The 72,089-nt window shown below is 37.4% G+C and overlaps 1 pseudogene; it reads left to right on the top strand.

Moving 5' to 3' along the window:
- The first annotated feature begins 22,662 nt into the window (after positions 1-22,662).
- On the top strand, positions 22,663-42,189 carry LOC136140320 (uncharacterized; annotated as a pseudogene).
- Positions 42,190-72,089: the final 29,900 nt, after the last annotated feature.

Raw genomic sequence — 72,089 nt, 5'->3', positions numbered from 1 at the left:
TGACCAGGGATCACTGAAATACTTATGCAGGGCACGAAACAAGCAGATTTGTTTTAGCCTCAGCATCACCTGGGAGCTTGTTAGAAATGCAGTTCTGAGCCTTCCCCCCAGACTTGCTGAGTTGGGAAACTCTGAGGGTGAAACCAATACTGCTGTTTAAAAAGCCTTCTAGGTGATTCTGATGTGCTGAAGGTAGAGAACCAAATGTGTAGAGACAGATAGGCCAGATGGGAGTCTGTATGGAGGGTCTCTGATTAAGATGCCTTATCATCTCTGCTCCTAAAAGTCCATTAAAGTGACACTAACAGAGTATTTTAAGATATGTATACAGTGATCAGGGCAAGGAAAATGGGCGAAGAAAACACAAGTGAAAGATGTCCTAAGAGTTTGGAAGGTGAAAAGTAGATGGAGAAGCTGAAACACGTGTCTGCAGAAGCAGGTAGGGAGAGAATTGAGAGTATTCACTCCTCGACATCCTAGAGGGATGCAGGCATTGGAGACAGGATAACAAAGAGACTCATAGAAAGAAGACATCTTTTAACATCTGCTCGGCGTATGGGACTGTGGGAAAGGAGAGAGATAGCAAAAGATAAGTCTTAGAAAGCTTTGCTCAGGGGACTTCTAATGCAAAGTCCTCTGTTCTTACCTTCCCAGGAAACCTACGTACCATAAATAAAGCTACTGCAAACGTGGAACCTGATAAGGAAAGTTGTGCAAAGAGAAAGTCTTTCTAGGAATGTTGGTTTCAAAAGATAGCTGTAAATATTTTAACTTATTTTTACATAATTATTTATTTGATTACAAGGCTGCATAATGTTCATCTGAATTCAGTTTTGCTTAGATGATGGATTGTGTGGGTTTCCAATTACATTCACCCCAATTATATTTGGGTACCTACGATCAGCAGTGGAGGGGACTTGGAACCTAGCTTGGGAAGTCTTCCATTCTCCTTAGACTTAGAGGTACACATGTGATCATAGGACAGAAGAAGGATTTATATGGTATCTTTTTCCCAACTGTAGGTCCAGGTTTTCTGTAACTTGAACCTTACAGAATTTATAAGGCTCTCTTTTAGAAAAAGAATACAAAATTATGAATAAAAAATGTCCCAGGCCACTCCATACCACTTGAATAAAACATTTTAAGATATGCAAGACCTAAAATAATTCACCTCCTGTTCACTGTTGCTCAGAAAGCTACTGGAGGCTATGCTCCAACAAAACAAGAAAGTAAACCAAGATGAAGGGAGATTCAGGATCTGAAAAACAGGGTGACACAATGAGGTACCACTTCATATTCAATAGGATGCTAAGATCAAAAAGCAGATAATAACAAGTGTTGATGAAGATGTAGAGAAATCAGAATTTTCTTACACTGCTGGTGGAAATATAAAATGATCCATCCACTGTAGAAAAGACTCTGACAATTCCTCAAAAGTTTAAAAAAAGAGAACTGAAATACACCCAAGAGAACTGAAAACATATGTCCACACAAAAACATGTACAAAAATATTCACAGCAACATTATTCATAATAGCCAAAATGTGGAAACAACCCAAATGTCCATCAACTGATTAATGGATAAATGAAATATAAGATATTTCTACACCAGAATATTACTCAGCCATAAAAAAGAATGAAATATAGATACAAGCTACAACATGGATAAGCCTTGAAAACATGGTAAGTGAAAGAAGACAGTCATAAAAGCCCACGTATTGTATGATTCCATATGCAACGTCCAGAAGAGGCAAATTAAAGAGACAGAACATTGCAGACGCTTATGGCTGGGGGTGGCAGGAAACAGGGAGTGGGAAGACGGGGGTTGATTAGCTAAAGAGTACAGTGTTTCTTTTTGAGGTGATAAAAATGTTCTCAAATTGACTATGGTCATATATTTGTAAATATATCAATATTAAAATCATTGAATTATACACTTTAAATGGGTGAGGTATATGGTGTGTGAACTATATCTCAACAAAGCTATTTTTTAAAACAAAGAAAGAAAACGAGGTGAACAAAACAGGTGACTGAAATAGAAACTTTGAGGAAAGTTTTAGTTACACATACTCAGAAAACTAAGCAAACCAAAAAGGACAATGATTATTTCAAGGAAAACAAAAATGTGACCCCAGAAAGGAAATCAAATTGTGTAATACTATACGTCTCAATTAGGAATATTATTTACACAGTCAAAATAATAGAAACATTAAAATTTAACCAACAGTGATGGCATAACTATATTTGGTAGTGTATGGGTATGGGATGGGGAGGTGAGCAGTGTAAAAAGGCTAAAAATTCCTTATCTTCCTACAGAAAGTCAAGGATAATGTCTAAAGGGGAGAAGGGAAAATAGTAGCAATGTATACAGTTTAGAAGAAAAATCCCGAGCAAAATAGCTAAGGGAGTTGGAAGCAGCTGCTTTTCAGAGGTGGAACTGGGGAATGGACAGCAATATACTTACAAATTTATAATCCTAAATCTATCCAGACACTTAAAAATTGCATTCACTATATGTTGGGAAACCTACTAGAAGCCTTAACCGATGACTATATTAGCATTTTATCGCAAAAATAAAAACCTAATAGCAATATATCCCGGGATAATCACACATGAAGTATCAGGGAAAAAATTACCTACACATTTTCCCTTTGTATCTCCCAGAAATTTGCTTTTTCAACCTCGTTGCTTTTTAATGGCTACTTTGAAATGTTTCATCTAAAAGGCAGAGGACTACCAAAATTAAGCAATTTTTCAGAAGCCACCTGCACATACCAGCTACCTCTGAGTACAAGAAAGAATCGTAGATATGTCTGAAATTCAGGCTAAGCTTTAGCCACCACTAACTTTCAGTGCCTATCAGAGCACGAATCTTATGAGGCCATCCGAATAAGAATAAATTATAGAAATTGACAACTGCCTAAATCTCAGATTAAATTTCATAGTATTAATAACCCAATACTCACTGCAAGTTTCAAAGAGCGTAAGTATCCTTCATTGCAACTTACAGGAGAAATTTCTCATCACAAGCAATGTTTTAATGCACACATCCATATATTTTCATAATATTATCAGCCTTTTAAGATTATATGGCATTTAATTTAAGAAACTTCTGTCCTACAAGGTGGAAAAATTCTCAAACTCACCTTTCAAAGCTCTTTCTTTTCCCCTGGCAGAGGGTAACAGTTTTTTTCCTCCTCCTGGCTTTAAAATAGCCCATCAACTTGGGTTCTCCTAGAGGTAAGAGCTCACCCCCAGTCTTCTAGGTTGCAACAATTATTCAAAGATGGTGAAGCAAATCTACTTCGAAGCAAATGTAAATGCGTTTCATGAAAGTAAATGCAAGCTGGAAATGGTACAGATGAAAGCAGTAACTATCAGCAGTTAGTCCTTTTCCCCCTTTTGTGGGTGGAGAAAGACAAATGAAAAAGAACATCTCCACATTCAGATTAGTTCTGGTGAGTTTATCCATCAAGAATTGATCCAATTAGATGAAACTCTCCTGGTTAGCTTGAGTTAGTTACAGTTTGGAAATCATAAGACAAATTAGTTACTTTCATCTTAGGCAATGAAATAATCATTTGGGCATTAAATTGAAAAAATGGTTTGAGGAGGCTGCACTTATTCACTCTAAACTCCTAATTAGCCTCAACTAACAGTTCAAAACCAGATTTATGACAGGAGTTTTCAGAGATGAGAAAGAACGTTGGGGGAAATTCTTGTGAAAAGCAGCTTTTCTGGCATGTGTTTGCAGTCCAGAAGTGTTCTTTCAGATCACAGGTGCTCCAACTTTAGCAAGTATCAGAATCACCTTGGGCTTGTTAAGATCCATGTGATTAGGCCCCATCCCCAGAGTTTCTGATTTGGTAGGTCTAAGGTGAGGCTGGAGAATTTGCATTTCTAACAGGTATCCCAGGTGACACTGATATAGCTGATCTGAAGAACAACACTGAGAAACATTTTAGATATATAACTATCTTGGGTAAACAATTTTAACCTAGTAAAATGAGGTTTCAAAGTCAGTCATAGGAGTGATTTACTTTAATATCTTTTATAAGACAATTCAGATAATCAAACTTTCATTAGCATAGAGAACACCTACAAAATAGTCAATATTTGTCTTAAGTTGGATATAATTTAAAATTCCTATTTTCAAGTGCCATTTTTGTGAATTATTTTAAGAAACTGATTCATCATTTAGTTAGCATATAACTACAAATTCATTGTAGTCAGAGATCAAAACTGGAAAACCATATTTAGTAATTAACATAATTATAAAATGCCTATTTATTATAATCAAAACAATGAATTCAGATTATATTTGAAACTAGGAGTATAGCTGCTGGTACTTATGCCTGGCTTAATGATCATCTGTTCTAAATTTTTAAAAAAATGTTATGATTATTCAAATATTGTTCTTGAGGAATAATCACTGTAACTCTTGAAGCTGGCAAACTGTGACATTTACATCCTGAATTAGTATTCAAATCAAGTCTTTAAAGAAGTAAATTAACTCTCTCCAACCACTATGTATTTAAGAAACTGCCTCCAGGCAAATTTTAGTGACTATTTACTACAATATAAGTTCAGTGGTTGGTTGTACTTCAGATGTGAATAACTAAATAGCAGAAATACATGAAACACCCCATCAATTCACATGGCAGTTTTCACTAAAAAACAAACCATTTTACTAAATAGTATGTTTTGAGACATGTCTGTTTTTACTTATAAGTAACGTAATTCCTGATTAAAACAAAGATGAAGAGCAAAATCCACTTGTAAGTAGAATTACCTGTATATTCTTCCTATTTAAGAGTTCAGCCCATCTAAACTTAAAATGTGTTTGCACCCTCTTCTTTTTCTCACTTTTTACTTGTCTCAGGTGTTTTCCAAAGCCCTAATCTGACTTTTCCAGCCCATTTCCTGACCTCCACTTAGATTCACAGATTGTCTTACTAATAGTTTGACGTGTGGTCTCTTTATACAAACTTGGAAAATTCTGCTCTTTGAGATTGATTTAAAAAATGACACGACAACCAAAAGTAAAGAGAATAATGAAAGGTTTGTGGTTCTCATTCTGCTTTGACTTCGATTTTAGGAACATGACACAACTGTACGTCCAAATATAACCTAAAGAAAGCATCAGTAAATGAGAAGCTAAAGAGGTAAACATGAGGGGAGATGTGTCCCCACAGAAGATTCTGCTTCAATGAATATACAATTCAGAGTACTAGCACTTGTAACACTTAACCAAAGCAGTGCATTTTACATATGTGTACACACACACACACACACTCACGCTTGTTTGACTGCTCAGTAATTTATAGTGTTTTAACTGTCTTATATCCCCTAAGCTTGAACAAGCATTTTTGGATACTTTTTAACTGGAGACAACATCTTTTTAAAATTATGAACTGTTTTAACTGTTTTAACTGTTATGACCACATATAAAATCATTAAGAGTTTAACCAAGATAGAGTAACAAGGACGGGATTTACCCTCCCACCTGAAATAATTATAAATGAGATGCAATGTGTGAAACAACGGTGTTCAACACACTGGACCTGAGAGGACAAAAGTCAATGATCCCTGAGAAATGGGAAACAAACACGGTGAGCCCTACGGGGCCTGGAGAGAGATTCCAGGTCACACAGCATGAAGCACAGAACCCGGGAACAGCCCAGTGATCCGCTAAGTTAAAGAGATGCAACTGAGAATCTGGGGAGGCCAGGCAGCTAGAGTTCTCAGAACAGGGTGCTAGAGAGGAGAAAGCTGCCTAGTGAGAGAATTTCAGAGATCTCCAGGCTCCTCATCAAGGTTTTCAGGAGAACTGACCAGCACACAGTGTAAAGAAGCTACCCAAAAAAAACATGGCTGGGGAGAAAACCACCTGAAGGATTAGAGGGAACAAAACTTGGAGCTCACACAGGGTCAAGAATAATGCCTGTTCCCATCAGCCAAACTGGGAAGCCTCATAATTCAAAGGGCTTTGGACAGAGAACTCAGAGGGTCTTGCCTTGGTAGTGGAGGATAGTTAGGCCTAGATTATATACAACACTGGTCCTTCCTAACAAATCTTAAAAGGACCGAACAATTTCCAAGAAACTGTGTCCCAAAACACAATTAACAAACTGCCCAAAACCTCAATAATATATAAATACAAAAATATCCGGTACCCAACAAAGTAAAATTCCCAATGTCTGCACGTAAAAAATTACCAGGCATGCAAAGAAGCAGGGAAACAGGATCCATAATGAAGAGAAAACTAATCCATTGAAACCCAGAACTAAAATCCGTAGCAACAGAAACAACTGAGGGACTAAACTCTCATGAGAGTTCTTGTAACCAACTCATTTGCATAGCATAAAATTTTCTCCTTTTTGAAAAAACAAAACCCCAAACCACTAATAGATCAAACCTACTAAGCTTATATAATGCACAACATCTCTACACCACAGAAAATAAATAAATCATGGTGGGAGGGATAAATTGGGAGACTGGGATCGACAAATACACACTACTATATATAAAATAGATAACTAAGAAGGACCTGCTGTATAGTACAGGGAACTCTTCTCAATACTCTGTAATGACGTACATGGGAAAAGAATCTATAAAAGAGTGGATATATGTATATATATAATTGATACACTTTGTTGTACTGCAGAAACACAACATTGTAAATCAGCTATATGCTAATAAAAGATTTTTAAAAAGAAAATAAATAAAAGAACAAACAAACCACCCCAAAAAAGTGATAGTTACAATGAAAACGGTAAAAAACTTAAAAGAGCTACTTCAAAATACTGATGACTGGGCTTCCCTGGTGGTGCAGTGGCTGGGAGTCCGCCTGCGATGCAGGGGATGTGGGTTTGTGCCCCAGTCCGGGAAGATCCCACATGCCACGGAGCTGCTGGGCCCGTGATCCATGGCCGCTGAGCCTGCGCGTCCGGAGCCTGTGCTCCGCAACGGGAGAGGCCACAACAGTGAAAGGCCCGCGAAAATACTGATGACCAGCACACGCTGGGATCACACACAATGGCGAGTGTTTCCTGAGACACCTACCACTGTTCTCACCTCAGTGAAGCACCTGTGATGTGCTATGAACTCAAGCAAACAAGTGCAGATTATTCCTCCTCCTAGAGTAAGTATATGTCCTGGGCCACATATTAAGCATAAAGGGGGCCTAGGGTCATTGCTGCTTAGAAATAAACAGTCTTATGATCTTTCTCATATTCATATTTCCTTCTCTATTAAAAACAATCACCCGTGACAACCTGTTTCCCTTTGTGTTTCTCATTTTCCCAGATCACTGGTTCTCAAACTTTGTCTAACGTGCATCAGAATCCCCAGGAGGACCTGTGAAAACACAGATGACTGGGTTCCAGTCCCAGAGTTCCTGATTCTGTAGGTCTGGGGGGAGGGGATAGGGAGGTCCTAAGAACTTGCTTATCTAACAAGTTCCCAAATGATGGTGATGTTGCCCGTCTGGGGACCACATGTTGAGAACCACTGCCCCTAGATAATGTGTACAGTCTCTGATCTATTGAACCTGGACTTGCAGGAAGGACACAAGCACCAAAATTTTTAGTAGGGCTTCTCTGGTGGTGCAGTGGTTGAGAGTCTGCCTGCCGATGCAGGGAACATGGGTTCGTGCCCCGGTCCGGGAAGATCCCACATGCCGCGGGGCAGCTGGGCCCGTGAGCCATGGCCACTGAGCCTGCGCGTCCAGAGCCTGTGCTCCTCAGCGGGAGAGGCCACAACAGTGAGAGGCCCGCGTACCGAAAAAAAAAAAAAAAAAAAATTTTTTAGTAAGCTAGACTCTTTAGGGGTTATGTTTAGTAAGTCACAAGAAGCCAGGAGTTCACTGGGAAAGTGTACAAACCTTCGCAATTTCAAAATGATCTTGTCTCTTCTGATAATGTTCTTTCCCCACCCTCACCTCCATGTCCCCCTCATGTTATGGAGGATAAGTAGGATGCTGTGTTGGAGGGGCTGAAATCAGAAAACTGAGATGTTGTGCTTAGTTAAGGACTTTGTTATATATGTATCACTCTTAGTCCTAGAATGATATGTATAATACATATATAATTCTTTGAGAAGCCTGAGGTACTACACAGGGGATAGGATCTCTCAAGGATTTCACAAACAAAATAAAACCTGCCAACTTACTGTCTTCTTTTAAATTAACCCAGGATCTACTGGACCACCAACTACCGTATTTTATCAGATCTGACCTTCCTCAAATCATTATTCTATGTAACACCAGGAAAGAAAAAAAGAAAGCTACAAACTATGGTACACACCATCAATTATAAGATTGATCTTGATTTCTGAAAGGTTAAAGTATGATCTTAGAATCAATAAAACAGTATAAAAAAGTGCCCTGGCCTTGGTAATATATGGTAGCATTTTTTTATGTGTTACCATGCTTTCTTAGAGCAGCTAATATACTAATTGTTTAAAACAATTAATATGCTTATATGAGCCTATATGAAATCAAAGTGGGAAGCTCCAGCAAATCTGTAGATTTTTTTTTTTATGGAGAACACCTTAAAACATTTTATTCTGAAAATTTTCTTAGTTTAAAATTTAAATTTTTAATTAAATTTTTAATTAAAATTAATTTTAATTTAATAAATTTAATTGATTTTAATTTTAAAAATTTTGTTTGTAAGAATAGTATAAAGAACTTCCATAAATTTTTTTTCTTAACCATTTAAGAATAAGTTGTAGACATCATGCCCCTTCAGCACTTAAATATTTTAGAGTGATAACATCTTTGTTCTTAGGAAATACAAAGTCAGAAATTTAATATTAATATCATTATCTATTGAGTAGTCTATATTCATATTTCTCATATTGTCTCACTACTATCCTGTATAGCATTCAATATGAGACGCAATCTGGCCTCACACATTATATTTGGTTGCCGTGCGTCTCTAGTCTCCTTTAATGTGGAGATTCATCTTTGTCTAGATACAGACATTTTTTTAAGATAATAGAGAAATTAGTTTGCAACATGGCCCTCAGTTTGAGTTTGATGATGCTTCCTCCTCAAGATTAGATTTAGGTTATATGGAATACATTTTTGGCAGGAATACCATTGAACTGATATGGTGTCCTAAGTGTATCACATATCAGGAAGCACACACTATCACTTTGTCCCATTGTTGGTAATATTAACTTTGATGACTTGGTTAAAGTGGTGTCTGTCAGGTTTCTTCACTCTAAAGTTATTCTTTCTCCCTTTATAATTTGTAGGAAGAGAGTTTGAGACCATGTCAATATCCTGTTCCTCATCAAACTTTGTCCCAATAGTTTTAGCATACATTGACAATTCTTGACTGAATTATTACTCAGATGAGTGTAAAACATTTTCAAAAAAGATTTAAGCAAATCCTACTTTATTTTAATGATGACTTATTTTCCATATCCATGAAGCTTTCTTTATATTATGGTGCTGTCTTACAGTGTTTGCAAAGTTGCTTTGAAAAATAAAGAGACAGAGGGAGGAACACAACTCTTTTTCCCCCCCGCAGCTTTATTGAGAGAATATGGTTCTTATTCAGGGAAATTCAGAGAAGACTGGTGGTGGAATCCTATCCCACTACCTCATTTTATCTTCACTAGAGTATATAGATCAATAGAGTATAAACAAAACTGAAGCAAATTGGGACAAAAAACAATCCTAATTTGGAAATAGAGATGATTTTTAAAAGGTATAATTTTGAAGTAATGTGTTCAATTGCTTTTTTTAATACTCACCAAGAGTAAAAAAAAAAAACACAGAGGAAATGTGAAACAGAATAGTGTACCAGAGTTGAAAACTCTTCTCCTGAACCGTTTTTATAATATTCCTATGTAAAAATAAACCATATGATGCTGCCATTGTATTTGTTAAAAATGCTTGCATATCAGCAGTTTCATACACCTGCTAGCTTCCTGACATTCCAAGTGTTTAAGTCAGATGATCCCTGGCCAAGGAGGATGTTACAGAGTAAAGCAATCTATGCATCATTATGAGGAAGGTGGACAAAAATCAACCCTAATGCCTCTTCTAACCACGTTTTTGTGAATGGCTTATGCAATCCCCTTTCAAGCTGAGTCCAAAGAGGGACTTCTCTCTGCTTCCTTAACATGATAGAGTTACCTTTTTCACGCTGTTTTGCAATTGTTTACTCATTTATACCTCTAATTATAGAATATATGAGGGCAGGTTATTTGGGTATAAAGGGAGACGGTAATCCCTGAAGGCTGGAGATTTGTTATAAAAATTATATAAGGTTATAAAATAGAAAACTTTATAACTGGCTGTAGGAAGAAAATCACTGTTTTGTCTACATATTGACTCAGACCAAATACCTAAGTTTCACTCAGTGTCTTTAATGATAAAATTTGAACAAATGACTGCATGTGTAATTTTTACATCTATAAAAGTTATTATTATAACCCCAAACCTTGCCTTCCTAACAAATGTTATGGTGCTAACCAGTTGATCATTGTGAAGAATTTGAGTTTCTTGCAGAAAACTATTACATAAAAATAAAGAACGATACACTGCATAGATGTGTTATGTCCAGACTACTCATTTCCCATTTATAAAAGTAGACCTCTAAATACACACAACAAGCTGTAGTTACTAAATTGAAACACCATAAAATGATTTTTTAAAATTTAAATTGTGCTAAATAACCACGATTTAGCACGATAATATTTATTCCTAAATAACCAAATCCTCATTTATACTGCTAACTAACTCTTTAGTACATATGCAAATAGAACATATTACATTCCTATCATCTAACAACTCTCCCATTAGCTACAGTAAATACTCTGCACTTTCATTACCCATCAGTTCCCCCATAGAGTTATGGGTTATAAGTTTAATCGTTTCATTTGCATATCCAGCTGAGGTAAATTAGAAAAAGTCACCACACTCATTACACTTTATTGCATTACAAACACAGATGTCTGTTTTTCTAGACCTGCTTAACCTTGACCTAAAGAAAGAGATGAGAGTAATACAGTGAGAAAATAGACACTGTTCACTTGGCTTCTCACGTCTGAACTACAATGAATTTCCTAGAAAATAAGAGAATTTGTTTTTTAATTAAGAAGGTAACCACAAAAAAAATTGTAATAATCAGATATTGCTTTCCTTAGTTATGGATTATCTGGGTTTTTTAAAATATTTATTCATTTATTTGGCTGCACCAGGTCTTAGTTGAGCATGCGAGATCTTTAGTTGCAGCATGCGGAATCTTTTAGTTGCAGCATGTGGGATCTAGCTCCCTGAAGAGGGATCGAACCCAGGCTCCCTGCACTGGGAGCGTGGAGCCCTAGCCACTGGACCACCAGGGAAGTCCCATGGATTATCTGTTTAAAACTCTTTGGCTATTATTTCCCTGGACAAGTAGACATGAAAAACTTCTCTATAAAGAGAAACTTCACTACATTAAGAAAAATATCATTTTCTTTAGTGAAGAAAGTAACTCCCAGCCGCCATCTAGCTTAGTGTGAAAACTTGGGGAGTCATATCACAAAAGTATAGACCAAAAGGCCAAGGAATAGGCAGCCAAGGGCTCTCTGAAGTTTGTGGCTTTCGCTCGCTAGTAGTGTCATAAATCTCCATCTCTGGTACTTTTATAACCTCTCCTGGTACCCTCATATCACCCCTAGAAGATTCTTTACAACACGCCTTTATAGTCACAATCACATAGTTCACAGAGGCAGACCATTTGTTTATAATTATGTGGCGAATCTTTGATGAAGGACCATCATCCCAGTTGTCATATCCTCATACACAATGGGGGCTAGCCATTTGTACATCTAACTTGTTAATAGCTGTAATCAAAAATTCAACACAGAATTAATCTTGAAGAAGTATCTTTAAACTTCACATGAAAATCAGCAAAAAACAATGTCTATGATGCTTAAGGTAGCTTCAAGGGAGCCTCTGAAACTCAACCAAATGAACCATTTTCAAGTTTAACTATGAAGGACATGGAAAATACTTGGCTTCACACTCAAGTTAAAATCACATTAAGTACATGAGGCTCAGAGAGATGTCTCCTTCAAGATAAACATATGAATAAAGGGAACCGAAAAAGGAAAAAAAAACACCAAAAAAACAGAAAGAGGTAAGTATTCTTGAAAATATTTAAATGCAAAAATTAACATAGGTAACATATGAAAAATGTATGACCCAGAAAGACATATCAATGACCAAGAGAATACCTCAATAGAACGTATAAAATTGTGTTTTATCTTTACAGCTAAGGCATCTTTACTGTGAAGCTAATAAAGTTTCAGCTTTAGGGCCTCTCACTTGTACAGGCCCCTTTCAAAGCTCTGGACAGGCCTTAAAATATGTTTTTATAAAATTTTCAAAGCCAAGCTATTTTTTAACCATAATCAGTTAAGACACTGTCTCTTTCCACTCCGACTTCCCTGTCACACTCCCCTTGCGTCAGATGGCATTAGAGTGACTGTAGGCATTTTTGATGTTTAGTAAAGGAGTTAGGAACACACTGATTTGGGGTTTATGGGCTATAGGATGTGTTTTGCTGTCCCTTCCATGTATACTCGCTCATCTTCCCAGAGGAATGGCTTCCAGGAATACTCCTTACTTCCCACTGTGCCCACTCACCCAGCTACATAAAGGAGCAGGGTCAGGAGTTGTATCGTGACATGACAAGGTTTGAAAGGTATGAAGCCAGAAGCTAGTCTGTAAAAAATTCTTCCAATCATTAGATGTATAAAATTGCAAACAGAGGATTCAATTCTCATCAATGCACAGTCAAAATAGAAGCTCTCTCCTGTCAGAAATGATACAGTGTGTACAATTTGAAACACATCATACATATCTTTCTTCTCTTTAATAGGAAAGCTTGAAAATACCATTTTAACCATAATTTAGAAAGATGTCTTATAAGATTTTAATAAATAGGAAGAAATTACAGACCCCTGATTTAGATGAATGTTAAGGATATCTTCTTTGGGCTTCTTTAAATTTATTTATTAAAGAGCTGAAAATTCAGATAAATATAATGGAATATTTAACAAAAGAGGTAAAGATGAGAGTTGAAATCAATAGAAATTACTCTGACATCAAGAAAAGAACTGTATCAAAAATGTTTAAATCATACCAAAAGCAGTAATTCATTACAGGAAGAAATAAATGTTGCCTAGTCAAAATGAATACATTCTTGGATTGTTTGATCACTAAATTGATAAAGAGGAGGAACTCAAATGAACACTTTGGGGAAAGATTAAGTGTCTTCCTGATTCCTTAGGAAGCTCTGATATTGATGAAATAACAAACCTTACAATGCACAAGGATATCCACAACGAGTGTTGTCAATTCAAAGACCAAGACTGTTCACTGTCCAAGAAATGCCTTCAAATCTCATAACCCATACGTATGGGGACAATTTTCCTAAATTTGAATTATAAACATTCTTAAAATATTACATGGCATTACCAATAAAGAGTAAGGACACTAAAATAAACTTTTCTAAGATCAACAATTTTTTTAAAAAATTGTCAATCAACCATGCTAAAAAAAAAAAAAAGACTGAGTTATCTTTCTGTCCTCTCAATAGAAAGCAAAATTATTTAAAAATCACTATCAAATACATGTATTAAATCATGTTGAACACCCTAAACTTTACAATATTATGTATTAATTATATCTTAGTAAAGTTGGGGGGAAAATAAAAATAATCACTGTCAAGACTATGCAGTCAAAAACTATAAGGAAAAAAGTATCACAGAGCTGTGTTGGGCAGTTAATTAATACAAATGATATATAATTTTCCTGGATCATGTGAGTTTTGTTCTATTTGTCCACTTTTTAAGCTTTGTAATTTTGTCTTCTTTTTTCAATCTAAATATTTATTTTCATACTTAGTTTTGTATCCACCATGTTATGTTTTCTTAAAAGAGGGCTCTAAAATCATATAAGCCCCACTAATCCTGATTCTGCCCCTGCCTCAAAGCCACAGTGTCTATTTCACGTATGCTCAAGAGGTTGCAGCGAACATTCACAATGAAGCAAGGTTTGCCCTGGCATTCTGTTCAGAATCTTGATGGGGCAAAAAGTAAATATCAAAGTGAAACTTCCTCATGAAAATGGGACTGACCTTATATCTCAGTAGATACATCCCTCCCCAAAAGAAACAACAGCAATCCTTGTCTTTGCCTAGAAATTAAGAGTTATAGCTGCTCGCTCAACTGTTGCAATGTTGATCCTCAGCTAAATATCCCAGATCATGATGTCTGAAGAACTGTGCACAAACCATATTGTTCAGGTTATGTTTCCCCCTCTGAAGCACAACATTTTTCTTTATTAAAAAGTTACTAATGTAAAAAAAAAAAAAAAAGGGTATAGGAGAGTCAAACGATCTCTGATTTTTGTTTAGGTTACTGAAAAAGTGGAATTTTCGGGCTTCCCTGGTGGCGCGGTGGTTGAGAGTGCACCTGCCGATGCAGGGGACACGGGTTTGTGCCCCGGTCCGGGAAGATCCCACATGCCGCGGAGTGGCTGGGCCCGTGAGCCATGGCTGCTGGGCCTGCGCGTCCGGAGCCTGTGCTCCGCAACGGGAGAGGCCACAGCAGTGAGAGGCCCGCATACCGCAAAAAAAAAAACAACACAGAAAAAAAAAAAAAGGTGGAATTTTCACTAGCCTCCAGTGTTTCCAAACACATTAGGTCCACAATTGTTTTCATTCCTGTAAAATTTCTTCGATTCTCATTCCCATTTCCTGTGTTATACCTCCCTCCTTTTGTCTTCCTAAACTCCAGTTTCCTATGTGATAAGACTTAAGAGGATACCAACATGCACTAATGGCAAATTCATTCTGAATGCTTTTGTAAACATAAAATCTTTGGGGGGGTATAAAACAAAGCCTTAGAATATAAACTTTACTTTAAGCCAGCTGGTTATCATTTGGCCTGCCTTGAAACCCTTTCATCCCCAGCAATGAGCCAGTCTTTATCCTCAGAGCAGCGAAAGACTCTCAAACGTAAAACAACGAACACTTATGAGTCCCTTGTTGATCTATTTCTGCAAGAGATTTGGTAAGTTTTTCCAGCAACAAATCTTAAAATCACACTACTGAAAAGGGCTCAAAGAGGTCATCTCCTGTACCAGACTGCCAAAAACGACAGCACTTAAAATAATCAAAACAGATAGTCATTGCTCCAGTTCTTAAAATTTTTATGGGACAGGCGTTTCTGTAAAAGACCACTCTGCATTTGTTTTGGATGCACTGTTGCTGAATGAAAATCTATAATGCTGGCAAACTGATCAATAATCCCTCAACTGAGAGAACACTGTAAAGATGTCACATCAGGAGAAACAACTAGCTCAAAGAATTAAGTTAACATGTATAACTCCCAATGGGAAGGTTTCACCTCCTTGAAACATTTAATCAAATTAGGCACGGGAAACCACAGTAGCTTATATGGAAAAGGACCTTTTCATCAACGCTTTAATTAATATCCTTATTAATTATCCATCCAATGGAACACTAATCTATATAGATCAAGCTTTACTGGACTAAAAGGAAATCCCCTGAACAAAGATTCCTTTGGATTTGCCCAATATATTGTAAAGTTTTTTAAATTTAAAAATAAAGTTACATAACATACCATGTAAAGTATACACAATGACTGGCCCTAAATCTTCACCCTTACTTGTATCTACATCCTTGCCTTACAGTGGGTTTGGGTGAGTGGCACATGGGCAGTAATACCAGTGAAGTATCTCTCCTGAATGTTGTTCTACAACTCCCACAAGGCTGCTTTCTGTGTTTCTGCCCTCTAGTGGGCACAATTCTGTTATTGTGCCATCTACATTCCCTTATTCTATAATCATGGATGCCTGTTAAATGGACACAAGATTTAGTTCACTTTCTCTATTTGTCTAATTTATAATCCCACACAGACAGCTAGAACACAAAGTAACAAATGCCAAAAGAATTACTGTTGCCGTGATAGTTTTCACAAATAAATTAAGTGTTAAGCTGCGTTCCACAAAGACCTAGTAATTCCTCTTTAAAGATAATTGAATAAATTAGTGGTATTGGCAACTTCTAAAGCTTTAACACATTTTAGAGATCATCATTTAACAGGACTGAGGCTAAATGATTTCTCCAAAGTATCCAATTCTACTCAATGAAAAACCCAGGGAAAGAATGTACCCAATGCTGAGAGAAATTCCTATGTCCTTAGACTCAAATCAAATTCTGATAGGAGGGTGAACACCAACACCTTTAAAAAGACAAGTCAGTGTAAACCCAAAGGGTCTCTGGAGAGAAAAAGGAAGAAGAAGAGCATCAGCAGGCTTTGATAAAGAAATGAAAAAGAATTTCACCACAGGCAAATTCATTTCAAAAAATGTCAGTGGTAATAACCAAGTTGATGTTCATCTCAACACAAGATTTTGGGAGCATACATTTTTTACCTTCACAACTCTAATATGATTGCACATATCTTAATGTATTTATCTAATGGCTTTCATCCAGTATTACTCAGGGTTCTCCGGAGAAAAGGAACCAACAGGACATGTGTATGTGTGTGTGTTTGTAGATAGATAGACAGATTTTAAGGAATTGGTTCATTTGATTATACAGGCTGACAAATCCCCAATCTGCAAGACAGGGTAACAGATAAGAGACTCAAGAAGTTCCTATTTCATCTCAAGTCCAGAGGCAGAATTTCTTCTTCTCAAGGGAAATCAGTCCTTTTCTATTAAAGCTTTCAACTGATTGGATGAGGCCCACCCATATTATGGAGGGTAATCTGCTTTACTCAAAGTCTACCGATTTAAATGTTAATCTCATCTAAAAAATACCTTTACATAAACATCTAGAATAATGTTTGACCAAGTATCTGTGTACCACAGCCTAGCGAAATTGACACATAAAATTAACTATCACATATCCATCCATTCATTCAAAAAGCTTTTATTTGATGCTACAATGTGCAAAGCACTGTGCTAAGTGCTGCTGACACAGAAATGTTAGCTTTTACACTAAAATTTTTATTTATAACACTTAATGAGGGGAGCTACATTGGTTTGGCATACTTTTTGACCTACAACTTTTGCACATTTCTTAAAACTCTGTTATTGTCTTTATATAACTTTCTACAAGATTAATTGGCTTATGTGCTTCAGAAGCACATTAACACTGCTCTTAAGATATGAATAAGAAAAATACCTTAGTGTATACTGCAAATCACAAACAATGCACTAATTTTAATACAGATACATGAAATATAAATATCTTCTTACCATTATGGTGTAAACCAAGGTTTTAAAGTAATTTATTTATAATTCTTTTGAAAATAATGCCTTGAAGTAATTAATTTTTTAATGGCCAACAGAGCTTTGGAAAGTGCAAAATGGTATGGGCAGAAAGGGCAAGAAATAGGTTATTTTTGAAAAAGAGACAGTGACTTAAATGGTAACCTAAACCATGGGGTGTTCTTTTTATCATTCTTTTTTTCTTAGGTTAGGAGGTTATTAACCTGTATCCTGGGGTGAGTGAGCACCAATTACATCAATGGGAGAGATAAATGAAATGCAAATTAAAAATTAAACATTCTGACAACATTAGAGTCCTAACAGTATTTTTAATAAAAAATGAAAGATAAAAATGTTTTCTCCATTTTGATTTTTGATACAGTGATGGGGGAAGTGGTTTGATATATAAACCAATGCCAGCAAAAACAAAAGATTTTTGTTTTTGTGTTTTCCTTCTTTCCTTATTTTACACACAGCAGTTTAACAAATGCATTTCAGTATCATTCAAATGGACCCTCTAATCTGTATTTTTTTAAACAGCTTTCTTTGGGAAATTATTGACTACTCTGTTTCAAATTAGAATGGCCTATCTAAGGGTCAGGCCTGGGTTTTCACAAATATTTAACTATTTAGGGACAAAAGCAATACTTTGCACCAATTGTCACCACTGATGTCATTTCAGAAGCCCTACCTTTTTACCCACTTCACTATAAAGAATACTTTTCCCTGGATAATCAGTCCTGTAGTCTATTAAAGTCCTGCAAATTCCAGGATCTGCCACTTATCAGCTATGTGGCCCTGATCACAGACTTCATCTCTCCCTGCCTCAGCTTCCTCATCCACAAAATGGAGAAATTAGGAAGTTGTTATGAAGAATAAATGAGTTAAGATTTGTAAAGGATTTAGAACAGTGCCTAGTACATAATAAGCACTACATAAGTGTTAGTAACTACAATTTTTATTATACAGACTAAGGCCAAAACTAATTACCCACAATGGTAACTTGCATCACAAAGAAATGTTTATTGGCTACCTTCCCTTCCTTTTTTCACTTCCCTAATGCCCTACTGTGCCTCAGATTCAGCTTCTGGGAGAAGCCAAATTAAAGTAAGCCCATTGAAATGACATGTTAGAAAACTCTGCAGTTAAAGAAAAGAGTTTTAGATCACGTTAGAGATGTTAGAATAATTAGAACTCATTGGGAAAAGCATCAGGCAGCCTGATGATATCAGTTTTGATCTTAACCTTTACCATCTATATGTATCCTGACCTTCAAAATCAGTGAGGAAAGGATGAACTAGTCAATAAATTGAAACCACTAGCTAACCATGGTCAGGGAATTAAATTAGACCTCTTACCTCAGATTGTACACCCCTACAAATGCCAAAACTGTAATCTTGATGTGGAAAAGGCCTTCTAAAAACAGAAAGCTTATTTCTGTACCCCAAGGTCTGCTTCCCAGCTTCCCACTGACAATGGAAATGAGGGGATGGAAGGAATAGAAATTGTGAAAGTGGCAGCTATAAGATTTGGAAACATTGCACATGAAGGACCTGAGGTTAAGTTTCAGAGGACTGTGTAACCTTAATCTTGGATGACAATCAAACAACCTGTACAGCATCATCTCTGTCTTACTCTCATGCTCCAAAACCTTCCAAGGCTCTTTACTATCTCTCAAGTGAAGTAAAAAGTCCTTTAGCTGAATATTGTGGATTCAAGACCCTAATCTACTTCTCAGCCTCATTTTTAACACTCCCCTAATGTTTCTCCTACCCCTCAGTCATGCTGATCTTTACATTGCTGTACACACACACACACACACACACACACACACACACACACACACACAATGTGTCCTTTCTTACTTCCCTGCCTAGACTTGAGCTAGGTTCCCTACCTAGAGAGTTTTCCCTTTCACATCCCAGGTCCCTCTCAGAGCCACGGTTTCTCCACATACAGTGGAATGCTAATGAGTGTTTAATAATCACCTCTGGGTGGAGGGAGCCCTGAGTTGTAGAGTTTGCCAATTTCTGTGGTGTAAATACTTTCACAGTGGGTGATTTCAACCTAATAAGGTAACATTAACCCACAGGCAAAATTCCTGAAAACATAACGATAGCCTGCAGAGACGCAATATAAGCCGATTACAGCCTGTCATCCTTCCTAATCCTCCCCTTCATGTCCCAGCACCCCTGCACCCAGTAGACATGATTTGAGCCTCCCTGGAACTTCCTCTCCCCTTAGAGCACTTCGTATTTAACTTGCATTATTCTCTTCATATGCTTCTTCAAGAATTTGCTTTATCTCCCTATAGATTAAAAACTATGTGAGGGCTGTTTCATTGTGTGTGTGTTTTTTTTTGTTTTTTGGGTTTTTTTTCCCTTGCTAAAGCCCCTACAGAATTTGAGCAAGGGGGCCTGGACAATGGAGTTCTGAAGCATTGACTTCCCAGGGCCCAGAGCAAGATGGAGCAAAAAAACCAAAGATTCATAGAAAATGGTCAGGGAAATTTTTTACCTGCTCAAAAGTAGTAGTATGAAATTTGTCTTCTACTACAAAAGAACTGACAGTCTGTTGCCTTGAATGTTTGATCCTGCTTATCTACCCAATGTATTGATAGAAGTGAGTCATGGAAAAGAGAAAAGATAATCCAGGATATTTGCCTCCTGCTTTCAGTTTTGTCCTCTAGGCATGCCACCTGGGCCTCAACACCCAAGGAAACGTCTTGTCCTACAGAAAATGAATCCCATTCTCCTCCTCTCCTTATCCCCTAAGGAAGTTTGCTCACTGAGAACATGATAATATTGAGGGTAAGGATCATGTCTTCTTTGTTATTATAATCCCCAGGGCCAGCCTAGTGTTTGGTATCCAGCAGGAATGCAATGAAAGTATAGTAAGTAAGCAAAATAATGTTTTCATCCAAAAAAGGCAATGGATTTGGACTAATAGTAGAGTGGGTGTTATTCATATGATATCCTTCTCAATTGAGCCAAATTTTAGATTCTTACCCAGGGGATAGATTGTAGCAGTCAGGACACCTGTTTGCCCCAAAACCTAAACACTGCAAGACTTTTGAGTTCTCCATGTGCTTGTTATTAGGGTGATGTCAAGACTCAAATGACTTATATTCATTCTTCCCTCCTGCCAATACTTATCTAGTACCTTTCATGTGCCAGACCCAGTGCTAGACAATGAGCACATTTCTTCAATGTTAGCACTCATTTTTGCTCAATACAAAAGAATAAAAGAAAGTTTCATGAAATTCTTGAATGCCCTGAGACACAAGGCATGACACAATAGCATAACAATCTTAAAGAAAGTACCTACTTCCAAATGCACACTCGGTATATAAAACACACGTAGTTGCCAATTTTTTCTAAACTACACATCTTTGAATTACACACGAAGAGAATTAATACTGGAAGGTTTTGAACACTATTAGTATGGTATTAAACATGTTTTAAGGTATAGTCCTAAGGAGACAATGAGCTCAAAGGGCTTGAAAAATTCAAGAAGGGTTTTCTAGATTTCTCAGAAAGTCTTTCCATCATGCAGCCTAAAATGTTGTCATTTAATGGTGGGATTTATCTGCTAGTCATAGACACTTGTCTGTGACAAACAATATGATAGTTCATTATCAATAAGTATTGTCATTTTTACTGACAAAATGTGTGCCTTATCTAACTTCTCACCACCTCCACTGCTGTCATCCAGGTTAAGCCTCCATCATCTCTTATCTAGACTATTGCAGTAGCCTCCTAACACAGCAGTCAATGTCATCTTCCTAAAGCAGAAATCCAACCCACTCCAATGGCTTCTGTGGACTTAGGGAGTCTCCACATCACTCTCACTTCTGACACCAACTACAAAGTTCAGGGGTCTCCAAGATCACCAACATTATGACACCAACTGCAAGTTTGGGAGTCACCATGACTACCTTCAGGTTTGATAATTCTCTAGAAGGACTCATAGAACTCACTGAAAGCAGTTATACTCATGGTTATGGTTTATTACAGTGAAAGGATATAAACTGAAATCAGCCAGGTGAAGTGGAATGTGGGAACTCGAGGAAGATTCCATGCACAAAGCATCCAGTTGTCCTTTCCAGGGGAGTCATGTAAAGCACTAACTTCTCCCAGCAATGATGTGTGACAGTACTCTTGGAGTATTGCCAGCCAGAGAATCTCACCCAACACTTGATATCCACAGATTTTATTGGGGTTCAGTCACCTAGACACAATTGATTGCCTACATGGCTGATCTTTAGTCTTCAGTTTATTTGGAGGTTGAGCTGCTCTTGCATGGCCCCAGATCACCATCATAAATCACACTGTTAGACTATGTGGTGTGGCTCAAGATTCTCGGGTAAACAAAGACACTCTAAGTAAGCAGAAAATCACAAGGAGCTGCCAGAAGCCAAAGGCAAGGGCCAGACCTCTCTTTAGGTAAGTTTAATTGTTCCCAATACATTTAAAACAAAAACTTATCACAAAGCCAGGTAAGATCTGGCCCCTACGTGCCTTTCCTACATCTCCATTTCCCCATCGGGTGCTGTGTTCCAGTCACATCAGCCTTCTTGTAGTTCCTGGGACACATCCAGCTCCAGCTCAGGGCTATTGTTCTTGCTGTTCCTTTTGTCTAAATGCCCTTCCCCAGATCTTCACATGGATGCCTGCTGTTTATCAAATTAAATGCCACCTCCTCAGAGGTGTTCCCTAAACACCCTAGCAAAAGCAGCTGCAGCCTGCCTCCTAACACACACATGCACATGTGCACAGTGTACATACACACATGCACACACTACACATATGCACCACACGCAGAGATGTGTACATGCACACACTGCACGAATGCAGCACACACACACACACACACACACACACATGCTCTCACTCTACCACATTTCCCTGTTTTTCATCATAGCACTTTTTAGGACCTAAATTATGTTAACTATTTGTTTACTGCCTCTGTTGTTTACAGTAGAATGTTGTAAGCTCCATCTTGTTCACCAATCTTTTCCTGATATACAGATTGGTACCTAATACCCAGTATGTGGATTGAATATGTGCCTGATATTAGACAGATATAGACACACAGAATTATAATTTACCTGAGCTGGTTTCAGATCAAGTATATACCTGCAGCATTAAGAACAAGTCTCATTTTCTTAGCAAGAGACTAGACATTGTATTTATAATAAACCAAGGGAAAATGCTAACAGGAATATATGATCAAATGAATGAGTCTGTTTTCCTACGCGTACTGTTTAATCAGTCTCATTATTTTGTGGCCATATATTACAATGATGACTTAACTATAAGGTCATCAGTGGTAGAAAGAAAATACAAGATGCCAGGATGGACTCAGGAGAGCAAAAGGTGAGTCTCCTTATCTTTTCTTCCGTATGAGAAAATCTGAATTCCTACTCAATGTTACCCAATAAAAAGTACAAGCTGATTATTCAGCGATTAAAAAGAAATGAACTGGGCTTCCCTGGTGGTGCAGTGGTTGAGAATCTGCCTGCCAAGCCAGGGGACACGGGTTTGAGCCCTGGTCTGGGAAGATCCCACATGCTGCAGAGCAACTAAGCCCGTGCGCCACAACTACTGAGCCTGCACTCTACAGGCCGCAAGCTACAACTGCTGAAGCCCGTGTGCCGCAACAGAAGCTACCACAATGAGAGGCCCACACACCGCAACGAAGAGTAGGCCCCACTCACCGCAACTAGAGAAAGCCTATGCACAGCAACGAAGACCCAACGCAGCCAAAAATAAATAAAATTAAATAAATTTATTTTTTAAAAAGGAGCTATCAAGCCATGAAAAGACATGGATGACTCTTAAATGCATATTGCTAAGTGAAAGAAGCCTATCTGAAAAGGCTACTTACTGTATGATTCCAACTATATGACATTCTGGAAAAGGCAAAACTATGGAAACAGTGAAAAGAACAGAGATTGCCACCAGCGGTTGAAGGGAGCAGGTAAGGATGGGTAGGATAGTGACAGATGGAACACAGGACAGTGAAACTGTTCAATACGATACTGTAATGGTGGATAATGTATTATACGTTTGTCAAAATCCATAAAAGATACAACACCAAGAGTGAACCCTAATGTAAACAATGGACTTCAGTTAATAATGATATATCAACATTGGCTCATCAACTGTAATAAAAGTACCACACTGTTGAAAACAAGGCAACAGACCCAAAATGAAATCACTTATGCTAAGCCCCACTGCACCAAACCAAGACATAATTACAGTTTTGGCCTCTCCCAAAAATGGAATCTTAAACCAGTCAGTCAGGAATCACCTGATCAGCACTAGTTAGGTAAACTGCCTAGTAGACGCCTGCCACCCCCTAAAGGAAAGTGACCTTGCCATAACCAATCCACTTTTTGCTAGTACTGGTATCCCGCACTTTTTGAAAGTTTGCTTTATGCCACTTTGCTTTTACGAAAGATCTACATTAGTACCTGTTTTAGTTAACCATAAGAAATCTGAAGAGGATTTTCACTTTTACAAAAAAAAGGCAAAAAATGAAAACAGGGTTCAGCATTTGTTTTGCAGCAAGCCTTTATAGAGGCAGCAGGCAAACAGAGCAGCAAAAGTGGCACCACCAAGCTCTTTCCCCAGGAACTACACTCAGCATCTCAGCAACAAGAAGCCATAACTTTGGGCTTCCCTGGTGGCGCAGTGGTTGAGCGTCTGCCTGCCAATGCAGGGAACATGGGTTCATGCCCCAGTCTGGGAAGATCCCACATGCCGTGGAGTGGCTGGGCCTGTGAGCCATGGCCGCTGAGCCTGTGCATCCGGAGCCTGTGCTCCACAACGGGAGAGGCTACAACAGTGAGAGGCCTGCGTACCGCAAAAGGAAAAAAAAAAAAAGCCATAACTTTGAAATGTGTCTGCAAGCGTCTGTGCTTTATCTAGATTTATTTTGTGCATCTGTTAGCAAGATATGTCTTAAGGTAATTGTTTTTTTTACTTTACACCATTTCAGCTTATGAAAGGTTTCATAAGAATGCTCTATTTTCGGATTGAGAGCAAAACTTGTACAAATTCCTGTCCCACTCCCTTCTGTCTATAAAAGTCTTTAATTTTGTACAGCTCCTTGGAGCTCCTTTCTGTGTGCTAGATGGGATGCTGCCTGATTCACTAATTGTTGAATAAAGCCAGGAAGACTTTATAATTTACTTAGTCAAATTTTGTTTTTTAACAACACTCTAATGCAAGATGTTAACAGGAGAAAGAAGGCAGGAGCATATGGGAACTCTGTACTTTTCCCTCAAATTTTTATAAACCCAAACTGCTCCAAAAAATAAACCCTATTAATATTTTTAAAGTATAAGCTTCATTTCTTTTCATGGAAATTTAAAAGGCTATTTCATCAATTCTAAATGCATTAAGACACAGAGAATCTTACCCATTTTTTAGCTAATTACAACCCTGTTTTCTCATCACATTTCTAGATTCTATGTAACAGATGGTGAAAATGTCTATTCTAAAGGCCTAAAAAGTACTCCTGTTCAAGAATGGTGGCTATTATCCAGCATCCTCCATGCAAGGGTTAGAATACCCAGGGTAGGATGAGGGGAGAGGGGGCCACACATCGGGAGACAGGGGGATAAACAGAAAGCAAATCCTCTGGGTGCTAACAAGAATAGAGGGAACTCCTAGAGGAATTAAAAGGAACCCCCACAAGGAACCTAGAGAAATCATCTATACAAAGAAAGAAATGACTTGTTTGAAATTCATTCACACTGGCAGGGTCAATAGAAAAATTTCAATGTAAATAACTGGCGACCTTAAATATATGTTTGCTGAATGCTGAAGCATCGGAGGCAGAAATAAGCAGAGGTTTCTGCAATGGCCAAATGTTGCCTCTTATCACAGTGGAAAGGGCATTAAAAGAGAGGCCCTGAGAATGTAGCAAATGTAGATGGAGGTCAATCAGATACCCCTGCGAGAGATTTTTAAAGATTTTTTTTTCCTATTCTCTTTGTAGTCCATTAGGATTGGATAAGATCTGGGGGAGTGATATGCACCATTATTTTAACCTCAGAGTTGAAGCAAAATACGAAGGGATTAATGTGGCTTTTTCCCCCTCCCAGGAACATCTTCACCTTTGCACCACCATCTCCTCATTTGTCATCAGGAAGCTGGGGACAGTTATGCAGGGAACAATGGCAGCAGTGCCACAGCACTGTGGGTTTCATGCTATTTCTGTCTCTATAAAATCTTCAATAATTTGTTTACGACTTCCAAAATTCAACAATAGGGTGCAAATGCGATTCCACTTATGTTAATGTGTGCTTCCTTCTCGCATATCAGATTCTGAATAAAAATTAGGCAAGTACTCTGTTTTGAAAATATATAAGATGTGAACTTGCTGAGAGGGAAAAAAAAAAAGGCCTCCAAATGCACTATCCTATCAAACACATTTTTTTTAACTTAATAACTTAAGTGAACTGTTAGTGAAATTACAACCTGCTTGTGACACAATAAATTTACAACAAAATTCATTCCATAAATTATTCAATTCTGCAACTGCAGTCAAGGAGAGAAATATCACCAGGAGTAGGTGATTAGCATGTGAAAGGAAAAACCCATCTCCCCACCGAAACAATCACTGTCAAATTCTCCTATTGGAGTTTTGTAAAAATTACCATTAAGAACACACATTTAAGTCTTTGTAGTTCCTATAAAAGGACTAAGTATTTGATTTACATTAGATTCATTTGTTCTTTCTTCAACTGTCTCTTTCTCCTACAAACCATAACTGCCTCGACAAATACTTGCTCAATCAAGTGTGCATTAAAACAAAAGAATTTAACTTCAATAAAAGTGATGAATCAGGGCCAGAAGTTAACTTTCCTTTCCTCTGTATATTTGGCTTCCAGGTAAGCAAAGCAGAAATTTACATTCGCTGTTCCACAGGGGAGTAATATAGGTTTCTATTGTGTGGTTGGTCACATTTGTAGATTATTTCCTAAATCATTTGAAGCCAGAGTTGCAGGGCAAGGGGGTTTCAACCAAACTACATCAGCGAACATTTTCTGCGGGCAACATATCTATGTAAACGGAACCATACACTTTCTACCAACTCAACGCACAAAAGATGGTGCTAGTGGATTAAGAGTTCCAGGATCCAGATGGCTTTCTGAAATCTGGGATACAAACCCCTAGGTGTTGGTATTTTTAGCCTACTATTGGGGACATTCCTGGCCCTACATCGTAACTGTTCTTCAATAAACCAAAAGGTAGATGTTGTCACCTTTTTTCCTAAACAACTGAAAAAAGAATGGGTTTATCTTCACATATTAACACATACATTGCTTTCATTTTAGCAGATGCCTTGGAACTTGTTTTTCTTGGGGATTGTTCTTTTTCTCTTAAGTAGTATGTGGTAGGCAGAATAACATCCCCCCCAGCCCCGCCAAAGATGTCCATGTCCTATTTCTCAGAACTTGTGAATATATTACCTGGCAAAGGGGAATTAAGGCTGCAGATGGAATTAAGGCTATTAATCAACTGACCTTAAAACAGAGAAATTATCCTGCATTATAATCCAGCGTTTTTAATCACAAGGGTTTTTAAAGGTAGAAGATGGAGGCAGAAGAGTGAGTCCCATTGTGATATGATATGAAAAAGACTTAATTGGCCATTGCTAGCTTTGAAGATGGAGGAAGGGGCCATGAACCAAGGAATGTGGGCTGCCTTTAGAAGATGGAAAAGGCAAGAAAACAAATTCTCCATCAGAGTTTGCAGAAGAAATGTAGCCCATTGACACCTTGATCTCAGACCAATGAGACCCATTTCAGACTTCTGACTTGCAGAACTGTAAGATATTAAATCTGTGTTATTTTAAACTCCCAAATTTGGTGTAATTTAGTAAAGCATCAATAGGAAACTAATACAGAGTACTGAAATACCACTCTCTATTCTGAAAGGCAAATAGTGTGGGGAAAGGAAAAGAATTCTGCCAATTGTTAGCATTTGTTCATAAAGGAAATCATAGAAGAAAAGGCCTAAATATTAATTTTCTACAACTCTTCCTAAAATTACATAGAAAGGAATCATTTGGATGGGTATTTATGTTTTGATTGCTATAACCTTTTTTCGAATTATCAGAAAGATTCCTTAGAATTTATGAGTCTATCTTCCACCAGTAGTGCAATACTTAACCCCATTTAAAACTATCCGTTTTTTCTTAGGTAATGCCTATTTTTCACCTATCATCTGGTTCTCCAGAACCATCAGCTACTGCCTGGTATTTAGTTTATGCTTTGATACACAGACACCATCTAAAAGAGCACCTTTACCTACCTATAAGGTAAATTCTTATGAGATTGTATAGGGAAAGAAAAACTCTTCCTCGACTCTCTTAAGATCCCTGGCTGGACCTGAAAACTAAACTAATGAAAAAAATTAGAATAAAGACATAAAAATTTATTTAATATAAGTTTTGAGTTATACTGGAGCCTTCATAAGGAAATGAAGACCTGAAGAAGAGCTTAAGGCTGAGTGTTTTGATACTAGGTGTGATGAAAAGTGGAAAGTCGGGGGGGGAATGTGATAGGTTAAAAGGGTACAGGCTAAAGGTAATAACTGGGGAAAATTTAACAGGGCCTGTTCATTGGTACTCCTCTCAGCATTCCTGCATCTTCAGAGATAAGGATGCTCATTCCCTCTGGGTACAGGACGGGTACCTCTCACATGAGGGTCTTATGACTTGCTTCAGCAAAGAAGGGGAAGGTCAGAAAGATTTTCCTGTACCTGCTGTTTCTCAAATTTCTTCAACTTAAAATATTCAATATGCCACGGTACCATATTTGGGGGTATCATGTCCTGAACCCTACCAATTGTCCAGCATGGAAGAAAACAGACATCGAATCACAGTTTGGAAGAGAATAAATAAACCTTATGTGATCTAGTTAAACTTATTTTATTAGAAAAGCAATCAAGATCCAAAAGGTGGAATTCTGTCCCAAGATCACATAGTCCAGAGTAAAAGTAGCTTAGAATACTGGCCTGGACCTCTTTCCACAAGGCAGAGCACTACCTATATGGGTTGTTCAAATTCACTTCCTCCTTCATCCAACAAATATTTGAGGGACTGCCTGTGTACTGGGCACTGCTTTAGACATTATGTAATGGGGAATGAGAAATAGCTACATAGTAACCATGTGATAACTGCAAAGTAAATATGTAGTTATCTTCATAACAGAATTAACTATGTAAACTTAGTCCAATGGGAGAAAACAGACAATACACAATAAATGAACAAACAAATAAATAACAAGTGCTATAATGAAAATGTAACCAGTTGATGTGACAGAGGACAAGGGACATTTCAGATTGGCTGATCAGCAAAGGATGCAAAAAATCTGAATGACAAGAAGGAGCCAAACACAATAGGGAAAGAACATTCCAGGTGGAGGTAAGAGCCATTGCCAAGGTTATAGAGCAGGGAGCAATCTGACCTTTTGGAGGAATGTCCTGAAGGCCAGCTTAACAAGAACCTGGTAATAAGGGCGACAGAAGTAGTAGACGGGTGGTAGAAAGGTAGGCAAGGGCCTGATCAAGGTCTAGAATCTCCCTATGTTACATGTGGCAATATTCATCCGTATTTTTATTTGTATTGACTTCCATGTTGTAATGTGAAATGTTCATGGAGACAGGTTTGTTTAATACCCAAAGCACCTAATTTTACCAAGTAAATATGAACTCAGGCCTGCCCTTCTTCTTCATGGAGAAGGACTAGTTTCAAAGAAATCAAATCAACAGTAACAACAGCAACAAAAAATGAGTGGATTATTGGCACTCATGATGACATTGTGCTAGGTTTAATAAAGTGAAGGCTCACAAGGGCACTGTAAGATAGGGATGAAACAGGGCAAGAGAGAGGCATGGACATATATACACTAACAAACGTAAGGTATAGCTAGTGGGAAGCAGCCGCATGGCACAGGGATATCGGCTAGGTGCTTTGTGACCGCCTGGAGGGGTGGGATAGGGAGGGAGACGCAGGAGGGAAGAGATATGGGAACATATGTATATGTATAACTGATTCACTTTGTTATAAAGCAGAAACTAACACACCATTGTAAAGCAATTATACCCCAATAAAGATGTTAAAAAAATAAAATAAAAATAAATATGCTATGCAAGCTAAAAAAAAAAAAAAAAGATAGGGATGAAATAAGGACTTCTCTGGTAGTCCAGCAGTTAAGACTCCACACTCCCAGTGCTGGGGGCCTGGGTTGATCCCTGGTCAGGAAACTAGATCCCACATGCTGCAACTAAGAGCCCGTACACCGCAACTAAAAAGCCTGCACACCACAACCAAATAAATAAATATTAAAAAAAAAAAAAAGATAGGAATAAGCTAAAGGAAGGCATTTGTTCCCTGCATGAGCAAGCCCATTAGTGATTACTGAGCACACATTAAGTGCCAAGCACTCTAGTAAGTTCTTTACCTATATTATCACTAAACAATTTAATATCAGAAGCACTTAAAGTAACTGGCTCAAACCTGCACACTTAGTGAAGGAATAGAAACTATACATTGGTCTGCCTCCAAACATCATACTTTCCCCATTTTACCATCTACCACTGACACTGACCAAAAACTCCCCTGCCCAAGTCACATCACCCCTAAACAACATTTTCTTCATTCTTTTCTTATATGACCAGATGATCTCAAAATCCCTCTCACCTCTAACATTCTGTGATTCCATGATTCTATTATATTGGCACGAATTGCAAACAATACAACCAACAAGGACTTAATTTCCAAACTATACAAACAGCTCATACAGCTCAATATCAAAAAACAAACAACCCAATTAAAAAATGGGCAGAAGACCTAAATAGACATTTCACCAAAGAAGACATACAGGCACACGAAAAAAATGCTCAACATCTCTAATTATTAGAGAAATGCAAATCAAAAGTACAATGAGGTATCACCTCACAAGGGTCAGAATGGCCATCATCAAAAAGTCTACAAATAACAAATGCTGGAGAGGGTGTGGAGAAAAGGGAACTCTCCTACACTGTTGGTGGGAATGTAAATTGGTGCAGCCACTATGGAGAACAGTATAGAGGTTCCTTAAAAAACTAAAAATAGAAACTAATACAATACTGTAAATCAACTATAGTTTTTTTAAATTTTAATTAAAAAAAAAAGGAAGAAATGCTTCCTTCCATCAAGAAGTCAGATTCTTGCCTACACCCTCTGAACACCAAGGAAAGCAAACCAATCTGCCCCTGCTGGTGGGGAGAGGACAATAACAGGGGTCAGTACTAACTGATGGTGTTCTCTTTTATTTCCTTATCACCAAATCATTATCTACCTTCACATCCACAAGAGAGTCAACCTCAACAGTGTTTGTGTATTGAGACACCATTATGAGGAAACTGCATTCATAGACCAACTTTAAGTACAGCTCTCAGTAACTCAATTTGTAAATGTCTGTACTTTCTCTCTCCATACTCGGCTAACCGTCTTCTATTCAAAATCAAGTAGCAACAAACACAAAATTTGTTTCTAAGAAGCACAAACTATCTCAGGGAAGTAAAGTTCTCTGCCTCAGAGACTTCTAACAAAAAAGAAAAGATTCAATGGGAAAGACAGGTCAGCCTGGAGCCTTTGGGCACCATCCTGCCAACACAGGTGCTAAGAATAGACCAACACAGGAAAGCAGAGTAAAGAGGCAGAGAGAGTTTTTGAAGTCTTGATGACCCAATTTGAACTCCTGGATCCAACTGTGTCTGAAGCCTATTGTACTTTTCAGGTAGTTGAACCAATATACTCCTTTGTTTTGCTTAAGGGAGTTTAAGTTGTGTTTTCTGTTGCTTGCAAGCAAAAAAAGTCTAATATCCCATTTTATACTACAGTGTTAATATAACATTCTTCAATCACAAAAATTCCATGAAAATCTACTGTGTCTGTAGAACAGACACACACTTAAACTCTTAGAGAGCCAGTGTGAATCCTTTTCAACTAAAAAGAAATGTGTTTATAGAATTACTCTAGAAGCAACTACATAGGAGTATCTATATTCCTATCTCTGCAGCAGAAGAAAACTTCAGCAATATGTTTTTTAAAAAACAGGTTCTTCTGTCCCTCTCCCCATCCTTCATTTTCATTTTTAGTAGGTCACCAGCATGTCATCTTTGTGATACAACATATATGGGACTCCACTGAAAAATAGATATAATGTAGAAAAATACTTAAGATTAAATACAATTTTCTAACAGGTATCCAAATTATGTATACATATAAATACACTGTCCCATGTATGAACAAAAAAAGCCTTCCCCCACTAGACCATGTATGCTTTGCCTTTACATAATTGCATGATTTGGCAAAATTTGTTTTTCCATTCTCCTAGGAAACAAGAACGTTACACTTTAGTAATTAGTAGTAAATCTAACTGTAAAAGCAACCTGTATCTGGAGATCTTAACAAGCGGTGAGATCACAATCCATCTGGAGAAAGACGGACTGATAGAGAAATGTAAATCAGTACACAGTGCCATGAAGGCAAATCCTGTGTAGCCCACTCAGAGGAATGTTCAAGGAGATAATGTAAAGAACAGATGGGGAAAGCAGTGGACATAATCTGCACTGATGTTCACAGTAACATTAAATAGATCAAGAGATGACAATAATGACACCACACATTTATTATGAAAAGCCTGTTCTCAAAAAATTCTAAAGCACTTTGCCAACTCTTAGGTCGAATGCTGATGGTCATAAGCAATATTGAAAGGTGTGATTCCTATTTTTCCTATATTCGAGACCTGAGGCACTCAGATTCTGAGAGTTGAGCCATATGAAAGCATGTGTTGTAGAATATTTCTAATGAGACATTAAAAGACAACCACCAGGGGCTTCCCTGGTGGCACATTGGTTGAGAGTCCGCCTGCCGATGCAGGGGACACGAGTTCGTGCCCCGGTCCGGGAAGATCCCACATGCCGCGGAGCGGCTGGGCCCGTGAGCCATGACCGCTGAGCCTGCGCGTCTGGAGCCTGTGCTCCGCAACAACAGTGAGAGGCCCGCGTACCGCAAAAAGAAAAAAAAAAAAGATATACGATCAAGCTTCCATGAAACGAATGTGAGCTATTGTGTCTATCCTGTGGTTCAGAGTAGAATAGAAATTTAGGTCTCTGGAGCAGGAAATTGTTTACTTGCACACCAATTTTCCAGGACCCATCTTGGAACCACCTTACAGAATGTGAAATGGAAAAGCTGTGTGACAAGATTGAAATGATGAAATCCTGAGATTTCTGCTATATGGGAAGATTGGAAGTAATGCTTACCAGGAAAAGATGGTTCAAAATGTATAAATTATGTCATTAAGATGCACAATAAGATTTTGAAGGGAGGGCTATTACCAAGGAGGGGCATTAAAGGTGATTTGTAGGAACAGCTCAAGTTTGAAATAGTGTGTCGAATTCAATGGGTCCAGTTGGTTCACCAAAGCCTAGTTTTTAACAGTTTGCTAATCATCTTAGTTTTACGAAATATTTTACAATACAACCTTATGCATCACTTAGTAAAAATTTAATTAGTACTTCTACATTTATTAAAACCAGTGGGACCCATGTAATTTAGAAACCACATTACTCTTTGACTACCACCTATTATAATTATTTAGTGACTATTTGATGAAACTTTGAAACACCTAGGAAACATTTATTATATTCTCACAGTCTAGGCACATAATCTCTCATTTAAAGTACAGTGAAAGCTATTATCTATAAATTAGCTAAAGAACACATTTCTAAGGGCAATGAAAACTTGAAGTACCACTGATCCTGGAAAGGGAATTCTCAAATTATTGGAGGATTTCAATATCATTACTAAAAAGCAGTCTGTGAATACTGTTGGAGGAATAACAAAGTTACCATACCTTTCTATTTTCTGGTAGCTTTTTTTTTTTTTTTTTTAATTTTCTGGTAGCTTTGATTGGGCATTGTCACCCCGGCAGGCCTAGTAGGGCATTACTTCCTTCTTATGTTTATAGAAGACAAATCCAGTGAGTCAGCTATAGCCCATTCAGGATTCATCTCTTAGGTCCAGCTCTACAGTACCTCATGTTTGTAATTCACTTTGTTTTCCTAATCTTGAGCCCGCTGGGCTGGTATGTCATTCTCAGTCCCAAGTATATCCATAGTCTACAATCTTCAGCCATGTTTGTCCAGGTGATTCAATTGGCTTTCTGCCTTTGCACAGCCATGTTCCACACTGAGCAATGCCTTGTCTCCAGAATGCCTATTTCAGTCCCAGACTCCATAAATCGTTCTCCATAGCCCCTTTCGCTGAAGCCTAGACCTGTCCCCTGAACTCTTAGCACTGACTCTTGTTCTTTATCAAAGGAGGGCCCCTGGAATTAAGACATGAAAAGTGGCCAGGACTATTGTAGGCAAAGAGATCAGCATGAAGGATGCTCAGACATAGGAGGGACTCAAAATGCTCAAGGAACTGCTGGGAGATCACACAGCACATTCAGCATGGCAACTTTAAAAAAAATTTAAAATCGCAAAAGCCTGCACCACCTATACACATAGATCTAAAAGTAATATTTGATGTTCGAAATCCCCAAGAATCCAGTATTATATTACGTTATGCACTTTCTAAACCAAGAACATAAGTTCATGTATTTTTATAAAAGTTTTTTTAAAGAATCTTAACCATAAGAATTTAAGCAAAGTGGGTTTGGTGATGGCTTGGGGGTTGGTGGTGGTGGTGGTTATTTCGGAGGTTTTTTGGGGGTTTTGGTTTTGCAGTGGTTGTTTTTGTTTTGTTGATTAGGAAGATCCATTTCCATTTTCTGAGCATTCTGGTTAATTTGATTTAAGAGCATGTAAATGCTGTGGTCATCTATTGCTGAATAATAAACCACTCAAAACTTAATTGTATAAAACAACCACCAGGGAATCTCCAATATAAAGAAGAACATACAACCAAGAATCACTAAACATTTTAGGAAAACCAACACCACAAAAGAGAAGTATCCAATAGAGGAAGAATGAACCCATGGAGAAACTGAAACCCTCTTAAATTGATTGCTGGTGGGATAGCAAAGTTGTGCGGGTGCTCTGTAAAACAGTTTGGCAGTTTCTCAAGATGTTAAACATAAAGGTATCATGTGATCTTGCAATTCCACTCCGAGGTATATGCAAGAGAACTGAAAACATATGTTCACACAAACACTTATACACAAATGTTCATAGCAACATTATCCATAATCACCCCATGTCCATCAACTGATTAATGGATAAACAAAATGTGGTATATCCGTGCAATAGAATACTATTCATCAATAAAAAGGAATAATAAAAAGTTCTGATACATGCTACAACACGGATGAGCCTTGATAATGTTATGCCAAGTGAAAGAAGCCAGCCACAAAGGCCACATATTCTATGATCCCATTTATGGTCCCCAGTAGTCAAATCTGTAGAGACAGAACGTAGAGTAGAGATTGTGAGAAGCTGTGAGGAGGGTAAAATGAGGAATCACTGACATTGGGTATAGGTTTACCTTTTAAGTAATGAAAAGGTCCTGCAACTAGATAATGATAATGGTTGCACAGCTTGGTAAATATACTGAAAATTACTAAATTGTACATTTTAAAAGGGTGGATTTTTTGGTATGTGAATTATATCTCAATAAAGCTATTATAAATATATATGTAGTTATAAATAAATATGTCAACAGTAAATATATATAACATATATAAATGATAAAACATTGCATCCATAAAAAAAAGAGTAGGCATCTATGAGAAAAAACAAATTAGAGATACAGTAGACAGAACAATTGTCACCGAGACAAATAGATCAAGAGAATAGAATATAGAGCCACCCAAAATCCACACAAATATAGTCAACTGATCTTTGACCAAGGAGCAAAGGCAATACAATGGCGGAGCAAAGATAATCTCTTCAACGAATGGTGCTGGAACAAGTGGACATCCACATGCAAAAAAATGAATTAGACACAGACCTTATACCCTCCACAGAAACTAACTCAAAATGGATCATAGACCTATAAGTAAAATGTAAAATTATAAAACTACTAGAAGATAAAGTAGGAGAAAACCTAGATGACTTTAAGTATGGCAATGACTTTTCAGATAGAACAAAGATAAGATCCATGAAAAAACTAATTAATAAGCTGGACTTCATTAAAGTTAAAAACTTCTGCTCTGCCAAAGACAATATCAATAAAATGAGAAAACAAGCCACGGACTGGGAGAAAATACTTGGAAAAGAGACACTGAAAAAGCACTGTTATTCAAAATATAAAAACTCTTAAAAGTTAACAAGAAGAAAACAACCCAGTTTAAAAATAGACAGAAAACCTTAACAGACACCTCACCAAAGAAAAAATACAGATGGAAAATAAGCATATGAAAAGATACTCCACATTGTACATCATCAGGGAAATGCAAATTAAAACAACAAGATACCACTACATGCCTCTTAGTATGGCCAAAATCCAGAACACTGACAACACCAAATGTTAACAAGGATGTGGAGTAACAAGAATTCTCATTCATTGCTGATGGGAATGCAAAATGGTACAGCCAATTTGTAAGATAATTTGGCTGTTTCTTACAAAACTAAGCATATTGTCACCATATAATCCAGCAATCACACTCCTTGTTATTTACCCAAAGGAGCTGAAAACACGTCCACAGAAAAATCTGCTCACAGATGTTTAGAGCAGCTTTATTCATAACTGCCAAAACTAGGAAGCAAGCAAGATGACCTTCAGTAGGTTAACAGATAAACTGTGGTATATCCAGACAAAGAAATATTCAGTGCTAGAAAGAAATGAGCTATCAAGCCACAAAAAGACGGGGGGAAATCTTAAATTCATGGTACTAAACAAAAGAAGCCAATCTGAAAAGGAAATGTACTCTATGATTCCAATTATATGACTGACATTCTAGAAAAGACAAAACTATGGTGATAACAAAAAGATTAGTGGTTGCCAGAGGTAAAGAGTGAGGGGGTGGGTAGGTGGAACACAGAGGATTTTTAGGGCAGTGAAAATATAGTATGATACTATAATGATGGACACATGTCATTTTACATTTGCCCAGTCCCACAGAATGTACAACACCAAGAATGAACCCTAAGGTAAACTATTAACTTTGAGTGATTATGATATGTCAATGTAGGTTCATCAGTTGTAACAAAGGTACCATTCTGGTGAGTGATGTTGATAATGGAGAGGTTATGCATGGGGCTGGGGGCTGGGGGCAGAGGGCTGGGGCAGTGGCAGGGCGGGGGTTGGGGGGCAGTAGGGGATATATGAGGAACCTCTATACCCATCTCTCAATTTTGCTATGAACCTAAAACTGCTCTTTTAAAAAATAAAGTCTTTTTAAACATCATTGAAATTAAAACCTCAATACATGATCTAAAAAGAAAAGCTGACAAAGCTGTAAACTAAAATAGTCAACTGGAAAATATAACCAAAGAGTTGTCTCAAAACACAGCACAAAAGCTATATAAGTTCAGGAAGGAAAAAAAAAGAGATTTGAAGGATAGATTCACAAATTCTAAATCACTGTGCTGTACACCTGAAACTAACATGATATTATAAATCAACTATACTGCAATAACATTTTTAAAAAATTAAAACTAAATTCTAAAAATTCTACATTTGCTAATAGGAGTAAAAGAAGAACAGAGAGGAATGGGTGAGGGTGATAATCAATACACACACGCATCACTGTGGGAAATTTTCAGAATGTCAAAGATAAGAAAGAAATCCTAAAAGACTCCAGAAAAGTTCTCCTTCCATTATGAGCACTGCCTATATGTGTGCCACAAAAGATCCCTTGATTTGAGAGTAGCTCTAGGGGTTCCACTTCATCTGTCCTTAGACAGACTGTTCCAGAGAAGACTAATCAAGAATCAATATAGCTGGGTACCCAGGACCATTTGGGTTAAGAACCCCGTCTTCCTCTAATATAGTTCTATGCAGGCTCTCCACATAAAAAACATGCAGAGTGCCTACCATATGCCAGACGCTGGCCGAGACTTGAACCTAAAAGTCTACTGAAGGTATAATTATTTTTCAAAATAACGATACTTTCAAACATGCAAGGATTCTATTTACCATACACAAACTCACTCTAACAAGAATATCTCAAAAATGTACTCCAGAAAAAAAAAATATCAGAGAGAGACTGGATATAAAAAGCAAGGGTGAACAAAAGAACCAGCAAAACTAATTAAATTTAAATAAACGTTGATTTCAAACAAACAAAAAATGTTAACAGTTTGGAACTCAAGACTTGAGAAGCGTTGGAGAAAGTGGAAAGTGACAAAAGCAAAACTACATCAAGGTTTCCACATTATTTAGAGACAGGGTAGGGATAGCCCATACAATGGCAGAAAGATATACAATCACTATCTATGTTAAAATTTTAAGTGTAATGACTAGAAAAAAAGAAGTGGAACATATAACTTACAAACCACAAGCAGAGTGAAAAAAATGGAATAGAATAATCTGATCAACCAAAGATAGGCAGAAAGAGGGAGAAACAAATAAGGCACTGTATTGTAGAAAAACAAATAGAAAACATAAATAAGTCCAAAACACTGGTAATTATAATCTGGGTGAAGGATCGCTGTCTATTAAGAAAAGGAACTTAAATATTCCAGTAGAAAACCCACAAACTATATTTAAAAGACGTATCTAAAATAAGACAATACAGAAAGAGTGAAGATAAAAGTATAAGATACACTAAGCAATTCTCAGTATCAGAAAAAAGGAAACCATTTTAGACAAATGCACTAAAAGGACAAAAAGAGGTATTTGCCAAGAAAATGTAACACATGAACTTTTGGGCATTTCTAACAACACAGCTTTCAGGAACCAGCATATAAAACAGATAAACAAAAAGTAAGAACACTGAGTATTTGAATAATATAATTAATGAGTTTGACCTAATAGGTATAAAGTAGAACATTGAACACAACAAAGAACATTCTCCTCAGTCAGGGACACTCACAAAAGAATACTGACCACATATTAGGTCATGAAGAAAAATCTCATTGACTCCTGTAAAGCAGAAATCATACAAAGCTATACTGAATGATCACAATGAAATAAACTTAGATTCATCATCAAGAAGATAGCCCAAAAAATCTACATGGACACAGAAACTTTCGCCTAGACAGTAACTCATGTTTAAGAGAAAAATCAATATATAACTCAAAAACTACTTAGAAATGAACGACAATGAGACAATTGTTAAACGCATAGGATTTAGGTAAACAGCACTCAGAGGAAAATTTAGGGGCGTTCCATGACCCTGCTCTCCTACTTCTTGGCATCTTCCCCCAGAAAACATTTCCACTGTGCACAGAGGTATGCACAAAGGTTTTTATTGCATCGTTGTTTGTCGCAGTTAACACTCCCTTAAAGATGGATACTTAGGTTCTTTCCAGATCTTCCTAGCTCCATGTTATAGAATACTACTCAATACTTCAACAGAATATAGTTATACGTATTGAAATGGAAATTTTTCCAATATATAATGTTAAGTAAAATTTTTAATGCAGAAAAATTAAAATATTGTAACACAATTCATGTTAGAATAATTTAACAAAAATTAAAACTAATGTATTTCTACAGGTATAGGTCTACTTTACAGAGAAAAATGTCAGGAAGAATAGCTGAGGACTAGTGTGTTAGTTTTAGGTAAGAGAGAAGGATAGGAAGAATAAACAAACAGTAATGTTTGAATTTTTTTGAACAGGAAAGTATTTACATAAAATCTGTGTAATAGAAAAAGAAAAGTTAGCTATGTGAATTATCATAAAATAATCATAAAATTCTTCTGTTACAGACAAATTTTGCTGGAACCATTCATTCAGCTTACATACTAATTTTTGCTCAGGCAAATTTTGCCCAGAGAAGTTCTTATTAATAAAGCTAGCTTCTTTTCATTTACAACTTGGGGGGAAAGGAAAACATCAGAAAGTTTTCATTAATGGGTTTACTTAATTACATCATTTCACATTCTAAATTATCAGACTAGAAAAGCAGCTAAGATAGAAGGGGCAGAAGACATAAATAAAGCCCAATTTTACAAACCCTATTTATTGCTTAAGAATTGTGATGATATTGTCTGCAAAATAAATCTTCAAAGCACTCAGTTTCATCAGTGTCAACGCATTTTAAACACCTGTACCTTAGACTCAGCCTTAAACACAGGGTATCTTTTAAGAGAAAAAGTCATCAATATCACTAACTGCACAAGACAGGAACCAAAATGTAAACTACAAACATAAGAATGAAATAAAATGTTACATGAAGAAAGTGCAAGAAAAAAACTGCAACCCATTTCTCTAGCTCTACAATAAAATATTAAAATAATTCAGATACACTGGTTGTTAAATGGGGAGGGAGGAGGATGAATAAAAAAGTTATTCTAATTTAAACAAAATTAATAAAGAAATGTCTGCATAGCTTCTTTTCCTGTTTCTACTTCTAATCATTTATCATGCAAATGAAAGCAGTAATGGAAAATGTAAAGAAAACAAATTCTGCAATATAGTGAAACCCGTACCCAGCAAGAGATAAGACTGAATATCAGAAGGAAAGGGTCTGAAAATTAGCTGTCTGTACAATAACTGGGAGGGAAAACTGTTTTATTTAGCCTGGAGGGATTTTTTTGTAGCAAACTGACTAAATTAAAATCCAGTCTATTAAATCCAGTATCATACTAGAAAATGCCTTTTCCTTGCACTTTTAGATAAGTTTTCATTGATCTCATTTTATGCATGATTACATTTTTAATGAGTTGTGCAATATTTCCAGGCTAATTTTAAATCTCCTCTCTCCCCCTCCCCTCCCCCGCCCCACTTACGGCTTGCTGGATTAACATTTCTGATAAATTGTTGGACCAGAAAGAAGGAGCATTACCAAGATGAAATAAACTATCTCCATTTTTTTGCAGCTCTAAAGCGATAATAGAATACAAATGCCCACTGTCTAATTATGTCACATCTTCCAATTCATTTCACAAAAACAATTATTTTATCTTTATATAATAGGCATGTTACCTTGTATTCATTATAAATGACCCTGAACAGTATATAGTCTATTAGAATAAAAAATTCACCCCAACACTGATCAAGTAAACTTAGTGTATGCCAACTAAAAAGGAATGACCAAAAGAAGCAACTTCATAAACTAAAGAAAATGGAGACAATTAGAAAATCTATACACTAAGAAATAGTTTTTTTACATACTGACATTGTTTAAAATTAACTTTCAAATACAAAATAATACTGTTCATAACGCTTTAAAAGATCCATTCTCATATGAGACAGGAGGCTGAGAAAGCATGAAAACCTTAGGAAAGTAAGATAATTTTTCTCCACTAGCATCTTCAGGTCTATATGCCAAGAATAAAGATAATTTGATGGGAGTCGCTTGAATTCCAGCCTCTATTCAAGAAAGAAAGTCAGAAACCATTAAAATTGGGACCTATGACCAAGACTATTGTAAGAGTTCTTAACATCTATGCTTCTCCCACTTTAGCTATTTTTATAACTCTCTGATTCCTTGTGATGACTGAGAGTAAAATTCCATAAACAGATGAATACTTCTAATTCAAAGACTGATAACAAGAATAAACAAAATTAATTTCATTTCTATAGTGCTTACAAGAGATATACCTAAAAAACAGACCTTGAAAGACTGAAAATAAGAATACAGGAAAAGATTGGCCAAGCTAATACTAACCAGAAGAAAACAGTAATTTTAGTGATTTTTTGTAATTTTAGTATCAAAGTACAAATTAAAGCAAAAAGCTTTAAAAGGAAAATTCCGCAGATTTTATTTATATATATATATATATATATATATATATATACACATATGTGTGTATATAGATATACATGCATGTGTATGTATACACACAAACATACATACTTGGACATACATATGTGCATATGCATGCACAAAGTATTAATTTGTATGCTCCTAACACAAAATAGCTTCAAACTATAAAAGTCAAAAACTGACAATAATCAGGGGAAGGACTGAACACGTTAAATGGAGACCTGGAAGGCGTTAAAAGAGACACGTATTGAACTTCTAGAGATGAAAACTATAATGCATGAGATGCAAATATGGTGTATGGTATTAACAGGAGATTAGACAAAGTGGAAGCAAAGATTAATAAATTACAAGGCATAGCAACAAACCATCCAAAATGAAACAGATAGGACCAAGGAAAAAAAAACCCACAAGGAAAAAATGAACAAAGCAGCAGTGAACTGGTGGCCGGCCTGGAGAGTGTCACAAAGGCTTCATGCACACTACAAGAGCATAAGGTGGTGGTGGGAGGGGGGGCCTCCCGCCCACTCCCAAATGCCACTCACCACCCCTCTACCACATAAAAATCTCTGTACCTAATCATGCTGTGCTGATACTTTGTGTCTCAACTGAAGAAGATGAAGTCTTCAGGGGAAATTATCTACTGTGGGCAGGTGTTCAAGAAATCCTCCTGCAGGTGAAGAACTTCAGCATCTGGTTGCATCACAACTCTGACAGAGCGCCCACGTGTACCAGGTGTACCGGGACCTGACCATCACAGGCACTGCCACTCAATGCTATCATGACACAGGTGGCCAGCACAGCACCTGGGCCCACTCAATCCAGATCATGATGGTGAAGCAAATCACAGCCAGCAGGTGCCACCTGCCAATAGTCAAGCAGTTCCACAACTCCAAGATCAAGTTTCTGCTGCTCCACTGAGTCCTACATCACCAGCTTCAATCATGCTTCACCAACAAGAGGCCCAACACCTTCTTTTAGATACAGGGCCCTCCCCATCCCTAGGTCAGCCAAAATAAACTCCTTGTGGGGAAAATCCCAAGAAGCTGAGTGAACCCCAACCATAATTATGAAAAATGAAGAAAACTAAAACACATCATAAGCAAATTGCTTAAAATTGGTGATAAAGAGGAAAATGTGAAAAGTAGTCAGGGGCACAGAAAAAGAGACACATTATGTACAAAGGATGAGAAACAGCAGGTTTCTCATCAGAAGCAAGGTAAGCTAGAAAACAGTGCAACATCTTTAAAGTACTGACTAGGGTAGTGGGGGACAGGGAGGGGGAGGCAAGGGGGAGACAGTGAAAATAGATAGAAAAATGAAGGTGAAACAAAGACCTTATCCAAACATAAAAAACTGAAAGAAATAATCACCAATAGACCTGCACTATAAGAAATAGTAAAGTAAGTGCCTCAAACAGAATGAAAATTATACCAGATGAAAAGCTGGAGGTACACAAAAGAAGGAAGAGCACTGGAAATAGAATCTAGAAATGTAAATATAAAGACTTTTTAAAAAAAACTTTATCTCTTTAAAAGATAACTAACTGTTTAAAGCAAAAATAATAACAAGGTATTGCAGGGATTTCAACATACATAAAAATGAAATGTATGACAATAGTTTAAAGGCCAGGAGAGAGAAGAGAAATGAAAGTATACTATTGCCAGTCTCTTATACTCTAAGTGTACAATAGCAAAGATTGACTATGATATGTCAAAGATGTATAATATAAACACCAAAGCAACCAGTAAAATAAGTTATAATTAATAAGACAAAGAAGACAATATGGAATCATAAAAATATTAATCTGAAAGACTGAGAAAGAAAAGGAGTATAAAGGGAACATAGAACAGAAGGGACATACAGAAAACAAAAGCAAGATGGTCAGTTCAATACAATTATACCAATAACCATATTAAATGTAAATGGTCTTTAAAAACACAACTAAAAAGCAGAGATAATTAGATTAGGAGAAAAAAGGGATAGCACCAAACTCTATGCTGCTGCAAATTAAGAAAAACAAGTAAAAAGAATGAAAAAGATATTCTGTACTAACATAAATTTAAAGGAAGTAGGAGTGGCTATATTAATATCAGACAAAATAGATTTCATCATCCAGTATTTTAGGTCTAAGATACAGTACCAATTTCAATCTTGAATTAAAATCTTCACCCAGGCAGTGAAACAAGAACATGCTGTCATCATTACTGCCCAGCTCTTTTACTCATGCTATAGCAGTTGGAAGTCAAACTTTTAATGGCCTTTTTATGATCTTTTCTACTTCTACATCATGGTACTCTCTGAAAAATAACTAAATTATTGTAAGAGAATTACAATATTTAAACATCCAAATCTGACCAGTTTCTGCATATATTTGTCATTTTTATCACAGAAACAGGCTTCAGGGAATTAAAGAATTATAATAAAAATCCAAAGCCTGCAACTGAGCAATTTAACTATTTTTAATGATGGTGAACAGTAAATACATGATCAGAAACATAAAATATTAACATCAAAGTGAAATACAGAAAGGCTGAGAAAGTACTAATGGCCTAAAGGAATGTAGTAGAGAATTTAAAAGACTATAAAGCTCACAAGAGAACATGACAAGAATCTAACACTCAAAACAGTAAAAACCAAACTTACATTTGCTTAACCTACTGAAAAATTCTCTGTATTCTGGACGGCCACAGTCTAAGACTTCAGCAATGAAAATATAATTAAGATATGCTAATATTGGACAAGAAAATAGTTAAGACCTGGGGATGTGGAAATGTCTTCCATACTGCTCAGGTGGGTAGTATGTGAACATGGGAAGGATTCTAGGGGTGGTGTGAAGAACTGCAGAAGTCCCAGAAAATGTTTTTGCTTTTAAAGAAGGCATAAATCAGAAAGGTGGGAAGTTTCCATTAACGGAAACACTTCATAGACCTTTGCCCTGCTCTGCATGCAGAGAACAGAAATATCTATTTCAGGGAAATTCTGTGAGCAGAACTCAGGGAAATCAACAAGTTTGGTGCAGCTGGCTTTGACAGAAGTTTCAAATAGAAGTTTCAAAATGGACCTAAAAAAACTACCATGTTTCATTGCAAAAGCACCAGCTTTGAAGTTGGAACCCTCCAGTTTTCAAACCTGGCTCTACAAGTTTATAAATTGTGAGAATTTGGTCAAGCCTCTTGCTTGCTCAACATCTCAGTTTTTTTCATCAATAAAATTGAATAATATCTTCCTCACAGGGTTGTTAATAAGGACTTGCTCATATACATAAAGAACTGAAGTCACGGCTGAGCACTTAGTAAGGCCTAACTAAACAATACCAATTATTAAAAAAAATCAGGACCAATCTCACCACTTTGATTCAACATAGTTTTGCAAGTCCTAGCCATGGCAATCAGAGAAGAAAAAGTAATAAAAGGAATCCAAATTGAAAAAGAAGTGAAACTGTCACTGTTTGCAGATGACATGATACTATACATAGAAAATTCTAAAGATGCTACCAGGAAACTACTAGAGCTAATCAATGAATTTGGTAAAGTTGCAAGATACAAAATACACAGAAATCTCTTGCATTCCTATACACTAACAACGAAAGATTAGAGAAACTAAGGAAAACAATCCCATTTACTATTACATCAAGATGAATAAAATACCTAGGAATAAACCTGAGGAGGCAAAAGACCTGTCCTCAGAAAACTATCAGATAGTAATGAAAGAAATCAAAGATGAGACAAAGAGATGGAGAGATACACTATGTTCTTGGATTGGAAGAATCATTATTATCAAAATGACTATACTACCCAAAGCAATCTACAGATTCAATGCAATCCCTATCAAATTACCAATGACATTTTTCACAGAATTAGAATAAAAAATTTTACACAAAAGACCCTGAATAGCCAAAGCAATCTTAAGAAAAGTGGAGCTGCAGCAATCAGGCGCCCCAATTTCAGACTATACTACAAAGCTACAGTAATCAAAACAGTATGGTACTGGCACAAAAACAGAGATGTAGACCAATGGAACAGAATAGAAAGTCCAGAGATAAACCCATGCACCTATAGTCAACTAATCTATGACAAAGGAGGCAAGAATATACAGTGGAGAAAAGACAGCCTCTTTAATAAGTGGGGTTGGGAAAACTGGACAGCTCATGTAAAATAATGAAATTAGAACACTCCCTAACACCACACACAAAAGTAAACTCAAAATGGATTAAAGACCTAAATCTAAGGCCAGATACTGTAAAACTCTTAGAGGAAACCATAGGCAGAACACTCTCTGACATGAATCACAGCAATCTTTTTTGATCCACCTCCTAAAGTAATGAAAATAAGAACAAAAATAAACAAATGGGACCTAATTAAACTTAAAAGCTTTTGCATAGCAAAGGAAACCATAAACAAAACAAATAGACAACCCACAGAATGGGAGAAAATATTTGCAAACAATGCGACCAACAAGGGATTAATCTCCAAAATATACAAACAGCTCATGTGGCTCAATATCAAAAAAAAACAACCCAATAAAAAAATGAGAAGATCATTTTTGTACCATTTTGTAAATTGGTACAGCCACTATGGAGAACAGTATAGAGGTTCCTTAAAAAACTAAAAATAGAGCTACCATATGATCCAGTAAATCCACTCCTGGGCATATACCTGGAGAAAATCATATTTCAAAAAGATACATGCACCCCAATGTTCACAGAAGCACTATTTACAATAGTCAAGACATGGAAGCAACCTAAATGTCCATCAACAGAGGAATGGATAAAGATGTGGTACATATATACAATGGAATATTACTCAGCCATAAAAAAGAACAAAATAATTCCATTTGCAGCAATGGATGGACCTAGAGATTGTCATACTGAGTGAAATAAGTCAGACAGAGAAAGACAAATACCATATGATATCACTTATGTGTGGAATCAAAAAAAAATGGTACAAATAAACTTATCTACAAAACAGAAATAGAGCCACAGATGTAGAAAACAATCTATGGTTACCAGGGGGGAAGGGGAGAGGGATAAATTGAAAGATTGGGATTGACATATACACACTACTATACATAAAATAGATAACTAATACAGACCTACTGTATAGCACAGGGAACTCTACACAGTACTTCATAATGACCTATATGGGAAAAGAATCTAAAAAAGAGTTGATATATATGTATATGTATAACTGATTCACTTTGGTACACCTGAAACTAAGAGAACTATCAACTAGACTCCAATAAAAAAAATTTTTTAATAATAAAATAATTAGAACCATCTTTCCTAAAGGGCCAGAAAATGCTGACCGGAATTGGCAAAGGAATGTAAGATTGCTGACATAAAGGGAGCTGAATTTGTATGAGAAAAACTAAATTACAAAATTAAATAGTGCTCATTTAAGTAATGAGGCTGTGTTAGTCTTCAAAAATGGCTGCTATCACTTCTTTCCCTTCCTATAAAAGCAAGTCACTCTTCCCATTGAGAAGTAGAGTCTACTTCCCTTCTGAATTTGGGTTGGCCTTATAACTTGGGTAGAAGTGACACTGTTCTAGATCCAGTCCTAGACTCTAAGCTCTGGGTGACGGCTGATAAGAAGTCTGACTAACCTGAGACTACCATGCTGTAAGAAGACCCTAGCTAGCCACATGAAAAGGACATGTGGAGAAGCAGCAAAGCATAAGGCATTCGAGCCCAGCCAAGATGCCAACTGAATGCAAAGAACTGACTAACCCTAGTTGACATCATCTGAGGAAGAAAAAACACCCAGCTAAGCCCACTCACTCAACCCACAGAATCATATAAAAAAATTTGTTTTTAAGTTTTGGGCAATGGATAAATAAAAGAGTCTAAACCCACCAACCATCAACTGTATTTCTCTGGGGCCTCAGACTGTCAGAAGCAGCTCATCAAATTGTCGTTCCTCCCTTAACAGATTTTTATTGGGGTGTGTGCACTAGGAGTTTTGGACAACACTGGAAATGAGCATCATCCTCAAAAGTAAAAGGGAGAACTGCAATTCCTGAAACATTCTCTCTGCAGGACAAGCCTAGACTCAGTGGGTAGGCACTGCAAATAAGAACTGAGCCAGTGAAAACAGCCAGAACACCTCTGGCAGAGGGGTGGATCCTTTCTTATCTACAGCTAAAAGAATGCTTTGTTAAAAAAAAAAAAAACTTTTTCTGACAGAGCCCATAGAAAGCCATCTTGCAACTATATCTCACTTTCAGGAAACCTAAATTTACTACCAAAGCCACTTTGGTAATTTTTTTCTTTCCCTGCATAGGACTGATACTTAAGAACACAACCACAATCAGTCTTTTCAAATGCATCACCTCACTGGGATTTGATTTATGGTTTAAGAACCTGTTGAAGTCAGGGTTTTCCCTCCCTTTCGTGAATAATAAATTGATTACCATAACTAGTGGTCAATGCTGTGATGCCAGAAGATAGTTCTAGAAACACAAGATAATAAAACAGATGGAGTCCTTGAAATGCTTGGTCTTCCCCTTTGTAATTCTATTCCTTTCCTTAGAGTAAAACCCTTTCTCAGTCTTTAAATGACAGCTGTCTTATTATCACCCTCAACTGATTATGGATTATAAAAAGTTTTCTACCTCTTCCCACAAATTTTCCACGTAACCCGTTTCCCACATCTTGTGGCAGGAAACGGCATGAAGAATGATTCTGGGCGTAAAAGCTTTTCAGGTCTTTAATACGGTGAACTCACCTCAATATTTCTCTGATTTGCTGTCAGTGACCTTACTCTAAAGAGCCTTCAATGAAGTCATCTCCAGAATTTCAAGACAGTTATTTATTGGTTTATTCCTTTTACTCCACCATTTAACTTCACAAAATTAAGTTCTAAATTAAACAAATTTTAAGTAGCAGTTACTAACAGCAAGGCCAGGAAGACTTAACTTTTGATCTCAAAATTGCCTGTTTTTATATCCAAAGTAGCATTCATTTTTATACACCTCTTCCAAAAAGAATGAAATAAATAGGCTTGGGTTTTAAGAGATAGAAACAAACAACATCAAAAAAAAAAAGAGAAACTCTCATTAATTGAATATTTAATGCTAGCAATTAAGTGCCCATCGCATCCCAAGTAGCAGAAATATAAAGATAAAACAGCCCCAGCTCCCAAGAAGTATATGAGTTAATAGGGATGCAGACACAGAACAAACTATGTACAACATCTGGGGAAGAGAAAATACAACAACGGGATACAAAGGGTGGACTGTGCATAGATGAAGTGGAAGGGCAAGGAGGAAAGGATTCTGAGGCAGTAAATTTGAGCAGGGCCTACAAACAGATGGTGTGAGAGAAGCAGGAAAAGGCTAGGATAAGGCACATTCCAGACAGAGGAAAAGTCCCAGAACAGAAGCCTGAGAATCACCATGCATCTTCAGGAAATATGATGAATGAGTATAATAAGCAGATGCGGGAAGGGAGGATGTATTAGTTTCATATAAGTTGCTCTAACAAGTTACCACAAACTAGGTGCCTCAAAATAACAACTCTATTCTCACAATTCTAGAGGACAGAAGTCAAAAATCAAGTTGTCAACCGGGTTGATTCCTTCAGAAGGCTCTGAGGGAAAATCTGTTTTATGCCTCTCTCCTAGCTTCTGGTGGTTGCTGCAATACTTGGGGTTCCTTGGCTTGTAGCTGCATCACTCTAATTTCTGCCTCTATTGTCATGGACCCTTCCTCCCGTGTGTCTACAAATGGCCTTTTTATAAGGATACCAGTCATTGGATTTAGGGTCTCCCTAATTCAATATGATCACACCCTAACTAATTACATCTGCAAAGACTATTTCCAAATAAGGTGACATTCTGATATTCCAGATGGACATGAAAGTTAGTTTGGGAAACACTGCTGAACCCAGTACCGAGGCCATGCTGAGGAGCATGGATGCTGTAAGGCTTACGTTTTTGTACTATCTGTAAGCTACCCACTCTTCTATTTTACTTCATTGTATTTAAAAATGTTATTAGGTCAGTTCTCTTCTTTTCCCTTGTATAATTTATTTTAAAAGGAAGCATCCTATCGTTATTATAAATGAAAATCTTTCTTGCCATGAACTATAAGGTATCTATAAAATATTTACTAAATTTTAATGAAAGTATCTCAACAATCAAATATACAAATAATAAATCTGATTGATGTGAAAAATGTCTACCTGTAAATAGGTTCCCTCAGTGATGAGAATGGAACTGTTGGTGACTACTTATAATGAAAGAAATTTGGCTCATCTTCACTGGGTTTAAAAAGATGAGGTTCCACATCAGTAGGACAATTCTCCCCTCACAGGCCGAAAATCCTGATTTATTGTACACATAACTGAAGAGAGCCAAATAAATTTAACCCCCTTGACTGATATAATTGAGAACTGAGAATCCGTTCCTAACCAAAATGATAATCATCACTTCTGCTCAACAATCTCTTGTCACCAGAAGCCATCTGACCAAAGCACTAGAACCTGTTCTACTTCAAAATGTTTTATGTTATTCGATAATAACGGAATAATGGAAAAAAGATTCTCCATAACATTCACCCCTGCCTCACAATTTGAGAAAATTCTTACAAGGATCTTCTAGCAAATCTTTTGAGTATATTCTCATAATGTCCCAAATATTGTTGACAATTTCTTCACGTGGGTTCTTTAGGAGGTTTCATTACCAGGTCTTTCAGACAAGACTTTCAGTATTGTTGAGCAGATGAATGGGCCTGAAAGGCTCTGGGTGTAATCATAACTGCTACCATTTATTCACCACTCCTATGTACAGCCACTGCATGAAGCTATCAATATGCTTTTCCTCATTTAACTATCACAACTTCTTCAAAATAGCTACTATTATTATAGTATATTACACTATATTATAGCACTCTATAGCTGAGGAGACTGAAGTTCAGAGAAGCAATGAGATTTGCTGAAACTTACACTGTCCGCAGGGGAAGAAGAGTCATGGCTCCAACCCAGGTGGGTCAGCTTCCAGCACCGGTACCCTGTGACCTCATGGCGACATGAACTGGAATTGGGGCTACAGCCCTTTCTCACCTTTCCTAGGACACTTGGTCCTTAGATTCCAGCACCAGCCTGAGGCACAAGGCCACGGTGTTTCTGCCTGGGAAATCCATGCAACTGGGCTGCAGGGAAACCCATCACAGGATGAGTGGCCAGTGGAAGTTGGTAGGGGGAGCAGAGGAGAAATGTGGGGGCCTGAGCATAGAAGAAGTAAATGTGTCTAAGTTGGGACCATCACCAATGAACCTGATAAAAGGCTCTCCTCCTCCCTTCCCAATCTCTTCTTATCCTCCATGCCTCCACCCCTAACTCAGCTCTGGGCAACTCTGCCTCCCAGCCAGGTCCATTCCAGTAACGCTTAATTCTCTTCAACCACCATGCAAGGCACAAAGAGGGAAACACTGCTGTATTCAATGAAGATCTATCAAAGGTTTTTAAGTAGGGAAGTGGCCTGATACAATCCACCTTTAAGAAATGTGAAGGGGAATGGGAGTCTTCAGGTCTAGAGATGACATAAATTGCTATCGTAACAATTCATCTGGGAGACCACAAAGTCTTAAACTAGAGAAGTGGCAGGGGGAGCAAAGAGGAAGCAGTGGATCTGAAAGCCAAAAAGTAAAATGGTGAAATGGACCCTGGTGCGAGTGGCTGAAGAGTCCAAGTGAGGTAGGTTTCCAGTTTGAGCAGTTGGGTGGATGCTGATACCATTAAGCATAAGAAGGAAGAAAGGAAGAGGTGTGTGTCAGAAGGTAATTGGTTCAGTTTGGGAGGCAGTACCCAGCCTGTTAGAAATGACTAGTAAGTAGATGGAGCTCAGAACAAGCCCTTACCATGAGAAAATGACAACCAAAGCCTTGGACATGGATGCACTAAGACAGCAATTTCAGGAAGAGCAAGAAGAGTCCCAGGGACAGAAAACTTGCAAACACCAGCCTTTAAGAAATAGGGGAGGACCTGGACAAATGAAGGGGAGTGGTCAGAAAGGAAGGGGACCTGGAGAGCAAGGCCACAGAGGCCAAAAGCACAGACATTTTCAAGGAGGGTGTGAGCACAGTGTGAAATAGGGCTAATAAGTGAAGGAGGATAAAGAATTCAAAGAAGCCTCAGGATGTCGCCAGCAGGGGCTTATTCATGACCTTGAGAAGAGTCACATTTGGGAGAAAATGTCAAAGCCAGGGCACAGGGGGTGCAGAGTAACTAGGAAGCAAAGTGAATGTGGCAGGCACAGACAACTGTTCCAAGAAATTTAGCAGAAAAAAGGGAAAAAATAGAACAGTAACTTAAGTTGGAGCAGACTTGGTGGGAACGGGGTTGTTTGTTAGTTTTATTTTGAATTTAGGGTCAGAACATAAAGGAAAGAACCAGAAAAATAGGATGGGGGAAGGGAGGAGGACTAAAAGCAAGAGAGAAAGAGAAATAAATTTCTGGAAAAAGATCCCAAGGATGTAAAAGAGGATGGGTGGAAGGCTGAAGCAGCAGATAATGGTGGGTCACTCAAGAAGAAAACAGGCACATGAGTGGGGCCTAGGTGTAATCATAACTGCTACCAATTACTCACTACTACTACGTGAAGCCACTGCGTGAAGCTATCATGTGTTTTCTCATTTAACTCTTACAACTCTGAAGTAGCTACTATTATCTGTACTCTACAGCTGGGGAATCTTAGATTCCAACAGGTGATAAGGTTTGCTGAAGCTTACATTGCCCTTAAGAAAACAAGGGGGATTATGGAGAAAGGAGTTGAAGGCATGAAACAGAAAGTGGAGGATGCTACATGCAAAGTATAAATTGCTGTGGGTTCCCAAATAGGGAGACAAACCATGCCAGATATGATTAAATGGCATTTCCTGCTCCAGATTGCAGGGATCAAGGCATGGATAGTGAAGTTTCTGTAATTAACTTATGTAACAGTGATCACTATGACCCGTTTGGATGACCAGGGGAAACTGCAAACTCTTTAAAATCCTTTAGATGTGGCACAGCCCTGCCCTAGGCTAGATTCAAGAATAGGAAAGAAGCTTCCCAAATGCCAGTGGCTTTAACCCATTTACATGTAATTTCTCAATAATTTTAAAAACTCTCCACTTTCCTATCACTTTGCTTTCAACCTAATGAAAACACAGCTTTAATCTGAGGGAGGAGAATTGATTACATCTAAATTTATTCAGCTGGTTAAGAGATCCAGAGGCAATTACTAATTTACATTTTTATCACTGCCTTTTTAAACTTGATCTAAACAGGTTCTCTCTATTGGTCCATTGTTTTAAGAAACTCCTCAAAACTTCTTGATTTTTAATCAATCTTTTTTTAATACTGTCATTTCTCATGGACTTCTGAAGTCACAAAGTCCATGACTCACAGACTTCTGCTTTGTGTCTATGAAAACCTTGGGTGGAAGATTCTATTTTCCCTTATGGATTGTATTCTCTACAGCTAAAAGCATCAAGGAAATTTTAACTTTGTATTTCTATGAGGCTTCTTTCAAGGTGTGTTGACAGTGTAACTGACGGTCTGGTTGCACATCGAGAATTTGTGGTTCTTTCTAAAAACATACTTTCGAGATCAATATCTGAAAGAGTCCCAATGTATAAACATAAGATGACAGTTCCAATATATAATTCAGGAAGTTTCCTTCCCTGGGCAGTTACCTTCACACATGCATAATATCAACTAATTCTTATTATTCACAAGTAAAATTTAAAGATACACATGCAAGGTCTCTATCCTAGAGGAGTTTACAGATCCCCCCAACCCCTGCCAACATTCATGAGTATATGTCTAAACACACTACACCAGCTCTTCCTGCAAGCATCTGGGACCCTACCTTCAGGCTTTCTCTGGCCACAGGACTATGCCTGAAGTGCTCAGGGAATTAATTCCCTAGGGAGCAGCCGTCAAGCCATGACAAATAAAATACAGTGGAGAGATACCTCAGTTTCCATACCCCTCAGGTGAGACAATTCTGAGACACGCACTGTATAGTTTCTCCAAGGTCCTCAGCAGGACTGAGCCCCAGCTGCCCTCAACAGTCACCTGCTCATCAAAGCATCTTTTATGGACTTATTCCCTCCCCTCTCACTTCCCTACTCTCTTTCTTGGAGGGTCCTGGAATCTCTCTCCAAATGAACTACTTATACTCAAAGTTGGTGACTGTTGGGGAAACAAGGTAGGTTCAAAAGAACAGTCACCAGGTTAGAGATGGCAGCAAATTACCAGATAAAGTTGCAAAATCTAACTAACCAGACACCCTGTTCCCTGACAATGCTGACAACTTTGTGGTTTCTTCTTATTGGCATAACTGTGGTTTCTCAGTTATGCAAAAGAGAAGAAACTTGGGAGAGGAAATAGCCTTGACTTTCATGAAACCATCTCAGTCAGGGTTCAGTCCAGGAAAGAGAGTTTATGCCAGAGTTCTCTATTTTAATAGAGAATATTTTATACAGGAAGCTAGTCATAAAGGGGCTGGAAAAGCCAAATGGCCAAAGAGGACAATAATGCAGAGATGTGCAACAGAAAGAAGCTACTATCTAGCTCCTCAAGATGTTCAGTGTATAGTTACCTTATGATCCAGTCATTCTACTCCTAGGTCTATCTCTTTTTGCTTAAGAGAACTGAGAATTTCAATCTGAGAATTGAAAACATAAGTTCACATAGAAACTTACAAATGAAACTTCATAGCAGTGTTATTCATAATAGCCCCAAAAATGCAAACAACCAAATGTTCATCAGCTGATGAATGGATAAGTGAAATGTGGTATATCCATACAATGGGAATATCATTCAGCCACAAAATTGAAGTACTGATATATACTGCAACGTGGATGAACCTTGAAGACATTATGCTAATTGAAAGAAGCCAGTCACAAAAGGCCATGTGTTGTATGATTCCATGTACATGAAATATGCAGAAGCGGCAAACCCACAGAGACAAAAAGTAAATTCGTGTTTGCCAGCGGCTGTGAGGAGAAGAGAACTTAAGTGACTGCTAATGGGTACAAGTGTTCTTTCTGGGATGATGAAAATGTTTTAGAAATGTTCTACAATTAGATATTGGTGATATTTGTACAAGTCTGTGAATAATAAAATAAATAACAAATAAGTAAATAATAATAAAAACCAAAGAATTGTACACTTTGAAAGGGTGAATTCTATGGTATCTGAATTATATTTCAATCAGAAGATGAAAAAAAAAAGGAAAGAAGGAAGAAAGGAAACAAGGGAAGTAAAGAGAGAAAGGAGCCACTATCAACCTCTGAGCAAGAGGGGCAAAGGGCTGAGGTGCTTTACCAGAGCCCCCAGAAGAAACTGAGGCCACTGCAGAAGGGACTATGAGGTGGGAGCTGGAACCAAAGAAGAGGCACAGCCACTGTCAGGCACTCAACCTGAAGCAGAAGGAGACAGCAAGAAGTGCCCAGGAAGACATGCCCTGGCTTCTCCCTTCCTCCTGCCCACCATTCTCTTGCTGTTGGCCAAACTTAACTGGAAACCAGTTAGCAAGGGAACCTAAGAAACAGACTGCAGGTGCTGGCCCAATAATAAACAGAAGAGCAAGAGAAGGGCAGGGAATGGGTTTAAGAAGAAACAGGCAAATGTCTTGCATAGAATCCCACCTCTTCAAACGTGAAACTCTTCCCAGTTGAGATTATTAATACAATGTAGCCAACAGGATGGGTATTATTTGTGAAAATCTAACACAATCACTCAATGAATGCTTTTTTGGAAATAATGGAGGAAGAAGGGGATAATTATTTCAATAGCAGTTACATTAAAATGGAAAAGCAAGTGTTACCTTAAGCCAATAGGCACTGTCATTTGGTCTTCCATTCTGCAAATATTACTGAGCACCCTAAGGACACACAGTAAGACTGACACTATCCTTGACCTCAAGGAGATCATTAAGGAACTCTCAGTCTATGGATGGGAAAAAATATTAACCAGGCCTGATTAATATAAATCAAAAATTCAGGGATCATTACAGAATGGGAAGTGTTTAATATGTAAATTTTAATACTGCTTTCCTTCCAAATACCTCAGAGAGTTTAAAACTAGAAGGGGAGCCTTTGGAAGGGTGCCAAAGAACCCTCCATTCTCACTCTATTTCAGTCTATCTAAACATCTTTACCTCGGGGCAGGCTGCAGTCTTCTTCAACTATATGCCCACATACCTACTTCCGATTCGCTATACTGCAAGGAATAACCACTTAAACACAGAATAGAACTTGTAGCTCAAATTTCCCAATGAAAACAACCTGGGGATAGGGGAACAAAGTCAAATTTAGACTGACCCAAGTTTCTACAAACCCTTCAGGACACTTAAAATCCCCAAGCATATATGGTTCCCACCAACTCTTGACATTCAGATAGTGAGTTATTATTCTGACAGCTGTGAGCTGTTGCACCTTGCTGTTAATTCCATCCCTAGAAATGGTGTTGGCACAGAATCGACTCTTACAGGCATTAATATGAACTGAGGCTAGATTCATGCTGACTATACGAATGCCTTTAATCTAGGGTATATGTCATACCTTGAAGAAATCCTAAAATAGAATTATTAAAGATGTCTTTCTTTAAAAAAAAAAAAAAGGCAGGTGGTTCTTTTTCCTTTACATAAGCAAGTGAATCACAAAAGCAAATGTCCTCTTTTTGCTTAAGGCCAAAACAATGTCAAATAAAGCAAAAGATAAACACATACCTCTGAGGCCATACTTCGCTCATTTCCACCTTTCCTCCTGCATAATTCTCAATATTAACACAGCTTGGGAGGATGAGTGACCAGATTTAGGAAAGGGTAAAGGATAGAATTTAGCAAAGAAAAGCAAATGGGACCACAAAACCCCTGAAAGTATATGCAAGTGTTTCCAAGGATAAAATACTTTAAGGCAAATCCATATATAAAAAAGAACTGAATCACCATTATAGTAAAGTCAGACTTTTCAACAGTTTACTTGAAATATAACATTTATTTTAGACTCCAGCCATACATGAAGGCACAGCACAAAGACAACTGTTGTTTCTCAACATGTATTTATGTCAAGCACTCAACGTAAGATCCAAGAACAAAATTGGTTATCAGCTGTGGACACCTAAAGTGAGAGTCCATTTGGCTACAAAACGTCAAAATAATTTTCCTTTGGAGCTCTGGAAAGAAAAACTATCAACATTTGATGATATGTGTGTATGAATCAACAGATATATTAACTTCATAATATATAACATAATTCGTAATAAAGATATTAAGCTATGTTAATATATTTCATCAATATCTTCAAACATAGCAAACATAAAAACACTACTAAACATAAAATCTTCCCCAGAAGTGACTTTAAATACTTCTTTTAATTTGCTCAATTAAGGTAATTCCCAATTATCAGTTTATTTTGTTTTCAAGATCTTATTGAAATAACAAGAAATTAAAAATTCCTGAAGTTATAGTATTCATTATCTCTTGATTACTTATACTGTATACAGCCCAGCAGGGGGTGTTTTAAGCTAAAATATTTAATAACCTCATTCACACTAAAGAATACATGAAACACAAACGCAGCAAGAACGGTCCATTTTCCTAGGACTATTTGCACCTATCTAATAAGTAAAGAGGAAGATGGGAATATTCTAGGCAGATGAAGGATCATGAAAAGAAAACTGAGCATGTTGGCTGAAGTGTGTGTGAAATTATTAAATATCAAAGATAACTGGTATTCATATAGACACACAATAGCAAATTATTTTGCATAATCTTGTTAATGTGATAATAAAAACTGACAATAAAATTCTGTACTCAGGTTTTTCATTCTAAAATAAAGACATGGACTGTATATGTGCTCTATGTTTGGGATTCTCAGATGATACTGTCAGCACTTTTTATCTGGTACCACACTATTTAGCAAGTAATAATACAATGTCTTGGGTAATTAATTGTTGTATTGATCTCATCTTGCTAACTAGATTAAATATTCCTTTGTACTCCCAAATTTCCTTGCACATGTAGCAGCTCAAAAAATACTCCTGACTGATGAGCATGTTTATCTAAATTGGAGGTGTCTAGCCTATAAACATATTGGCTGACATCCAATTCTCCGTTTTATTGTGTTATTTTAATAGCCAAAAGTTGATATCTACATGTCAGGGACAACTCACACCCAAACAATGCATTGACATTCTTTTTATTTCCCAGAAAGTATTCAAGCACAACTTAAATTGTTGTCTTAATCTAGAAAAACACCAACCCATTGTTATCATTGAAGGGTAAAACAGTTTAGCCTATAACTAAGAGAAAGGTTCTTTTTCTGTTTTCTCTTTTTATTGTTACTTGTATGAAATACATGTCTAAAACGTATGTTTAGAAGTTAAAGTGTTAGTAAAGTGACTACCACTAAAAATCCCACCCAGATAAAGAAAGAGAACATGGGCACTTAGAGCCCCTCCCCCATCACATCATCAGCTCTCTCCCAGAGGTAACCTGTACCCTAATTCTTGTTTTGCTCTTCATTTTATTTATAGTGTTACTACCTGAGCATGTATACCCAAACAGGATATAGCTCAGTGTGGCGACTTTGGGTCTTTAATAAATAAAGACACTCCATATGCATTCTTTCAGTGATGAGCTTCTTTTGCTCAATATGGTCTACTCTCCAAGTCTATTTCCAATGTGGCGGCCAAAGCAATCCTATTAAAGTATAAGTCAAGGTGGGGCACTGACTCTGCTCAGAATCCTACAGTGGTTGCTCAACTCAGTAAAAGCAATAATACCAATCAGGCTCTCCACAATCTGAGTACACAGTTACCCTCTGATCTAATTTCACCCCCCTCCACCTCCGCTCCAGGAATGCCCCTACCTGTGCCTGTGCATTGGCTGTTTCCTCAGCCGGAGGGGTTCCTCCAACCCCACCCCCTGTGGCCCATACCTTACCACCTTCAAGTCTTCTCTAATATCACATTCTCAGGGAAGTCCATCTGACCTCCCTATTTAAATTGCAAACATACACGCAATCTACCCCACTCCCAGAAATTCCTCATTCCTTTTCCATGCTTTCCTTTTATTTTCCACAACACTCATCACTTTGACATTGCATTTATTTAATATGTTTTTTGTTTGTTCTGTGTGCTCTCCCCACTAGAATATAAGCTCCATCAGGTCTGCCCAGCATGTAGAACAGTGCCTGGCACATAGTAGGGACTCAATAAATTTTGTTAAATGAATGAAAGAACATTATGCTTCTGAGACCATTCATATTGATGGTACAGAGCTAGAATTCTTTTCACATTTCCATTGTATATATAAAACTCAATTCTCCAATCTGTTGGTGGTGGACATTTGGGTTATTTCCAATTTTGTTCTTTTGCTTGGCTCTTATAAGCAATGCTATTATGCACCTTTATATATGTGAATCCTGGTGCATATAATGCAGGAGCTTCTCAAGGGTGGACACCTGAGAAGGGATTTATAGGACTATTGAGTATGCCAATCTCAAACCCCCTAGGAGTGTCTGTCTGCCAAAATGGTTGTGCCAGTCTGGACCCACCAATATGTAGAGCTCACTTTACCCCAGACCCCACCTCAAGACTTGTCAGGTTGTTCATATTTGCCAACCCAGTGAGTATATATGTAATCTCATTGTGCTCTTGCTTTGTATTTCTCTGATTATTAATGAGATTAAGCATGTCTCCCTACATTTATTGCTCTTTGCTTCATTATGAAGTGCCTATTTCAGACTTTTGCCCAGATTTCTATTAGCTTGTCTTTTTGTTGTTGATTGCTAAGTTGTATAAGTCAAGGTCCAGTCAGGAAAACCAAAACCACACAGGATGTTTTAAATGGAAGGGATTTAATTCAGGGGATGGCCACACAGGTGTTGGAAGGCTGAAGGAACAATAAAGGATGGAGGGGGAAATCCTGAGGTAACCAAGATATTAATAATATCAGGAAGCAGCTTATGCCCCTAAGGAAGAGGAGACAAGAGAGATGAGACTCTGGACCTCTGGGGCAATCGGTCCATACCTTGACCCAGTTAGTACACAAACACCCCAAAGGTGAGTGAGGATTTGGCATTACATCTGTCATGGAGAGGCATGGTGTATACCCACTGGTACCTCCATGGGGTGAAGGAAGGTCAATGCTGAAAGCAGGCTCATCCCTCCTACTTACAGGATTGGGGTTGAGAGTACAGTTGCAGGCCCACATACATGTCTACATTTAAACAGTAAAATTATGTACTATCATCACATTTTAACAGATGTAGCTTTGTAATGTCCTAGAAGGCCAGGAGTGAATTTAGGTGAATGGTACTCCAAGTATGGCCCGCAATGCAAGTTTGCAAATTATTTGTTATTGGTCCATGCCGAGTAAGTATAGAAACTGAGAGTGTTTAGAAATTTTTATAGCAACTTGACAGTAATGTTATGTTGGTTTTATACTTTTTAAATTTGATTTTTCTTACAATTTATATTTATTGTAGTTAACAAAAGTATTGGTTTGTGATAAATATGAAGTTTAAAATTAAGAAAGAAAACCTGGATTTTCACCAGTTTGAGAAGCACCGTTTTAAAGTTCTCAACATCTCAAAACTTCTGGCTAGAATGTGGTAGCACCTGGCCATACTCTAGACTCAGAGCCCTGGCCCATGAGCCAGCCTCTCTCATCCAACACCATCCTGTTCTATAAGGGGCCTCAAGGACATACATGTGATCTCACAAGCCCACACATACAAGTTCCAGTCACCTGCATATGCACACAATTATGTACAAATAGCCACCCCTAACCCAAAATGTACCTGCTGGAGGCATGGCCCACCCTTGGAAGAAGGGACTCTGTTTTGCACAGGGAATGTCAGGAGCAGGTAGGCAACAGACTCCATGTAGTGACACCCCTTTGGCCCTGCAGGCTCCTTGCTCCATAGGCAAGAATGCAGTCAGAAGCAGCTCAGGATGGGGCTCTCTAAAGAACAGGGCTCAGTACAGGGACACTCTCACATAGTTGAAGGGCAGAAATGGCTGGATGTGCTAAAAGCTGGAAGTTGGAGTCAACTGTATGCTGTGGCCGAAGCCATAGTGACAGGAACAAAAAAATGGGAAGGAAATACTTCATCTCATCCTCCTGAGCCTCCCACCAGGCCTTCATTTGCAGAAACTAGCCAGAAGCCCCCTGGTGAGAAGTCTGGGAAACAGAGCTCATGAAGTCTCAGCTCCAGCCAGAGGGCTCTCTGTATTCCCTGCATACTAGTCCTATGTTAGATTCTGTGTTACAAATATCTTCTACATCTTTACAGAACTTTTTGTTTACTGTTATTTTGCTCCCTTCGTGCTAGCTTTTGAAGAATTCTCAATTTTAATGTTGTCAATTTTTGATAAATTCTCATTTTTAATATACAAACTCATCCATCTTTTCCTTTATGCTTAAAGTTTTTCTGTCACGTTTACGAAATCCCTCCCAACATCAGGTCATGAAAATAATCTCCTATGTTAGTTTCTAAAAGCTTTCTTGTTTAAAACACTATAACTTAAAGACTCATTAAGTGCTAAATATGATAGTGATTTCTGTGTATAATGTGAGATAGGGGTACATTCTTTTTCCATTTACAAAGCCAGATGTCTCATCACTACTGACCATTGACTCCATCCTTCCCTCCTTTAATCTAAGTTTATCTTATCTGTCATGTATCTAACATCATTATATGTGTGGATCTCTATCTGAGCTCCTTTATGCTCTCCTATAGCTCTGTCCCTATAACACCACCAAAGTATCTCAAATACTACAGCTTTATACATCTTGATCTTGCAAGCCAATTTCCTGAACTTTGTTCTTTGTCTTTAAGAATACTGTGGTTATTCTTGGTCCCATGCATTACCTTATCAAATTTCACAAAAGAAAAATAAATCTTGTGTGGATCCTAAACAGAATTGCATTGAATCTAAATCAATTAGAGGAGAATCGACATGTTTACAATATTGAATCCTCTGATCCATAAGCCTGGCCTCTTTCTCCATTTGATTAGGTCCTCTTTAATATCCGTCAATAAAATTTTATGATTTTTCCATAAAGCTCTTGCACCTTTTTTGTTATATTTATTCCTCAGTGCTTCACATCTTTGTACTATTATAAGAATCATGTTTATTCCTTTTCTGAATGTTTGTTACTTTCATGTAGAAATGCAATTAATTTTGTAAATTTTAATATTCAACTACTTTTCTAAACTCACTTATTAATTCTAATAAACTATCTGCAGATTTCTTTGTATTTTCTATGCAATCATATAATCTGTAAACAGTGACAGTTTTCTTTCCTTCCACCCAGTTCTAATACTTTTTTCTTCTTATTCTTCTTCATGGTGCTCATCAAAACTTTCTATAAACTACTGAATAAAAGTAGCTACAGGGACATCCTTGTCTTTTGCTAATCTCATATACAAGGCTTCAAAGTTTCACCCGTAAGTATGCAAGTTACTTTATTTTTTATTTTTATTTTTATTTTTAGAAACCCTTGATCAATTTAAGGAATTTCCCTACTGGTCTCACTTTGCAAAGAGTATTTCCTAACTGTACAGTGAATTTCAAATGGTTTGTATACATCTATTGAGGTGATCGTTTGATTTTTCTCTTCTAATCTATCTACTAATGTAATAAATAACATTAATAGTCTAAAGTTAAACCAACCTAGTATTCCTGGGACAAACACCACTTGGTCATGATTCTTTGCCCTTTATATATATCACAGGTTTTGATTTGCTAATATTTTGTACAAGATTTTTGCATGTATTTTCATTATAATACTTGGTCTATGATTATTTCTTGGATTATCTATGTCAAGTTTTGGTCTCAAAGATATGCTAATGTTTTCTTCTATGCTCTGGAATAGAATATGTTGGACTTACTATTCCTCGAATGTTTGTAGATTTTGCTGGAAATAGAGTTTTCTTTGTGGGAATATTTTTTTTTCTATGAATTAAATTTCTTTAATGGTTTTCTTATTGTTTCAGTTTTCTATTTATTCTTTTTTTTAACATCTTTATTGGAGTATAATTGCTTTACAATGTTGTGTTAGTTTCTGTTGTACAACAAACTGAATCGGCCACATGAATACATATATCCCCATATCCCCTCCTTCTTGCGTCTCCCTCCCACCCTCCCTATCCCATCCCTCTAGGTGGTCACAAAGCACCAAGCTGATCTCCCTGTGCTATGCAGCTGCTTCCCACTAGCTATTTTACATTTGGTAGAGTATATATGTAAATACTACTCTCTCACTTCGTCCCAGCTTACCCTTCCCCCTCCCCGTGTCCTCAATTCCATTCTCTACGTGTGCATCTTTATTCCTGTCCTGACCTTAGGTTCATCAGAACCTTTATTTTTTACATTCCATATATATGCGTTAGCATATGGTATTTGTTTTTCACTTTCTGACTTACTTCACTCTGTACAACAGACTCCAGGTCCATCCACCTCACTACAAATAACTCAATTTTGTTTCTTTTTATGGCTGAGTAATATTCCACTATATATATGTGCCACATCTTCTTTATCCATTCATCTGTCAATGGACACTTAAAGTTGATTCCATGTCCTGATTACTGTAAATAGTGTTGCAATGAACACTGTGCTACATGTCTCTCTTTGAATTAAGGTTTTCTCAGGGTATATGCACAGTAATGGGATTGCTGGGTCATATGGTAGTTCTATTTTTAGTTTTTTAAAGAACCTCCATACTGTTCTCCATAGTGGCTGTATCAATTTACATTCTCACCAAGAGGGTTCCCTTTTCTCCACACCCTCTCCAGCATTTATTGTTTGTAGATTTTTTGATGATGGCCATTCTGACTGGTCTGAGGTGATATCATATTGTAGTTTTGATTTGCATTTCTCTAATGATTAGTGATGTTGAGCATCCTTTCATGGGTTTGTTGGCAGTTTGTATATCTTCTTCAGAGAAATGTCAATTTAGGTATTCTGCCCATTTTTTAATTGGGTTTTTTGTATTTTTGATATTGAGCTGCATGAGCTGTTTGTATACTTTGGAGATAAATCCTTTGTCAGTAGCTTCGTTTGCAAATATTTTCACTCATTCTGAGGGTTTACTTTTGTCCTTGTTTATGGTTTCGTATGCTGTGCAAAAGCTTTTAAGTTTCATTAGGACCCATTTGTTTATTTTGCTTTTATTTCCATTACTCTAGGAGGTGGGTCAAAAAGGATCTTGCTGTAATTTATGTCACAGAGTGTTCTGCCTATGTTTTCCTCTAAGAGTTTTACAGTGTCTGGCCTTATGTCTTTAATCTATTTTGAGGGTTTTTTTGAGTATGGTGTTAGGAAGTGTTCTAATTTCATATTTTTTCATGTACCTGTCCAGCTTTCCCAGCACCACTTATTGAAGAGGCTGTCTTTTCTCCATTGTATGCTCTTGCCTCCTTTATCAAACATAAGGTGACCATATGTGCATGGGTTTATCTCTGGACTTTCTATTCCATTCCATTGATCTATATTCCTGTTTTTGTGCCAGTACCATACTGTCTTGATTACTGTAGCTTTGTAGTATAGTCTTAAGTGAGGGAGCCTGATTCCTCCAGCTCTATTTTTCTTTCTCAAGATTGCTTTGGGGGAGATTGGTTTAAGATAGCAGAGTAGAAGGACGTGCTCTCACTCCCTCTTGCAAGAGCACCATAATCACAACTAACTGCTGAACAATCATCGACAGGAAGAGACACTGGAACTCACCAAAAAAGATACCCCACATTCAAAGACAAAGGAGGAGCTACATTGAGACAGCAGAAGGAGCACAATCACAATAAAATCAAATCCCATAACTTTTGGGTGGGTGACTCACAAACTGGAGAACAGTTATACCACAGAGGTCCACCCACAGGAGTGAAGGTTCTGAGCCCCACGTCAGACTTCCCAACCTGGGAGTCTGGCAACGGGAGGAGGAATTGCTAGAGAATCAGACTTTGAAGCCTAGCGGGATTTGATTACAGGACTTCAACAGGACTGGGAGAAACAGACTCCACTCTTGGAGGGCACACACAAAGTAGTGTGCACATCAGGACTCAGGGGAAGGAGCAGTGACCCCATAGGAGACTGAACCAGACCTACCTGCTAGTGTTGGACGGTCTCCTACAGAGGTGTGAGTGGCTGTGTCTCACTGTGAGGATAAGGACACTGGCAGCAGAAGTTCTGGGAAGCACTCCCTGGAGTGAGCCCTCCTGGAGTCCGCCATTAGCCCCACCAAAGACCCCGGCTAGGCTCCAGGGTTGGGTCGCCTCAGGCCAAACAACCCACAGAGAGGGAACCCAGCCCCATCTATCAGCAGACAAGAAGATTAAAATTTTACTGAGTTCTGTCCACCAGAGCAACACCCAGCTCTACCCACCACCAGTCCCTCCCATCAGGAAAATTGCAAAGGCCTCTTAGATAACCTAATCCACCAGAGGGCAGAGAGCAGAAGCAAGAACTACCATCCTGCAGCCTGTGGAACAAAAACCAAATTCACAGAAAGACAGACAAGATGAAAGGCAGAGGGCTATGTACCAGATGCAGGAACAAGATAAAACCTCAGAAAAACAACTAAATGAAGTGGAGATAGGCAACCTGCCAGAAAAATAATTTAGAATAGTGATAGTGAAGATGATCCAGGACCTCGAAAAAGCAATGGAGGCAAAGATCGAGAAGATGCAAGAAGTGTTTAACAGCGACCTAGAAGAATTAAAAAACAAACAGAGATGAACAATACAATAACTGAAATGAAAAATACACTAGAAGGAATCAATAGCAGAATAACTGAGGCCAAACAATGGATAAATGACCAGGAAGGCAGAATGATGGAATTCACTGCTGTGGAAAAGAAAAAAGAATGAGAAGAAATGAAGACAGCCTAAGAGACCTCTGGGACAACATTAAACGCAACAACATTTGATTTACAGGGGTCACAGAAGGAGAAGAGAGACAGAAAGGACCTGAGAAAAGATTTGAAGACCCGAAAACTTCCCTAACATGGGAAAAGAAATTGCCACCCAAGTCTAGGAAGCACAGAGAGTCCCATACAGGATAAACCCAAGAAGAAACATGCTGAGACACATAGTAATCAAATTGGCAAAAATCAAAGACCATGAAAACTTATGGAAAGCAGGAAGGGAAAAATGACAAACAACATACAAGGGAACTCCGATAAGGTTAACAGCTGATTTCTCAGCAGAAACTCTACAAGCCAGAAAGGAGGGGCATGACATATTCAGAGAGATGTAAGGGAAGAACCTATAACCAGGATTACTCTACCTGGCAAGGATATCATTCAGATTTGATGGAGAAATCAAAAGCATTACAGACAAGCAAAAGCTAAGAGAATTCAGCACCACCAAACCAGCTCTACAACAAATGCTAAAGGAACTTCTCTAAGTGGGAAACACAAGAGAAGAAAAGGACCTATAAAAACAAACCCAAAACAATTCAGAAAATGGTAATAGGAACATACATATCAATAATTACCTTAAACGTGAATGGATTAAATGCTCCAAACAAAAGATGTAGACTGGCTGAATGGATACAAGAACAAAACTCATATATATGCTGTCTACAAGAGACCCACTTCAGACCTAGGGAGATACACAGACTGAAAGTGACGGGATGGAAAAAGATATTCCATGCAAATAGAAATCAAAAGAAAGCTGGAATAGCAATACTCATATCAAATAAAATGGACTTTAAAATAATGACTGTTACAAGAGACAAAGAAGGACACTACGTAATGATCAAGGGATCAACCCAAGAAGAAGATATAACAATTATAAATATATATGCACCCGACATAGGAGCACCTCAATATATAAGGCAACTAAGCTGTTTTTAAGCTAACAGCTATAAAAGAGGAAATCAACAGTAACACAATAATAGTGGGGGACTTCAACACCTCACTTACACCAATGGACAGATCATCCAAACAGAAAATTAGTAAGGAAACACAAGCTTTAAATGACACAATAGACCAGATAGATTTAATTGATATTTATAGGACATTCCATCCAAAAACAGCAGATTACACTTTCTTCTCAAGTGCACATGGAACATTCTCCAGCATACATCACATCTTGGGTCAGAAATCAAGCCTCAGTAAATTTTCAAAACTTGAAATCATATCAAGCATCTTTTCCGACCACAATGCTATGAGATTAGAAATAAATTACAAGGAAAAAATACATAAAAACACAAACACATGGAGGCTAAACAATGTTACTAAATAACCAAGAGATCACTGAAGAAACCAAAGAGGAAATCAAAAAATACCTAGAGACAAATGACAATGAAAACATGACGATCCAAAACCTATGGGATGCAGCAAAAGCAGTTCTAAGAGGGAACTTTATAGCTATACAAGCCTACCTCAAGAAACAAGAAAAATCTCAAGTAAACAATCTAACTTTACACCTAAAGGAACTAGAGAAAGAAGAACAAACAAAACCCAAAGTTAGCAGAAGGAAAGAAATCATAAAGATCAGAGCAGAAATAAATGAAATAGAAACAAAGAAAACAATAGCAGAGATCAATAAAACTGAAGTCTGTTTCTTTGAGAAGATAAACAAAATTGATAAACCATTAGCCTAACTCATCAAGAAAAAGAGGGAGAGAACTCAAATCAATAAAATAAGAAATGAAAAAGGAGAAGTTACAACAAACACCACAGAAATACAAAGCATCCTAAGAGACTACTACAAGCAACTCTATGCCAATAAAATGGACAACCTGGAAGAAATGCACAAATTCTCAGAAAAGCACAACCTTCCAAAACTGAACCAGGAAGAAACAGAAAATATGAACAGAACAATCAAAAGTAATGAAATTGAAAGTGTGATTAAAAATCTTCCAACAAAGAGAAGTCCAGGACCAGATGGCTTCACAGGTGAATTCTATCAAACATTTAGAGAAGAGCTAACACCCATCCTTCTCAAACTCTTCGAAAACACTGCAGAGGAAGGAACACTCCCAAACTCATTCTATGAGGCCACCATCATGCTGACACCAAAACCAGACAAAGATACTACAAAAAAAGAAAATTACAGACCAATATCACTGATGAACATAGATGCAAAAATCTTCAACAAAATACTAGCAAACAAAATCTGACAACACATTAAAAGGACCATACACCACGATCAAGTGGGATTTATCCCAGGTATGCAAGGATTCTTCAGTATATGCAAATCAGTATGATACACCATATTAACAAATTGAAGAATAAAAACCATATGATCATCTCAATAGATGCAGAAAAATCTTTTGACAAAATTCAGCACCCATTTATGATAAAAACTCTCCAGAAAGTAGACATAGAGGGAACCTACCTCAACACAATAAAGGCCATATACATAAACCCACAGCAAACATCATTCTCAATGGTGGAAAACTGAAAGTATTTCCTCTAAGATGAGCAACAAGACAAGGATGTCCACTCTCACCACTATTATTCAACATAGTTTTGGGACTTTTAGCCACAGCAATCAGAGAAGAAAAAGAAATAAAAGGAATCCAAATTGGAGAAGAAGTAAAACTGTCACTGTTTGCAGATGACATGATACTATATACATAGAGAAACCCAAAGATGCTACCAGAAAACTACTAGAGCTAATCAATGAATTTGGTAAAGTAGCAGGATATAAAATTAACGCACAGAAATCTCTTGCATTCCTATACACTAATGATGAAAAATCTGAAAGAGAAATTAAGGAAACACTCCCATTTACCACTGCAACAAAAAGAATAAAATACCTAGGAATAAACCTACCTAGGGAGACAAAACACCTGTATGCAGAAAACTATAAGACTGATGAAAGAAATTAAAGAGGATACAAACAGATGGAGAGATATACCATGTTTTTGAATTGGAAGAAAAAATATTGTGAAAATGACTATACTACCCAAAGCAACCTACAGATTCAATGCAACCCCTATCAAACTACCACTGGCATTTTTTTTACAGAACTAGAACAAAAAGTCTTAAAATTTGTATGGAGACACAAAAGACCCCAAATTGCCAAAGCAGTCTTGAGAGGAAAAAAAACAGAGCTGGAGGAATCAGACTCCCTGGCTTCACACTATACTACAAAGCTACAGTAATCAAGGCAATATGGTAGTGGCACAAAAATAGAAACATAGATCAATGGAACAAGATAGAAAGCCCAGAGATACCCCCATTCACCTACGGTGAACTAATCTATGACAAAGGAGGCAAGGATATACAATGGAGAAAAGACAGCCTCTTCAATAACTGGTGCTCAGAAAACTAGGCAGCTACATGTAAAAGAATGAAATTAGAACACTCCCTAATACCACAAAAATAAACTCAAAATGGATTAGAAACTTAAATGTAAGATGGGACATTATAAAACTCTTAGAGGAAAACATAGGAAGAACACTCTTTGACATTAATCACAGCAAGATCTTTTTTGATCCACCTCCTAGAGTAATGGAAATAAAAACAAAAATAAATAAATGGGACCTAATGAAATGTAAAAGCTTTTGCACAGCAAAGGAAACCATAAACAAGACAAAACGATAACCCTCAGAATGGGAGAAAATATTTGAAAATGAATCAACAAAGGATTAATCTCCAAAATATATAAACAGCTCATGCAGCTCAATATTAAAAACACTAACAACCCAATCCAAAAATGGGCGGAAGACCTAAATAGACATTTCTCCAAAGAAGACAGACAGATGGCCAAGAAGCACATGAAAAGCTGCTCAACATCACTAATTATTAGAGAAATGCAAATCAAAACTACAATGATGTATCACCTCACACCAGTTAGAATGGGCATCATCAGAAAATCTACAAACAACAAATGCTAGAGAGGGTGTGGAGAAAAGGGAACCCTCTTGCACTGTTGGTGGGAATGTAAACTGATACAGCCACTATGGAGAACAGTATGGAGGTTCCTTAAAAAACTAAAAATAGAATTACCATATGGCCCAGCAATCTCACTACTGGGCATATACCCAGAGAAAACCATAATTCAAAAAGACACATGCACCCCAATGTTCACTGCAGCACTATTTACAATAGTCAGGTCATGGAATCAACCTAAATGCCCATCAACGGACGAATGGATAAAGAAGATGTGGTACAAATATACAATGGAATATTACTCAGCCATAAAAAGGAATGAAATTAGGTCATTTGTAGAGACGTGGACGGATCTAGAGACTGTCATACAGAGTGAAATAAGTCAGAAAGAGAAAAACAAATATTGTATATTAATGCATATATGCAGAACCTAGAAAAATGGTACAGATGAATGTCTTTCCAGGGCAGAAATTGAGACACAGATGTAGAGAATAAACATATGGACACCAAGGGAGGAAAGTGGTGGGGGGGTGGTAGTGTGATGAACTGGGAGATAGGGATTGACATATATACGCTAATATGTATAAAATGGATAACTAATATGAACCTTCTGTATAAAAAATAAACTCAAAAAATAAATAAATAAAAGATTGCTTTGACTATCCTGGGTGTTTTGTGTTTCCATACAATTGTGAAATTTTTTGTTCTAGTTTTGTGAAAAATGCCATTGATAGTTTGATAGGGATTGCACTGAATCTGTAGATTGCTTTTGGTAGTATAGTCATTTTCACAATGTTGATTCTTCCAATGTAAGAACAAGGTATATTTCTCCATCAGTTTGTATCGTCTTTAATTTTTTCATCAGTGTCTTAGAGTTTTCTGCATACAGGTCTTTTGTCTCCTTAGGTAGGGTTATTCCTAGGTATTTTATTCTTTTTGTTGCAGTGGTAACAGGGAGTGTGTCCTTAATTTCTCTTTCAGATTTTTCATCATTAGTGTATAAGAATGCAAGAGATTTCTGTGCATTAATTTTATATCCTGCTACTTTACCAAATTCATTGATTAGCTCTAGTAGTTTTCTGGTAGCACCTTTGGGATTCTCTATGTATATTATCATGTCATCTGCAAACAGTGACAGTTTTACTTCTTCTTCTCTGATTTGGATTCCTTTTATTTCTTTTTCTTCTCTGACTGCTGTGGCTAAAAGTTCCAAAACTATGTTGAATAATAGTGGTGAGAGTGGGCAACCTTGTCTTCTTCCTCATCTTAGAGGAGATGCTTTCAGTTTTTCACCATCGAGAACAATGTTGGCTGTGGGTTTGTCATATATGGTCTTTATTATGTTGAGGTAGGTTCCCTCTATGTCTACTATCTGGAGAGTTTTTATCATAAATGGGTGTTGAATTTTGTCAAAACCTTTTTCTGCATCTATTGAGATGATCACATGGGTTTTTTCCTTCAGTTTGTTAATATGGTGTATCACATTGATTGATTTGTGTATATTGAAGAATCCTTGCATTCCTGGGATAAACCCCACTTGATCATGGTGTATGATCATTTTAATGTGTTGCTGGACTCTGTTTGCTAGTATCTTGTTGAGGATTTTTACATCTATGTTCATCAGTGATATTGGCCTGTTGTTTTCTTTTTTTGTGACATCTTTGCTTTTCATACCAGGGTGATGGTGGCCTCGTAGAATGAGTTTGGGAGTGTTCCTCCCTCTGTTATATTTTGGAAGGGTTTGTGAAGGATAGGTGTTAGCTCTTCTCTAAATGTTTGATAGAATTCGCCTCTGAAGCCATCTGGTCCTGGGCTTTTGTTTGTTGGAAGATTTTTAATCACAGTTTCAATTTCAGTGCTTGTGATTGGTCTTTTTATATTTTCTATTTCTTCCTGGTTCAGTCTTGGAAGGTTGTGCTTTTCTGAGAATTTGTGCATTTCTTCCAGGTTGTCCATTTTATTGGCATATAGTTTCTTCTAGTAATGTCTCATGATCCTTTGTATTTCTTCAGTGTCTGTTGTTATTTCTCCTTTTTCATTTCTAATTCTGTTGATTTGAGTCTTCTCCCTTTTTTTCTTGATGAGTCTGGCTAATGGTTTATCAATTTTGTTTATCTTCTCAAAGAACCAGCTTTCAGTTTTGTTGATCTCTGCTACTGTTCCCTTTATTTCTTTTTCATTTCTTTTTTATTTTATTTTATTTTATTTTATTTTTGCAGTACGCGGGCCTCTCACTGTTGTGGCCTCTCCCATTGCAGAGCATAGGCTCCAGATGCACAGGCTCAGCAGCCATGGCTCACGGGCCCAGCCGCTCCGTGGCATGTGGGATCTTCCCGGACCAGGGCACGAACCTGCGTCCCCCGCATCGGCAGGCAGACACTCAACCACTGCGCCACCAGGGAAGCCCTCACTTATTTCTGATATGATCTTTATGGTTTCTTTCCTTCTGCTAACTTTGGGTTGTTTTCATTCTTCTTTCTCTAATTGCTTTAGGTTAAGATTAGGTCGTTTGATATTTTTCTTCTTTCTTGAAGTAGGATTGTAGTGCTATAAAGTTCCCTCTCAAAACTGCTTTTGCTGTATCCCATAGGTTTTGGGTCATCGTGTTTTCATTGTCATTTGTTTCTAGGTATATTTTGGTTTCTTCAGTGATCTCTTGGTTATTTAGTAGTGTACTGTTTAGTTTCCATGTGCTTATATTTTTCAGTTTTTTTCCTGTAATTGATACCTAGTCTCATAGCGTTGTGGTCAGAAAAGATGCTTGATACGATTTCAATTTTCTTAAATTTACCAAGGCTTGACTTGTGACCCAAGATATGATCTATCCTGGAGAATGTTCCATGAGCACTGGAGAAGAAAGTGTATTCTGTTGTTTTTGGATGGAATGTCCTATAAATATCAGTTAAGTCCATCTTGTCTAATGTGTCACTTAAAGCTTGTGTTTCCTTATTTATTTTCATTTTGGATGATCTGTCCACTGGTGAAAAGTGGTGTGTTAAAGTCCCCTACTATGACTGTGTTACTATTGATTTT

Source organism: Phocoena phocoena, chromosome 20, assembly GCF_963924675.1.
Source record: "Phocoena phocoena chromosome 20, mPhoPho1.1, whole genome shotgun sequence".
NCBI lineage: Eukaryota > Metazoa > Chordata > Mammalia > Artiodactyla > Phocoenidae > Phocoena > Phocoena phocoena.
Note: the sequence above shows the minus strand (reverse complement) of the source record. Positions and strands in the feature narration are given on the sequence as shown.